Source organism: Corvus cornix, chromosome 3 (genome assembly GCF_000738735.6).
Source record: "Corvus cornix cornix isolate S_Up_H32 chromosome 3, ASM73873v5, whole genome shotgun sequence".
Taxonomy (NCBI): Eukaryota; Metazoa; Chordata; class Aves; order Passeriformes; family Corvidae; genus Corvus; species Corvus cornix.
The window spans coordinates 86,944,230-87,016,318 of record NC_047056.1 but is presented as its reverse complement, the minus strand read 5'-3'; positions in this window follow the sequence as shown (position 1 = coordinate 87,016,318).

Genomic DNA, 72,089 nt, shown 5'->3' with positions numbered 1-72,089 from the left:
CTTATTCTCTGTGAAGGAAGGAGAACAAAAGAATACAGCTACTGGGCAGTGTCCTCAGATGACACAAGAGTGCTCTGGACTTAAGTAATTTCTTGTGACTAAGTCATCCTTCTGCTAAAGTGTGCTTTGCTGCATATTCCTTGAGAAGGTCACCTTTAGGACTTAGATGTCTAGAAAAGGACACCACTTAATTCGTATTTCCTAACTCCTAAACATGTCCATTAATTCTTTTATAACAGAAGATCTTTACAACCTCCTGATTGCATCCTTCAACTCAAAAAAAAAAGCAATAAAAAAGGTAGCAGCTCCTTCTTCTCAGGAGGGCTTGTCCTAGCCTATATGTACTAGGATAGTGCTAAGAACAGCTGCCAAGCTGCACCTTTCCGAGAAGCTAGGTTTCCCTGCTATTTAACTCTTAGCCTTTCTTTAGTTCTAGTCAAGGTCTAACAAAAACACATGCAGAACATTCAGACCAGATGTTCTGGGTCTGTACCTATTCCATAAGAGGGGCTGCAGACAGGGCTCTGGCAAAGAGATAGCCACCTATTTAGGGTGGCTCAGAACTGCTGAGGAAGAATGATTGTCACTGCAGCACAGTTGCTTTCTTCTGACCATGTCAAATTTAGGCAATAACTTTTCAAGAAAGTGTCTTCCTCTTAGTTCCCTGAGTCATGCAAAGTTCATGGAATTGCATTGCCTACGCATACAGTGCATTAATAGTAGTGGAACCATGGTCAACAAGCAGCATATGTGGCAGAAGCTCACTCTATTCTACAATAAGCCCATTTTATCTTTTACAGAACTGTAGAAAGAATTAGAGAGAGCAAACTAGACATATGGGATTTGGGCTGGAGAGATTTTTTTATTATTATTATTTTACTATTTGATATAATGTCCAAAGATATTTTAGACATTTAGTTCAGATCAAAGTAGGCATGAAATCCTGTGGATGAAGATTGACTGAGGCAATGCAGAGAATAATCAGGAACAACATTTCAAGATGAAATGAAGTGTCATATACTGCCCCAGGGGTCAGAATCATCTCTTGTCCTATTAGACATCTTCATTAACAACCTGAAAGTAAGGGTAAAGAGCATATTAATGAAACTTGCAGTTGAAAGTGCAGTGAGCATTCGTGAGAAAGAATACAAATGCAGCTAGAAAGTACAGAAGTATTTGAAGAAAAAAAACTTGAAAAACAGTTTAATTAGAAAAAAAACTAAAATAAGTATTATGTAGGAAGATAACACATGGATGATAATGTTAAAACAGCAATAATTGAAAACAAATAGTCAGTATGATTAAAAATGGTCAGAACATTTCCAATGAGGTTTTTTTTTAGATCTGTCAAATTATTTATGCTATGAATATCCATGGAAAAAGTGCTTTTCTACATCTCATTGCGTACTAAATCATTCAGAATTACTAAAATACCTTATTTTGAACTTCAACATGCATAAAAAAATATAATCTTTTGGTGTAAAAATGTTAGTTAATTATAGGTGACTTGTCATTTAGAAAGATAAAATTGCAACATTTGGAAAATGTCAAAATGAAATATTTTAACTGACTTTAATATAGAGGATTACTGGTTCATAATTTTTTTTTTTAACTACTTCTTAAAAAAAACAGAACATTTAATTTTTGAAAAATTTCTGGCAGTATTGACATTTCTCTTCCAGCTCTAAATGTGATATTTCAGGGGAAAAAATAATTCAAGGTCAATGGAGGTTTTTGTATCATATGCCAAAACATTAAGTAATCAATCATGAAAGTATTAGTCACTGTTTATCAGGTCTGTTAAGACTGTGTCTGGAATGCTTTATATGTTTCTCAATATCTTGGTACCTGATTGGGAAGGGAAAAGGAACAAGCTGAATGGAGATCAGAGAAGAGCAACTAACATGATTAGATTGCTTGAGAAATTAATTTAAGAAGAAAGGTCACAAACACCTAAATATTCACTACTTGACTAACAACATGTAAAGCTATGCAGCACGTTAAAAAAATGATAAATAGAAACACTTATTTATACAATGCTTATTCAACCTATGGCAACCTATATTGCAAGGAGATGTAACTGATGATAGATGCCTGAAAGAGAAAAAGAAAAAAGACTAGAAAAAACTCTAATCTTTCTTGAACAATATTTATGCCAATAGCCACAGAAGGCATATTAAAAGTAAAATATAAGAAAAACTACAGAACTTATTTACATCTTCTCAAAAAAAAAAAAAATTCTGTAGATGGAAAAACACCACTTTTTTTGTAGTTTATCTCATAAAGTCTCACTCCAAAGAATAAAATTTCTCTATCTTGTCCTGGCTAAAGGCAGGAAAAATGTATTGGACTAGATGAGTCCTAGACAGAAAGTGTCTCTTTTTCTTGTACAACCAAAGAGGAGCGACACTATGATAGAGTATTAATAGACACTGTAATGAATGTAGTGATTGGGGAAGATGTTTTCTGTAAATGCCTAACAGAAGAATACAAGCTGAATGTCAGTCAACAGGAATCCCTTAGGCTCAGTCTTAAAAGGTCTTAATGAGATATAAATGGTGTACCAGTGTGGAGGGGTGCAAGAGTCTTAACTTCTATTTACTTCATCACTTTCTTTCAGTTATACAGAACCATTTTATTCCTCATAACATTAACAACCAGAAGGCTTCTTTTGAAGGTAAGTCTAAAATCCTGATCAGTCCCTTCCTCAAAACACAGCTACCTTTCAGTGATGAAAGGTACTACTTCTACTACTACTTACTACTTCTTCATGGCTACACTGACCTAGAACAAACCTGGTGAACTGGGAAACTTCTCTTACTGTTTCTTATTTACCTACTAGTTATTGACAACTAAGTATGTTTGTTTCTTTGTGGGTTTTTTGGGTTATGTTATTTGGTTTTGGTTTTGGCGTTTCTGTGTGTTTGGTTGGGTTTGGGTTTTTTTGGTTTTGTTTTTTTTTCTTGCCCCCTCCCTTCCCCCCAGTCACCATCTTGGACTTTGAAAAGTTCGGTTCCATCCAAGTCCATTCTGTTATTTCAGTTCATTTTAAGATTTCTCTTCTTGCTCCCAGGAAATGAAATTGTTCCTCCATGTGTAGTTGCACTGATTCTTAAACACTTAGAAAACAGTCCAAAAGAAAGAAATGTTAGACATAAAATGCCAAAATTAAGTTTATGTTTACAGTTGGTTATGGGTTTTTTCCCCAGAAAACTGTTCTTTTCTTTAACTTCCTGCTTCTCATACTTCTGTCTGGTATTATCTAAACAGAAGTATTTCCAGAGATACAGTGTACTATATATTCAGTGTGAAATGAATTCCAAGTTTGAGATATGCACCCTGCACAGATGCTTTTCATTTGCAAAATTAATTGGTCACATTGGAAACATACTGGATTCAGGCTAAGAGGCATTGGTGGGACTTTGGCCTGAAGGAACTGGAAAATATCAGATATATTTATCGATGCTTGAATGTTAGTAAATACAAACACAAGGACTGTGTTTAGAATTGTTGGTTCACAAATGTTAAACAATTGTTTACATTTTCCTCCTACTATACATGGAGTATATGTAACACATATGGAGAAAGGAACCCACTTTAATAAATAGTTCCAGTGAAAAGGGATTGAAGAGAAAATCTGTTTAGTAATGTAAGGGGCTGCTTGGAAGATAAGCTAATATATATGCCTTCTTGAAAACAATTATAAAGGAATATTTGCTGTCTTTAAGCTATTATTGGCTTAGATTTCTGGTGCTGTAGAGTACTTCACCTACTTGATTAGCTGACTGGTAATATTCATCTTAGTGCAATATAATTATTTCTTCTCTCTTTCCACCTACAGATTACTCTATTCACAATTTCAAATTCCTTTTTTAACTGACTGTCCTGGTTTCAGCTTGGTTAGAGTTAGTTGTCTTCTTAGTAGCTGGTACAGTGCTGTGTGTTGGATTTAATATGGGGACAATGTTAATAAAACCCTGATGTTTTAATCCTAAACCAAGGACTTTCTAGTGTCTCATGCTCTGCCAGTGAGCAGGTGCACAAGTAGTTGGGAGGAAGCACAGCTAGAACAGTTGACCCAAAGTGTCCCAAGCAATATTCCACATCACAGAACATCATGGTCAGTGCATAAACTGGACAGAGTTAGATGGAAGGAGGTAATCGTTATTTGGGCATGAGCTGTGCATCAGTATTTGGATGGTGAGCAGTTGTATAGTGCATCATTTGCAGTACATTCATTTTATATTGCTAGATCTTGAGACTGCAAGAAGTTAATGACTGCCTCTAATGTGATAGGGGTACACGGAAGATATTTTTGGTTTGAAGCCCAAAATTTTGCTGTAAGTCTCTCCATCTCTTGAAAATACTATTTTAGTTAATTCCCTCAGTCTCTCTTCGTCTCTTGCAAAGCCTATTTCAATTAATTATTTCAGCTTTCCTTTTTCTCTCAGATTTTATTTATTATGTCATTATGCTCTTAGACTGATGCATTACATCATGTAATACAAAATAAGTATAATTGAGTTACCTTAGGGATAGTAGTAGCAATGCCATAGTTGAAGTTGAATTGGCTGTTATACTATAAATATTTGAAGCGTGATTAATATCTTGGCAATTTCTAGTCTCATTTGGAAAAAAGTTGAAATGCAAGCTGAAAATACATCTGTAAATCTACATAAAGGGAAAATACTCTGAATTTATCACCTTTTCTAAAACCTATCTAGGGAAGAATTTTCCTCTCAGTGCAGACAGAGAAATTCCTAACCAAGTTCTTGTTCATCTTTTTTATTTCCTGAATTCTTTGAAGCTTTGGAATGCTCACTTTTTCTTGGGTTATGTCTTAGGACAGATAAGATCTCATGATCATGATGTTCTATAACAAGAGATGGAATTTTTTAATGAAACCTTAAACAGTTTACCTCTGTAAAAAAGGGAAAAATAAGATTTGCTTCACTGTACACAAGGCAATAGACTTGTGTAAAATGCCTTAAAAACTAGAGTATTTACAAACTACCCTTTAGGATGTTAAGAAAATGCTAAATTCTCACAAATAAATCTGCCTCTCTATTGTATGTAAAAGGAGCTTAAAACAACAAAGTTCCAAATCTCTAAAAGACGGTAGATAAATCCAGACCACAATGCCACATAAATATCAGAGAGACTAAACACCTCAAAAGAAATATGGGCCAAAGAAAACTTGAGTGAGACCAACAGCTAATCTCACTTGAGCCCAGAAAGACTTTGAATTACTGTGGTGAACTTTTCTTCCATTTCCTCCTCCCTTCTTATTCCTCCTTTTAAACATTATGTAGATTAATTTAGAGAGGGAAACAGTATAACTACAGCTTAAAATATGACACATAGTATTTTCTTAAGGTGGGATATTAACATTGCCTCCTGTCTAATCTTAGCATGAAGGAGCTTGCTTTCACTGCTGTAATAAAAGGGCTAAAACCCTCACAGGAGTTTTGACAAGGACAGAGCTTTGGAGTAATAGATGAAAAAGCATTAGGGTTTTCTTTGTGCTTTCTATATTGACAGTTATTCATTATTATTTTATTCATAAAGTTTCATATTTTCTTTATCTAATAGCACCTAAAACTGGGGTTTATAAAAATATGTTTGCACAAGCATAGCAGTACAGATCATAATGATAGGAGCTAGCACTGAGTGGTGCATGGAAGTTTCTCAAAATATAACAGTTTTATTAGAATGCAAAACAGAAACCTGAACAAAGTAAAAATCAGACTTGCTGCACCAAATTGATTAAACACAAGGTTTAAAAAATAAAGATTTCCAACTTTCAGTCTCTCCTTTCATCTTGCTGACAGATTTGGCGACTTTCAGGACTTCAGACATTCTTACTGTGAGCATAACAGCTTCCTTGTCTATAGGAGTAGTTGCTGATCCTTTTTAAGATTAGATTTGGCTCTGCTCTCTGCATCAATCTCTGCTTTCCTCAACACATTCAGCATATGTCATTTTGTGCCCTCTTGGCTCTTGTAAACTTGCCTAACCAATGATCCTGGAGATTCTCCCTGTTGTGCATGTATCCATTAATTCAAAGTAGAATTTTTCCCTTTCCTGTTCATCCTACCTGCCAAAGCATGCAGCAGCCTTGACAATGAAATCACTTTCCCTCTCTGCTTCCCATCTTGTCCTATCCAATATGTAGCCTATGTACAATGAAATATTAACAGAAACTTTCAACAAGTAGGTAATTTGTGAAAAATATGGAATTTGTCTTGAATACCACGTACTCCACAACTGGTCACTCAGCACATAGAAATAAAGGAGGAGTTTTGTATATATAAGGTTTTTTTTTAAGTGTGTGAGCATAAGTAATCTAATAAGACCACCTGACAGAAAAATAAGTGAAGTTGTATTTTTCCTGGTTTTTTGTTTTCATTTGAAAACGATATAAACTAAAATTTATACTAAAAATACTTCCTTCAATTCCTATTAACAGTGTATACACTCCTCAACCAGGTGCTAGTCCATAACTCACAAGAAATTAACTTCATGCAAAAAGTCAACACAAATTCTAGCTATCAATTAAACATTACATCAAGGGCTTAGGGAGGATTCAAGCAATGGATAGGCTTTCTGTTTGAAGCAGATAACTTAATTCTAGATGAAAAAAATAAACAAATGTCAATTATGACAACAATTTCTGTGTCTTTTGAGATGTATAAATCAGACAAGAACATTTACTAAGTAACAGCCTTTAAAGCTTGAATGAAAAATAGGGTTGCTTCTGAAGGGCCAGAAAACAGCAATTTATTAAGGCATTGAAAGTTTTACTGAAAAAAAATTAACAAAATTCTTGTCCATCACTGTATTTCATTCTGTCTGAACAGTTTTGTCTTTCTCTTGCAAATAAATACACAGTCCTTGTTTGGTGAAAAGAAAAGTGAATAGAAATATGATTTCCTAATTCGAAATGTCTTCAACCTGATTTATATGAAATTACTTCATAATTAAATTATTCATTAAAAATATAATCTAGATTTAATATCATTTTAAAGTCAGGTAAAATAGGTAATATACAAAAACCAAAAGAAGTTGGAAGTTGCTTAAAATGGTTAAAAGAAAAAACAAGATTAAATTTTTATTGTAGGCTAAAAATTCTGAAGGGCTTGAATTATCTTTTTAAAAAGTAATCTAGAAAATAACCACTTTTAAAAGGTTTAAAAGGTTTTAATTTTATAAAAAATTCTGCCCTTTTTAAGGATAAAAATTAAATTTCCTCTTTCACAAATCTTAAATTTTTTGTTTTTATCTACAAATTATATTCTGTAGTCTCTAATCCTCAATTGCATGAGGAAGATGTAAACACTTCCTGATAAAATAATTATAATTACTAGCAAATATTATTTTGAGAGAAGAAAACTCAGATGAAGTGGGATATATGAGATTTTGTGTGATAGCTTGAAGGCCTGTTTAAGGTGGCTATTCAGAGCAAAAACATTAAACAAAAGATATCTGAGAAAAATGTATTGAAATATATGTTACTGGGTAATGACTTGTGTGTCATCAAGAGCAGATGCCTGATCTAGTGACAATGACATGCAGAATTTTGATAAAGTTTAGTGAAAAACAGACTTAACCTATCCGCTGACACTAAAATAATAATACCAAGGATGTTTTCCAGAAAGTTTCCATAAAATTTCATGAGATGAAGAATTAAATTTTTTAAATGCTGATAGAGCATCTTTGCAAATAAAGTTTATCTATCTGTAAGTAGAATAAAATAAGCATTCATAAGTTACTACAGATTACAGGATTTTGCTTTTTTTAAAAAATAAAACTCAGTATTACTTGGAGGTCATAATAACACTGTTGGGACCTTAGCAGTAACATTCTAGAAATTTTATGTGTTCTTTTGGGAAAAAAGTATTATTTCTAAACTCATGGTAGATGGGAAAAAAACAATGAAATAATTCTTATGCAGTGACAAGTAAATGATTTATAGGGAAATCGTCTGAAAGTTCTCTATTTTCTTCTTCTTCTACAAGCACCAAATCAGGAAGACAGAAAAGAGGATCTATATTACTTTTCTTCAGTCTCTCCCTGCATGAAAAGGAAAGGCTGCAGTTAATGCACCATATTAACTGTGATTTTTTTTCTCCCTTTAAAAATTCTAAAATTTTAAATAAGCTTTAAAAATCAATAGTTTTCTCTTCTTAATTATTTAAATGTTCAGAGAGGAATCCAAGGAAATTATTTCTCTGAAATGTTCCCTCTAAGTATAAATATCCCATAACTTTGCCATGTGGCTAGTAAGTGTGTATTTACCAAAATAAAAAAATTGGTTCCTATTGCTAAAGTAATCAAGCCTAGTGTAGAATATTTAATCTAATAGAAGGATTAGTTATGTACCTGGAATTCATGAAACATTTTTTTATAACAGAAAATAGAAATAAAATTTTAAAGAAAGTAAATCTTGAAAAGCATTTGGGTTGTGTCTCTGGTGCTCATGTAAAAGACAGCCCTTAGGCTGAAAGTGTTTATATGAAAATACAGTGTTTGGAATTTTTTTAAACAGATTTTTGTGTTTTATCCATAAAAGCAATGCATCAAAATAATGTCTTTAAAAAAGAGAGATAATTGAACACAACTTTTTGAAGATGTTGTTAGACTAGCTCTCTACAAGGACAAAGTTACCACTCTGCTGCATTGTTGAGAGATTAAATATTTATGAGTTTAAAATGCAACTGAAACTATCAAATTTATGTTCAGCCAATAAAGGAATGACAGCATTAAAATTTTAGTCCAGATCAAGTTTCAGAGAGGAATGTCTTCTTCTTTCAGTGAAAATATGAAAGGCAAGCAAACAAATCTCTCTGAACAAAGTAAGCAACTTTGCCAGTACTCTGTTCCTGTCTTTGAAGCAAAATCCCAAAAGTCTCCTCTCAGGGGTCTGAGGCTTGAGGAAGGAAGATGGTTTTGTGTGGTCCTGTGCATAATGCTTATTGCACAGATTTTGACCTCATCAATGACTAAATTGCTACCAGGTTTTTCCAGTGTCCCAACTATTAATTCAAACAATTTGTTTGGTCCCAGAAAGGACCTGAGAATGATTCACCACTTTGATCAAGTATGGTTCATTCTGTAGTGAAGCAAGAAGAAGTCCAAAATAGCAGGATATACACAAGTAGTGTGATCTGAATATTCTTGCTTTATTATGTGCCTATGGTTTTAAGATAACTAGATAATGGATTAAATACACCAAAAGACATAGCAATACTCTGATGTCCTATGTTAAACACTTCAAAAATTATAACAATTATTTGTGAAGAATTGTATTGGGTCTATGGATTACTGGCTGAGAATTTTGTTCATTGTTTGAATTATAAGCAAAATATAAGCAAAGTATTTCTAAGACTATATTAGAGATAAATCAAGCAATATTGTTTAAAAAAATTATCTATCATTAAAAGTATTGTGATCAGTTTTCTTCACACTTTGCCAAAACATTTCTTTTTCATCTCAATATTTCATTCTGATTCCAGGGAAAAAGAATTACTAAGCCACGCATGCAAAAAGGTAGGTCTATAATGATATCTACTTGCTCCATGACTGAGCTATGGAATTGGATAAAGATTTAAGTAAATAATTATTATCATAGTTTCTGACACATGAAATTCCTCTCTAAGAAAAGAATCCATTTTTCTGTAAGATAATCATTGCACATAGGTTTCTGAAAAAGAGGAGTACTTACAAGTGAAGAAGGCTTTGTGGAATATAATATCTTTGTCTACCTGTGCACATTATATCATCCCTCAAAGTATATATAAATATGAAATTAGAGCCTAGGACAACCCAGATATGGCAGAAAAATTTTAGCATCAGTGAGCCAGACTTCTCTTTCAGATGAACAGAGGAATTTGGGATGTTGCTGCTCTGTCTCTGAGTCAGATTTGCCTTCTAGTTGCAAAAAGAACAACTATTTGATCACCCAGGGAGTGTGAATACTTGTTTCCTGACTTTATTGGTATGGAAATACTTCTCAGTACCTCTCTCCTCAAGTTTCTTTTATTCTTTATGTAAAGAGAAATTGTCAAACCTGATTTCTTAAAACTGGTCCTATTTTCACTGGATATGGAAACTGAGCTTGAAAATGGTTCTTTTTATCCTTCTTTCTATTTTAAAAAACGTAATTTTGTGCCTATCTCATCTTTCTCCCCTTCACTTTTTTACTGACAGATGAAAGGTGATTGGAAATAGCCAGCATAAATTCATTGAGATAAATCATGCTTGACTCTGTCTGGAATGCTATGTCCAGTTTTGCAACCCAAATAAAAGAAAAATATTCATGAACTGGAATTCAGCTACCTGGGGTGGTCAGGACCTAATTGCAACCGTCCCATACCTACAGAGAGATCGTCAAGATGTTAGAGCCAGGCCATTTACCCACATACATGATAAGTGGGTCAGTGTCCAAAACCCTAACAGGGTGACAGGGATAGTTCAGACTAAACACAGGGGCAAAAATTTGCTATGAAAATCAGCAAGTGTTGGAACAAGTTATCAAGGCATTTGTGTAAACTGTCATTAGAGGCTTCTGAGAGCTGGGTGGACAAAGCATGAGTAACCTGGTCTAAAGTCAGTGCTGATGAGGCACAGGAATAGGAAGAAATTGTCCCTTTCTCAGGATGTGAAAGGTCACATCCATGTGTTTTGTGACAGTAGATGGTATTATCTATGGAATACAGTACAAACCTCTTCAAAGCCCTGATCAGAGATGGTGGAAAGGCAGGCAAGAGGACAGGGTTGGGGTAATGACAACAGGGGGAATGTAATGATGGAGGGGGCAGCATCGGGGGGTACAGGACAAGACACTACATGCACACAAAGACCCAACTATATTTTGCTACAATCACAGCAAACCAATAAACAATAAAAATAAGAAGATCCACTAATAAAATTACTCATAATAAAATTAGAACTCTCAGGTTTTTATCAAGTCTTTCTTTATGCTTGGAAAGAATGTGCAAATAGAACAGATTTTTGGAGATGAAAGAGACTACTTTGCAGTGATCTCTTCTGAATGTAAGAGGAGCCTGAATTCCATAACTTAAAATTATATTCCATCACCACAGGTACATACATAGGTATAGGCAGAAAGCAGTCATAATATTCAAGCACAGCAAGGTTCGAAGCCTACAGTTTTATAAAACAAAGATTTTTTTTTTCTTGTTACTAGCACACCCATTTTCTAAACTGCAAAGACCTCACCTTGTACATATAAATAAGAATTCAGAGGACTGCCTAGAAAATTATGGCTGAAGGAAACTCTTCTATTGCAAGTACTGCTTTCAAACCGTTTTCAGTGACAAATACAACCTTGAATATGTACTAAAGCTAAACAATAAAAACCAAACAAATCGTGATCCTTACAGCTATACACACAGTAGCTCATGGCCATTTTCTCATCTTCCTTTAACATTTTCTTCATCCTGGCAATGTAACAAATGATAGCAGTAGGTGCCGTCTCTCCTGATAAAGTTTCTGTAATCTTTGCTGTTAGCAAGGGCTGCAAAATACAGTTTGAATTGTCTATCATTTCTAAGTGCAGCAAGACTGATTCCAGTGCTGCCATTCTACCCACTCAATCACTGCCTAGCTCTCTTGTACTTTTTCTTTTCTAGTTTTTGGGGTACAGGACAGCTTTTTTTTTTTTTGTCCTGACAGCAAGCATGGCTGTCCAGGTAGTGTAACCAGGGTTGAGGTTCATTTGACACTGGTCTGGGTAACTGTACTGACTTTATGCAGTCTTGTTACACTGCTAGGATGGTGTTCTCCACTCAGTGCTTTTGATTCTGTTGAATGTGGTGAAGTACAAGCTTGTTACAGTAGTAGCTACAGTTGCTTGTTCATGCTGCTGGAACCAACATGATATCTCCACACTGATGACCTGCAGTCAGAAGCATTGGCCTTCTAAGATACTGGCAGATTCAGAAATTTTGACAGATTTTACCAGTAGGACTTGAATAGCTGCTTACCTGGGGATATGCGTGCTAAGTTCATTTACTCATCCTCACTATCATAAGGAAACTTGTCCAAGAGTATCCTAGTTTGCATCCACATGGAGGTCCCAAGTCTACAGCTTTGAAGGCACAGGTTTTTCTTCAGTTATTAGGGTATTTGATTTCTTGTTTCTTGGATGAAGAGAAGTTATCTCAGGATGGTCATCCTGACACCATGTAAAGCTTTAAAAAGATTCCTAAAAAATGTAGGAAATATCACTAACAGATTATACCAGAAAAGGATATAGTTACATGGAACGTAATCTGGATTCATCATAAATAAGAGAGATGTATCCCAAACATAACAACATAAATAAAGGCAAAGGTTTACAAAGCATATTCAGCAGAGGGCCAGGATATTTCATTATTTTTTATCTAACTGGGAAAGAGCTAAACAGTTCCAAGATTCTCATTCTGACTTCAAGATTCACATGTAGTCTACAATGTGTGGTCTATGATTCCCACACCCTGTTTTATTTATCCACCCAAATGGATGTTTTTTTCTCCATCCAAATAACTATTAAAAATACTTTTTTAATGAAAAACAAAACAAAAAAATCCCAATTTGATAATACCTTTTACCTTAATTTTTTAAAAACAATGTATTATTTATTTTTATTCTATTTTATCAAACTTCAGAACTTTCTAAACTATTCTGGAAGTGTTTGATCGTTTAACCTTAAGATAAGGTCTGTCTAACTTTGAGCTTGTATTTCCTACATGCTTTTATAAATTTTTTCCTTTCTAAATAATATTCTGTCTCTAATTGGGTCTGTGAGCAACACCCCTCATTAATTGTTCTTAACAGTCATTATATTTTAAGTAAACTCTCCTTGCTTCTATTCATTGCTATATTTTCTGCCTACCATCTGTGTTTTACTGAGATGTATAAACTATAATTAGCAGAAAAAAATCTCATCCTAAGAGTGGCTTCAGCATTCAAAGGTCAGCTTTAAATTCACTACCCATGCATGTTTTTCTCAGATAGCTAAGCACTCTGAGGTCAGAAGACAATATTGAGGGGGGTTTTTTGTGTGTATGTATTTCTTGCACAGTAAATAATTCTCCAGGAAGAATTTCAAGGAAAATGGAGATAAACCTTGATGTTTTACTAAAGTATTGGAAAGAGCACAGAAGAAAAACCAAAAAGGCCTCAACTCTGCTTAAGACCAGAACTTCTTCAAAAGCTGTTCACGATTTTTGAGTTGGATAGATAATTATGCACATAATGAAGTGGCTAAAAAAAGTAATGCAAATTACAAATCAAAGGCCAGAAATAAATAGCCATTTATAAAGCCATAACTTTGAAAAGTTTGATTAAATGTACTTTTCAAGTGGCAAAATTGAATGAATACAGGTACCACAGGGTACAAATTGACCTTTATTTCTCTTACAACTGTCAGAAATACTGAATGGATTTGTATGCCACAAATTAGAAGAACTGCTTTAATTTTGCCCATAGGAAGATAATGCTAGTTTAATGTGTTCATAGTACATGCAATACTGTATTCAGAGCTTTAGGGAAAATTATATGACAGAACTGGACTATGATTTATGATAAGTTAAACACCTTCATACTTCATCAGAATTTTCATAGCATTGTGAAATATTTTGTAGACTTCACTTGGAAATTTTGCAGTGAAGGATTCAACCTGTGGGAAAGACTTCTTTGTAAGCGTATATATTAAGTGTGTGACTCTTTTAGTACCAGTACATGATTCTTGAAGGATCAGTGGCTGTATTGGTTTTGCTCGGCCCGGTTTTTGGTAGCAGGGAGGCCATAGAGGTGGGTCCTGTGAAAACCTTCTGGAAGTTTCCATCATGTTCAGCAGAGCCAATCTCTGATGGCTCTGAAAGATGGACATGCTGCTGGCCAAAACTGGGCCAGTGAGAGAGGTTGGTAATGTCTCTGTGATAACATACTTAAGAAGAAAATCAAAGTCACAGGGGTTTTTTTGCTTCTCGTCAGAGAAGAGGAGGAGGTGAGAACATGTGAGGGAAACAACATGGCAACACCAAGGTCAGTGAAGAAGGAGTGAGAGGAGTGTTTCAGGCACTGGAGCCGAGATGCCTCTGCAGGACGTGGTGCAGACCATGATGAGGCAGCTGTGCCCCTGCAGCCGATGGGTCCATGGGGGATGCAGAGATCCACCCACAGCCCATGGTGGAGGTGTCCGTGCCAAAGCGGGTGGATGCCTGGAGGGGGCTGTGATCCAGTGGGAGACCCGGTGGAGAGAGAGTGCCCTTGCTTCCAGGCTGGAGCAGCCTGTCCTTGGAGGGCTGCACCCCGTGGGAAGAGAGAGCCCCGGCGCAGTAGTTTTGGGAGGGCTGTGGGCCCATGGGAGGGGCTCATGTTGCAGCAGGTGTAGTGTGGCTGCTGCTCGTGAGGGTGGGCTCACGCCGGGGAAGTTCAGGGAGAACTGTCTCCCGTGGGAGGGACCCACGGCCTCACAGGGGAAGACTCCTCTCCTGGAGCACCGGAAGGAAATCTCAGTGCTGAACTGACCAAAACCCCCATCCCTGTCTCCCTGCGCTGGTGGTGGGGAGGAAGGGGCTGGGGGAAAAGGTGTTTTCAAGGGCTGATTTTATTTTTCATTATCCTCATTTGTTTCTGTTAGCAATAAATTCACTTTGTAACTTTAAGTTAAGCCTGTTTTGCCCTTTAGGTGTTTTTCTCCCAGTCCTTGCCTCAACTCATGAAGCCATCATCAATTTTTTTTCCTTCTCTTCCCAGCTATGGCAGGGGAGGGTGAGCTACTCTTGTGGGTGTCTGGCATTGGGCCAGTGTCAAACCACAGCAGTGGCTAAATGGGAGCTTTCCCTGGAGGGACCTAGCTACACTGAAGTGCAAATTTACACATATATAAGAAAACCAAATATATTTATTATGTTATATCAAGGATTAGGAATGTTTGAAGTTACATGTATTTTGTACAGTGTAACCCAATTTTTTTTTCTCATCTCAGTATTTATTTTGATAACATGTGTGCACTTAACTTGTAGAAAAACCTATATTCAAAAAAAAAAAAAAAATTAAATTGTCCCTATAGGGCTTCTGAAGCATTCCTGCGCAATTTGAGGGTAATTATTTTTTGCAGTAATACTATTTCTTTAAACATTCTGCTAAATCTAATAGGTGTAACTGAATGACATATGAATGGAAAGAGGGGATCATAAAGTGTGCACTAAACTAATTGTTACATCTCACTCAGAGTTTCAGTGGAATGAGAAGTTTAAAGTACAAAATATTAGTCCAGTGAAATACCTGAGTAGGATGGGCTTAGTATTGAGGGTGTGGATGGAGAGGGAGAGAGAAACAGATGGGCAGACAAATGGATATGTTGGATTGAAATGTCCATGTACATTAATATACAGCTGTCATACAAAATAGACTGGTCAATATTTAAAAATCAGCATTGAATAATAAATAAATTTCACCAAATGTAATTTTTGTTTCAAAATCTGAATTAAAGTTCAGCAGATCCTGAAACTCTTGTTTTCCTCAAAATTTGGTTTGCTGTTCAAAAGTAGAACACAATGGAAACTTAATGTCAAAGAATTTCTAACATTTTGTCTCGGTATACCTGAAAAGATATTTTAGCAAATTTCTTTTGATGCCTATATGATGTTCTAAAATATGTGCCAACTAGTTTTAACTTTGGAGTTATTAATGGAATTTTTAAAACTGTTGCTCCATTTAAACATGAGAATATTTCTTGTATGAATTTGTGTTCACTTGTGTTCCCATGATACTTCAATTTCCTCCTGATCTTCTTTTTATTGGATCCTATACTTTTCCACCGCAGCATTATTCTTTCAACCTAAATCTCAGAATAGACTCTCTTGAATCTTAAAAGAGAATAACACAAAAGCATTCTTTTCTTTTCCATGTTACAAGTAAATGAGTATGCATTTTCTCTTCTTTTTTTTTTTCTTTTCTTTCCATAAAGCTTTTAAACTCAACATCAGGAACAAACTGATTTTTTAAAATGCAACAGGATTGCAAAAAATAGGTGCACAGTGAACTCATCTTCATTCTGTTATAGAGGTACTTGAGGGATCAGGTTTTTATTGGTTGCAATTACTCACAAGATGCATCCTTCAGTAACAATTTTTCTTCTTTCAGCGTTGTTCCTTATCAGAAAGGAGGCATGTCTATCTGAACTGAAATCCTGTATTTCCATTTACACAGGCTAGATAACCATCTTGCAGTAACAGTTTCCTTACAGCCCTCAAACGCAGCAATTCAATCTCAGAGGGTCTTCCTCAGTTCACAAATCAACCAGAAGCTATTGTTAGTTCTTTTCATAGGGTCTCACACTGTCAAAGTCTGGTTCTTATACAGAACTCAGCTGTTCTCTTATTAATAATAATTCTGGATAATACCCAGCTCACATTCAAAATTTGTTTCGCTAAGAAGTTATTTATGAGCAGGAAATGCTACCTACATTCAAAATATGAAACACGTAGAACCTACACAATATAGGATTATTGCCTTTAAATTCTCTGAATATTTGCAATGCATTTATATTTGAAATGCCTTTATGCATTGATGTAGGAGAGAAATGTTTTTTCATTATATTATTATCATAATGATTTAATATCCTTTACCTATATGTATTTGAATCTCCTACTTTTCTGTTTGGTAGACAAACATCTGTATTGCACTTCTCTAAATCAAAGTCTCAGACAAAAATAAAGTCTGAAAAATTGAATAAAAATAAGGCCTTGATAATGTCTTTAACTTACAAGCAAATGTAATTTATCGTTTACGTGAATGGGTTAGTAAACATCTAAAAACAATAGGGTAATCATATTGCTATGAAAACTTGATAGACTTTTGAGCATAAAAACCCTGCTGCTGACCACAAGCCCAGAAGGAAGCAAAATAATCATTTACTTAATTACCACGTGGTAGACAAAAAAGCTGCATTGTCAGAACATTTCAGTCAAAGATGTCTGATACCAAGATGTCCAAATGTCAATTCAAAAAGTTACTGAGATTTTTATCTAGGTCCAACCAACCAACCTTACTGTTGATGTGTTAAACTAAACTTGAGCCCTTCTTTTTACTGATTCCTATGCTTTATAAATTTTCATATCAAAGGGGAAATAATACGTAGGAGGGATGAAGAGTGCTAATTTCCATCAGAAAAGAAACGCTCTATTATTTATAATACATTTAAAAACAGCCCCCAACACTCAAAAGTAATCATAGGCATTGTCTCCAACTTGAAATAGATTTGCTTAGAAAAAATTTTTAATAATGTGTACTGTTCCTAGAGCAATTTGAAATACAGATGATTAGCTTGTTTCCCAGATGAGCACTCTATACAATTACTCTGAGAGACAGATTCTTCCTATTCTTTTTCTGTCCATCACAATTTTTTTCCTACAGAAAATGCTATCACTTTGTCTATCTGGGGAAATGTAGTATACTCTTCACCACTTTCCAATTCAGACAGTCTCTTGTCTGCTAGTCTGTTTGAAACTCCTAAGGCATAGGAAGGCACTGTATTTTCATTTCCCGTATGTGAAAGCATTGCGTGGTTATGACATAATCTCTTTAGTCATCTGTGTTTTAAAATAAATGAAACTTTTTATAACATGTTGTGAAACTATTAATCCTGGGGTTTTTTTCTTTTTTTTTCCCTGCTACTTATATTCTAAGAAATCCTGTTTATAGAATTTAGGAAGAAAAATGTACAGATACTAAGAAAACATCTAGAAAGAGTTGCATCTAGAGATCTCCCTGCCCATGGCAGGAGGGTTGGACCTAGGTGAACTTTAGGGTTCCATCCAACCCAAACCATTCTGTGATTCTATGTTTCCGTGATTCTATGATTCTATGATTTTGTGCATCCAGTCTGCATGGTTGTCCCAGATGAGGGGCATGATACAAGCCTTACCCAAAGATTCAGGTGTCTATCACTCCAGAAGATTTCTCATTTACAGGGTGCACATATAACCACAGTGAATTTAATCTAATAGTTTTCTGAAGAGGCTGTCAACATATACTGGCCTTAATTGATAATGAAAGATTTTCTCCCATTTACAGCAAACTTCAATAGAATCAGAACATAAAAGAGGACTATTTCCCATCAGTTTCATTCTGATATCTTATTTTTTATGACAGGTAAATGGAAATCATCAATCCCTAATGCAATGCTTTATTACCATGATACCATTTAACCTAAGAGATTTAAGCTCTATGTAAATATTGCACATGTAGGATTAATTTGTGGCTGTTGCTTTAACACAGTCACTAGAAGTAAAGCCTCTAGCCAAAGAAGTTCCCTCATTTAATGTGATAAAAAAGACCTTGACATAGGGTCATGAAATTAGTTTTGTGGACCAGTCAGTGTTAGGTTAATGGCTGGTCTCAATCTCACAGGTTTTTTTCAACCTTAATGATTCTATGATTAAAAAAATAAATAAATGTGAACACAAAGTTTAAATTTTACAAACTGATCTTTGTGTAAAATCATGCATAAGAGCTTAATTTTCCAAAGACATGAGTGATGCTCTGCTTTTCCAGATGCTGTAATAAAGGTTATTTGTATTGTGTTTCACCTGTGAAAAAATCCAAGCTGTTAGGTTTTGCCCTGTGAATGCCTAAAAAATAAATAAATAATATATCATTGTATTTCAGTAAATTATTAAAATGAATCAACATTATATTTAAATATGATACTGTAAAATGTAAAGATTCTTTTCCCAAGAAATAGCTATCAGAAACTTGCAGGCAACACAGCATTATGCTTATAAAATGTTCCTTCTCTTTTGAGATTTATTTATATTGAGACATAAACAAATTTTAAAAGCTTTTACTATACTTTTTAATAGATTTTGACATCTATATTGTTTTAACCAGAGGTTAAATATCTTCAGAACTGGACTCTGTAGTGCATGAAGACAGATTCAATATTAGTGTGGAAATATGATTCTTGATAAACTGATAGAGGTGTAATATAATAACACCATGTTTTTAACCTCTGCTTCCATTAAGCAGTCATATATTTTAATGAAAATGCAAGCTAATGGAACTTTCTAATACAAGAAAACAAAAAACATTTGACAGAACTTCCTCTTTTCAGAGTCCATTTCAGTGATTTTGGCTAGTATACATTCTGAGCAAGTTTAAAAACCTTTAATATTTCATAACATGGAAATTAGATTTGTTATATATGAAAAAATAAATATTTTGAGAAAAAATTTATTTTATTTTTGCATTCTCTGAATTGTCTTTGACCATCGAGTAGTTGAGTTGAGCTAAAACACAACACAAACAAAAAATGATAAAAGAACTAGTTGTTTTGCTCTATATTTAAAAACTGGAATAACATTAGTCAGTGATAGCTTTTTAGTGCTCTAAACAGCTTACAGCTTAAAGATTTGACCACAGCTGTAAATGGGATCTTGTAAATGCCAATCGGGAGCAGCAGGAAAATCAGACACTGCGGTAAGTTTGGAATTGAAGATTTGCTTCTGTGCTTCTATCAATAGACCCTTATGCATACCTCAAACATGTTGCTTCTTCTAATAATCACAATGTCAGTAAAAATTATGACATAGTTTGAGCTCCTAAGTTATGTACTGTAAGGTAAAACATGCAAAGGAAATATAATGATGTTTGCATTTTTTTAAGCTGTAGTGCCAAAAGTGAACCTGTATTCAAGCTAACTGTGAATTTTATGTAAAAAATTACTGTTATTTATTAAGCCTGCCATTCAATGCTATCTCATCAAGTAATGCAGAGATATCAGCATTATCTCCTCTGACCATTCTTTCTGCCAACATTCTTTTTAAAGATAACAAGAACCTCTGTTTGGCCTTCATGTTCATTTTTCAGCAAAACACATTCAGATCCAGATATGCTATTCTGTTAAATGTCATTCTTTAATTATCAGACTCAATGCCTAGCATTTCACTGACAGCATCAGCCATCATAGTGTAATTTACTGCATCCAGAATTGCACAGTGAATTTGTATTCATTAGTAGAGGGAAAAAAAAGACATACTGAACTAGCCAAATCAAATACAGATGGCTGGCCAACCATACAATTAAAAGCGATAAGCATGGCAGACTTTTGTGTTTACCCTTCACTTCCGTCTACTCTTTGAATTGAAGAGTGGATATTAGCTAAGTAGTTGATAAATGGTGTCTGATCTGAAAACCATTATACTACCACATCAATATATTCCTTTCAGACTAATTCAGTACACAGTGTTACAATAATGTAATGTCAGGCATTAGGTGTGTTGCAACAAAGTTCATTTTGGGTACATTCTGTGACTGTACATAGGCAACATATGATCCAAATACTTGGCAGGTGGAAGTGAATCTTGTGAATTACTCATGAACGGTTTAAATCCTTGAACTATTTATTATCTGCTTAGTACAACTCTATTTAAGCAGCAAATGTAATTTTCTTTTTGGGGAAGGCATCAAGGGAAGTTTTGTGACTGTAAGTAGGGGCTTGGTTGCCTGGCTTCTGTTGTTGTATAAACTTTGTATCTATAGGAAGAAATACTCAATCACAATCTAATTTTTAAAGGAAATGTCTTTTATTTTTACTTTCATGGCCTATGAGATTTTTTAACCCTAAAATTACCACATTCAGCATCACGGATTTTTGTTCCTAATTTCTGTGAAATTTTACACTGAAGTAGCAGTGATGAAGAAAAAGAAAAAAAAGTAGATGTAGTTTCATATGTGCTTTTTATTTAGTTTACACTGGTCATTGGACTAGTGTGAGACAACCAGTGACACATGCAACATAAAGATATTGAAGAGGTGTATTAAGTTATGTCCTAGTTCCAATATTTCTTGTATAAACATGCCATACACGTTAGACTTACGAATTTCAGTTTAGAATTTAGGGGCTTTCTTATTGAAAATCCAACATGTATGTATGATCCCTCTGTGAAAATGTATCTGCTTTATCGACAATAAGTCAATGTTGACATTAACGCTATCCCCAGTGATGCAAAATTAATAAAAATGTCAGTAAAGTCCTCGCTCTCTGTTATACTATAATCAATGGCCTAAATCTAGCAAGCCTCTTATCTGTGTATACATTTTTAGTTATATACATTGTAGTCATACCTTTGTTAAAGTCAATGGCAGGTCTGTTAATGAGTTCAAGTGGTGTCTGAGAGACCTCATTTGCATTTCAAGAAAATTAAAACTATTACTTAAATGATTTAAAGTAGAACAAAGTTTCTGTGTTAATCCAGAAGCATTTTTAAGAGAGCAAAATATTATGGTAGTATTGTGGAAAACATAGCTTAACTGTCTGCAGAAGGCTGAAGCTTCAGAAGACAAAGTGGATTTAGGAGTTTCCCAAAAGAAACAAAGTCCTCAAAGCTATCAGATATCAAAAAACAGGAACAAAAATTATCTCAGTGACCTTACATTAAGGGCTTTTTTAATCTTATTTTTTATCACACTCTCTTTCTTTAAAGGCTTTATTTCTAGGAACCATTTTAAAGCATCACGTAAATGAAGTGAAATAAAAATGTTAGCTTCAATTAAGGTGAAGTTTCCGAATGTCATGGAAAAATCTAGTTCAGTCTTCCATTTGCTTTTTGGTTAACTTCTAATTTGTGAATACTGAAACAATTCAGCAGCGTGATAAAAAACATATTCTTATCTCTACATTTAATTATGAAGAGCTGTAAACTGATAAATGTAGTCTACAATTAATAAAAAGATGAATTAACATTCAACTAAGAAGCTACCAACTTTTCAGTCTGATGATAGAAGTACTTTCTGCCATAAGAAATTATTCTTTTGAGTGAAAAAAGAGAATAATACAGTTTCTGCTTTCAAAAACATCCTAAAACATTTTTAAAAACATATTTTAAGGTGTTATATTTTCATTTAGATTTATTTGTAAAGTTCCTAAAAAAATAAGAACAACAGTTCAATCAAGTACTTAAATAGTGAAATAGTGACAATCTTTATGGTTTTATATTCATTTCAACAATCAAAAAACAAATTGTCTGAGAGCCTAAACTTATGAATATTAGCACTCATGGTCTAATTGTTAACTGTTTTGCAATTCTATGGGAGAATGTTAAATTCCACAGAAGAATAGTAAACCTTTGCTAGATATGTTTAAAACTGCCCAAAGAGTGTCTGGACAACTGAAATTCGAAACTGGAATCATAAAACCTCCTTCTCAGACACCCTTCCCAAGCAAAATTACGTCCATATTTTCTCTTTATTCTAAAGAAGGCACTTTTCTGCTAATATTTGTGAATTCACCAATATGCAATATCTCTCATGGATGCAATCAGTGAGACTGACCTTAAAGGAAAGTTCTTCTCTCTCCATGTTTCAATTCATAAGCATTTTTCAGCTATATAAAAACAGATTTTCAGTGAGACAAAATAAGTAATATATACAGATTTTATCTACCCAAGTATTTTATCCAGAATTGTGTGGTTTGTTAGTGAATCCTCCAATAGTTCTTACTTAGAGTACTTTGCTCAGTCTGTAGTTTTGTGCAGGCAAACTTGGTACCTTTAGGATACTGTATCAGATGTAAGAAAAATGTTCAAGGGCCATATTAAATCTAGTTTAACCAACATCTGTTTCAATGCACTCCTGTTGTGCCAAATGCTTATACCACAGTAATAAGATTCTTTCACTCACAGAAACATGCAGATATGGGTAGCATACGGTAGATATGTAGATAAGCAGTCTTTGACTACTAGTTTGAAAAGCCTTTTAGTGCAACTGAACTCTAGTACTACAGAGTTTAGAGCAGGAGAGTGAACTAAGATAGAAAAAAGAGCCAGAAGGAAACCGGAAACCAGTTAGTGGTATATTAGCATTTGTGTTTTTACAAATTGGCAAGAAATGTATACAGGAGTAGCCACAATTAAGTTGTTCTTGTCCAAAGAAAAATAAAAGTGTGAGTCTATGAGCTGTTTAGTAATGATAAGAAGGCATTGAATCTGTGAGGAACTCATTTTCAACAACTTTGTCCAAGAGCACTGACAGCCTTCTTCACAATAATTTTATTTCCTTTTTTTCTGCTATGATTTTGGAAGCAACACTCAGAAAGTAGTCAGTAAACCGAAACATCTGTCTGCAGTTACAGAGTGCTTGCTTCACAGCTTGAAGTTTAGGCTTGAAACATCTCTTCAGTTATGTGTCAACAGCACTGGAAGAATTATACCTGCCAATTTACATCTCTTTAACAAATAGACACACTCCTGTTGTCTTCAGGAATACTCTTAGAACTATTTTAGTATTCTTGTCAAGGAAATGGATCTTCTTGTAGTTTTTTTTAGTGTGGAGAAAATTTTCTATAACTTGAAAGATTGCCATTTGTTCATAATTTTCTGTGCTTGCTATCCTTGAGCAAACCAGTAGTTTTGTAAGCCAGCACAGATGTGTTGCCTCTTTTGTCAGAAATTTAGACATCAAGAACAGTACAAATGGCCTTCAGGACTGGTATAGGTTGTCATAACTCAGCTAAAACACTGCACAGTTTTTAGTATTTCACCAGTTAGGAAAGGTCTCTGGCATGTATCACAGATACCTTCATTTTCAGGAAACCAAGTTTATGAGGAAAACTGTGATTCTAACACTTCTAAAAGAAAATATCAGATAATACAGATAAAGATCACAAATAATATTTTGTGGTGATGCGATGTTCTTACTGTGTTTTTATATGTTCTTTGTGTATTCTTTGTACCCCAATGGTTTATCCCTACCTTCCCTACTTCTATTCCTAGTTGGTTTGTCCCAGATCCAAGCTGCTCCCGTGGTGATCCCAATATGGTTATCCCCTCCCCTTGTTCTGGCTCTTTCCCTATCAATCACCCAAACCCCTCCTGTTGTTCCCAAAGGTTCGGTGTCCATCACCTGAGCCCTCCCTAATTACCCTTATATGGTCCCCATCAATCCCCCGAGACCCTGCCCCCTCGGATACCTCTCCTCTTGGAAATCCCCTAAACCTGGATGCCCCATTGGGGCATGTGATCCCTTTCCCTCCACCCTTCGAGGCTATTGGCCTATGTGAATGTCTATCCCTGTCCGTATCCCTCCCCTAAAGATACTTTTGGTCCCGTTAAGCCATCCCCATGGTAATGCTTCCCCTTATAAGGTGTTGCCCAGAGCTGCTCGGTGCTTGTCCTCTGTGGATCCCTCCAATAAAGTTGGGGTACCTCCTGTGGCAGGCCTCCTCGCTACTTTTTATCTCTCCCTTCGTCGGGGGCTGCTGAGTGCTGCAGTGTCTGGAGCCGGCGCTCCGCAGGGTAGAGCTGAGGCTTCCGAGGAGCAGCTTTAAAGCTCCGTGCCTGCGGCTGCTCCCCACTCCTGTCACACACCGCTGGAGCCAGCCCGGGCAGTAGACAGCAGCGGTCAGTGTGACAATAGTTGATCTGTTCATTCTTGTTAACATGCTTCCCAGGCTAGTGTGTGTAGTTTTCAGAATTTCGGTGAGCATTTTTTGCTTCAAGTTGAGGCGTTTGGTCAGAAATGAAATCTCAAAATATATACTGAAATTTTGTATAAACTCTACTGAAATTTACAGCAAATGGATACCTAAAAACACTGAGGAATTTATCCTACATTTATTGGATAACTTTTTTACTTTTCTGGAATACCCAAGGCCACAGGATAACTGTCTGTAGCACTTGAGTGTGAATAAGGCTAATGGAATAATTCCAAATGCCTAATCGGGTCATCTAAAAACCAGATATTTAATTCTAAGCCATTCAGCACAGGTTTTCTCAGTAGCAGTCAAGAGAAATATCTGCTTCTAGGACTACTTTATAGGAATATATAGGAGTATGATAGATCAGGTGAATTGTCCTTTAAAAGTATCATTCTCCCCTCGTTGATTTTTCAAACAACTAGATAACTTGCAAGCATTTGAAAAGGGGTATATCCATACAGTTCAAAAAAGCTGTTGCTTTTTCAAAAGCTAGGTATCATTAATACAAGCCACTCTCAATTTTAAGTTCAGTGGTAAAACATGCTTGAGACAAAGCCAAAGTATTTTGTTTAACAAATGTATCCTTAAGAAACTCTTAGAAACATGTCACCATCCACGAGGAGGCTGGTGAACATCAACAAGGAGTCTCTGTATATCACCAATGAATTTGAGTGTATGGGCTTTCTTGTGTTTAGTATGTTACTTCAGGCATGACCAGTGTAAAACTTACATTCTGCCTTCTTGATCCACCTTTGTAATTAATTTTAAAGCAATGAATATAACTGGATTTTACTGTTGCATTTTTTTTTTTTTACATTAAAAGCATAAGCTTCTTGTCTTTTCATAAACAAAGTAATTCTTTAAAGGACTTTTCATCATGAGACACTGTTCTCTGTTTCTGATGAGCACATTCCACACTCTGGTTGTCCATTTGAATATTGAATAGCAATAGAAGTTTTTACAGTTGAAACATTTTCATTTCAAGAAATGGGTTTTTTCAGCACTTACAAATGTTAACTGTATTCTCTGCTGAATTACTCTTCACAAAGGTCTTTTCTAGGTAATATGACATCATGATTATTCAAGCCAAGATCTAAAACATATTCTTTGTGACTTAACAGAAAACACTATTTGGTTTTCAGGTTGGTTTAGACAAGACCTATTTATGCACCCTTTGTATTAAATTACTTCAAAGAATAGCAATTATTCACATCAGGAAGAAGGAGACTGGAAACACTTAAAAATATTTATTCATGCTAAGTTTCTGAGGCATCCAAGTTAGAAGCTGTAGTGTATTGACCCTGGCTGCATGCCAGGCAGCCACTAAAGCCTATCACTCCCCTTTGCAGCTGGACAGGGGAGAGAATATCTAACAATGGGTTCATGAGTTAAGAATTGAGAGATCATTCACCAAATACTGTCATGGGCAAAACAGACTTAAATTAGAGATATTAATTGAATTTATTTCTAACAAAATCAGAGTAGGATAATGAGAGGTAAAATAAAACGTTCAGAACAGCTTCTCCCCCACCCCTCCCTCTTTCCCAGCTCTACCTCCTCCCCCAGTAGCCCAATGAGACAGGGAATGGGGGTTATGGTCAGTTCATCACCCCTTGTTTGTCCCACTGCTCAAGAAGAGGAGCTTGCCCCACTCCACAGTGGGGTGCTTCCCACAAGAGATAGTTCTCCACGAACTGCTGCGATGTGAGTCTATCCCACGGGCAGCAGGTGTGGGGTATGCCCAGCCACTGCCCTGGAGGGATGTCTGCTGAGATAAGGAGATTGAGCAATCTCCCAGCAGGGCTCCCTGGAAAGGCAACCACTTCTTGGGTCATGGCGAGGAAAGGTAGACCCACAATCCTTTGGGAGACACTATGCAGATCATTCTGTAACCCATTGGTCTGTCCCAGACCCTCTGTAATCCCTTGGTCCCCTTGCTGATCCTCTGTATCCCTATAAAAGCAAGATCCATGGGCCCCTGTGGCTCAGAGAGAGCTCGTCCCTGGCTCTCCCCTTCGCCAGAGGGGACCCACAATAAAGCTACCTTCGTGCGGAACCAGCCATACGGGTCTTCTCGTCTCTCTCTCTGGTCTGGTTTGGCCTAGAGGCTGCCCTGCAGAGCTGAGCTGGAATCACGAGCTGATATCACTAAAGAGCTGACAGCCTCTGCAAGGGCCCCTCTGCCAGCAGCTGAGAGGAAGACACCGGACCTCAGGAAGGCGATTCCTTTCGGGACCATCTCCCCGGACCGGTCACAGCCTCCGACCCCATCACCAGCTGTAATAAGCAGGCCTTCCCAAACTGTTAGAAAGTGGGTCACTTCCACAGGGTGCAGTACTTCAAGAGCAGGTTGCTCCAGCATGGGCTCCTCTCTCCACAGGGCTCCCACAGGGTCGCAACCTCTTCTCAGACATCTACCTGCTCTGGCATGGGTCTCCTCCCTGGGCTGCAGATGCATCTCTGCATCCCTGTGGATCTCCATGGGCTGTAGGGGCACAACTGCCTCACCATAGTTTGCAGGAGAATCTCAGTTCTGGTGCCTGGAGCACCTCCTACCCTTCCTTTTCCACTGATCTTGGTTTCTTCAGAGCTGTTCCTCTCACATGTTCTCACCCTTCTTTTTTCTGGCTGCAATTACAACTGCGCAAGAACTATTCTTTTTCTTCTTCTTAAGTATCACACAGTTACTGCAGAGGTGTTACCATCATTTCTAATTGGCCTAGCTTTGATCAGCAGCACATTCATCTTTGGTGCTACCAGAGATTGGCTCCGCTGGTCAAGGAGGAAGCTTCTAGGAGCTTGTCACAGAAACCATCCCTGTAGCTGCCCCGCTACAAAAGCTTGGCCATGCAAACCTAATACAGAAGCACAGATTGCCTGATTCCATGCATAAAAATTAAAAAAGATAGATCACTCTACAAAATTTCAAGTTAGATCACGACAGCTATATCTACAACATACAGTTTCTATACCGCCAGTTCAAATGCTTTAATGAGATGTTAAATATGGTGCATTTAATAAAGATATTAAATTAATCGAAGCCTAAGTACAGAAGGAGTCCAAAATTTATATCTTTGAAAACTATTGTTCTATTTTTTAAAAAGGCAAGAATTCTTAAACTACATGTCTCTACACTGAGGTATACCTTTCTAAAGGCCATGTAAACCATATGTATAACATCTTTAGACAAAAAGTTTCTATTACCTAATAATGCTCCTTTTCTACATACAATCCTTTCCCTATTGTTTTAGATTTGAGAACATTTTAGAATATAGACAGCATTGGAAGAACAATAAATAAATACAAACTGTGCCTAAGGCTTAGTTTCCTGAATATTACAGCCAATTCTGATTCAATGAAAGGATTTCTATTTATACCAGAAACAGCTGAATTAGGCCATAATATGAAAAAAACTGCTAAATGGTATCACTTTCTTTATACAAGACTGTAATTTTTGTCAACATTTTCAAATTCTTTGACTAAAGCAAATGAATTCACCTGAATAAAAGGCACTGGGTTTTGATCCTTTATGAACACATTTATGTGGAATATCCCTAATAGCAAATAAATGAGATTAAATATAGTTACATGTGCTTATGAATGGATTTGCATAAAAATGTAAATCTACAAGCACAGAAAATTTTCCACTTTATTAAAGATATTAGATTAATTGCTATATCCTTTATAGAAGCATTTTTGATTTTTGTTACTTTGATGTGGCAAAACCCTCAAGACAACGTTTTACTTTATGGAACTTGTACTATTTAAAATTATTTTCTTGAATCATAGCCTAGTTTGAATTCACAATAACTAAAGGTCATTAAAACCTTTCTGCTTTCCTATTCATTTTTAATTGGAAAATTATTTAGTTGGTTTTTTTGTTAAAGTGCAAATGAATAGAGGGTTACTTCCATATCAATTTCAATATTAATGAAAGAGCACAAATTAATCATACTCCTTGTATGAAAATTAAAATTTAAAAAAAAATCTAAGATATAAACTATAACTTTAGTAGCTATACCAGGCTTGAGATAAACAAATCTTCACAAACCTAATTATGTACAAAAAAACATATCCACAAGTTAAAAACAAATCAAAAGAAAACAAATAAAGAAAACAACAAGAACAAGAAAAGGGAGAATTCCCAATGTGATTCCGTTACACAGAGAAACCATCATTCTGGTGTCACAGGATGAGAATTGTAGAGGAAGATAAGACTTGTTTATTATATATATGATGATTGACAGCAGAACCATTTATTTTCTGTAGCCTGGGAAATTAAAAACTTACCTGCAATTGACTCAGTAAATTGTTGTTGTTATTAAATTATTTTTCCTAAATATAACATAATTAATATTGGCATCAGCAGTTTATGTTTGCCACTGTTACCTAATCACCATGGGATGTATAGTTCCCCAACCTCCCACACAAATTTGTACATGTGAAAACTCAAGCGTAATGTTAAATGAGCTGAAGTAAAAGGCCTTATCTCTAACCTACATAAACACATACGTATCGTAGATGTAAGTTTATTTGCCACAGCATGCCTGCATGAGGACTCACATGCATACCCTTTGTATGAGTTTTCCTTTGCATGAATAGCTGGAAACCCATTTTAAATGCAACTGTGCAGACAAATGTGTAATCTAAACATATTCCTTTTCCTATTGTTTCTAGTATTTTTGATATTATACTGTGTCAAAAAAAAATTCTGTTTCTGATGCATAATTGTTTCAAGCAGATGAAACCTGATGACATATCAGAGGATGGCATCTGAGGATTATTCTGTACATATTCAACACATTTCTTCCCTCTTAGCTCCGATATACATACATATGTATTTTTTTATAATATATTTCATCTTCTTCCCTTGTGAAGAGGTTTTCTTTTCAATCCCAGGACAAAACCAGGATATCTTAGACCTTCAGCTCACCTTGTCAACTACAGGAATGAATGAAGATTTTGCTACAGATCCCAGGGTTCTGATGAAGAGGATTTCTTAGTAATGACTGTGGTTTTCCTCTTTTGGTACCCTGCTCCTGGAAGCTTTTACTTGGTAAATCCCCAGAACTGGGAGAGTGGGGGAAATATATTAAGGGAACATACTATTATTTTCAAACTATAATCTTTACTCTTAGCACAAATATTTTTTCTGTAACTTTTTATTACCACTGATATCCTCTGGTGTTTCCTTTGCATCACTGTATTGTTCTGTCAACCGCTCAATAAGTGTACTAACAAAACTCACATCTGCAGCAGCTTTATTAATCTTGCTGGCTTTCTGCAAGAGAAATGCTACTACCAATTTCAAGCTTCCAAAATCAGCTGAAAGAAAGAAATCAGACTTCTTTACTGCAATATCAAACTCTGAGCCCAGCTCCTCATTTTAATTACCAAATACTGACCAAGAGAAACTACAGACCTCAACAGAAGGAGCTTCCTCTGGAAAATGAGTAGTAGCTTTCCTGCTGAGGAACAGAGCAGAGCCCATGTGGATGCAACAGAATATTTCCCTGTATGTTGTCAGATATAACAAATTCTGAGTTCTTCCTAGAACTCAGAATGTGATAGAAAACTTTCATGAATCCTTAATCTATGGCAAAATGGAGGTTACAGAGAGTGTAAAATTGCATATTAGAAACTGAAAAATCAGCAGAAGAGTAATTTGTAAACTGAGTTTCAGAGTCATGGTAGGAAGGAATTAATCAGTGGTGACAGACACTCAAATCTCAAAACTATTCCAAAAGGCAGAAGTTACTTGACAGAATAAGTTACAGAAGCACCTCAGTGATTCCCTGTGTCCATGTAATATGGAGTAACTAAATTCTAAATAGATTGAAATAGCTTAAGTCCCAAAAGTAGCAGTGGTTTATGTCAGTATGTGATGACCATTTGATGAAGAATGTTACAAATGGGTCTTTCTAAACAGGAATTTAATTTTTTTTTTCTTATATGGGTGTTCCTCTGTAGATATAACACCCTTTTGAGTTATAGGCTACAAACTAGAGGGCTTTCTTAACACAATCAAAGCCTTTTACAGGACAACTCCACCTCCAGGTTAGGGCACATAATATGGTGTCTCTGAAAATGTGTATCAACTTGTAAATGAATATGTCTAGTCAATACAGTCCTCATATTCCACTAATCAGCCACCAGATCAGGATTGGTTGCTCAAACATAGTGACCAAGTGCCAGCTGAGACATGGCATAGGTAATAGGTCTTCATGAATGGCAGCTGATGGACAGTTAGGACACCCTAGCATGTTTCAAGTAACTTCAAATGCCAAAGTCTCATGGAGTAATTCAGGCATTCGAGGAGTATTTTTGAATGAACTAAATTACTTCCCAAGTTACATGGACTGTACTGAGATGTGCGAAGATTGTAATGAGGTTTAGACCATATGTGACCATAGAAGTTTCAGACAGCTGGAAATAAAAATAAGGATAATTAACTCTTGAACTGAATCCAAACTGAATGTGATTCACCTGCCTAAAAACAAACTTGCAGTGCCATTTCAGTATCCTGTCTAGCTTTATGTTGCCACTTCAGAGAGAAATTTATCTGAATAGGATCTGTGTCACTTCTCTCATTGTCTCACGGCACTTAGACACCTTTCAGTGTTTTGAAGGATACTAGATATTAAGGAAACAGATGCCAGCATATCTCTGTATCTTTAACCTCGTATGTGAAGAAAAAAGAAAAAGAAAGTACAAGGAAAGTAGTTATAGATTACTCCAGAGCAACCACTGGTAACAAACATATAAATAGGAAATATAAAATGGTATCAAATGATAATGGTTTGAGTACTGTGCGGGTTCTCAGCCCCCATCTGTCCTCCCTGGATGGGGGAGAAAGTCCTTGCCAGGAGTAAGAGACAAACAGGACTTTTGGATCTTCTCAGTCTTCAGATTGTTTATTATATCTTACCAGTAATTTACATGCCGCCGACATAGCATGAAGCTGAGCAAGTGCCAAAAGACAAAATGCAGGAAACTCAAGGCCCTTTTAAAGATAAATCACCCAATTGTCACCTAGAACGTACATTATTTTGACTTTTCTACCAATGCCTAATGAACTGTCTATTCACGTTGCCCTGTACTGTGGCATTTCCTAACCAATCATTCTGTGCTACCAACACTGCAGAAAATGGAGTAGGTGAAGAAGAAGGAAGAGACCTGAAAAACAACAGGAGTCCTCCATCTTGTCTTCACCTACTTACCACACTAACAAACCTAAAATTCTAAATTTTTCACCCTGTAACAAACTATGTATTATACTACCACCTAACTCACACCCTTGTAGATTCTAATTCATCCCAAAGCCTTAGCAGCTCTCTCCATGGACGAAGGTTAAAAACAGTGTTTCCTGGGGGGATGGGCCCCTCAGGACAGGCAGAGAAACATTCCCTTCACTTTGGGTTCCAACAGAGTACCACTATGTTAGGCATCCTAGTACTTCCAGGAGGTGTTCTAGGATTTGCAAAGTTCCTCATGTGTTTCTTGCTCTCAGATAAAAGATGTTTAGCTGCAATCGTAATATTTAAATAGTTTATGTAATTTTTAAACATTACAGAATAAACAAATCTGATATTAACAACACAGATGCTTTGAAGCTTCTTAAGTGCAACTAGTAATAATGAAAGACATTATATGGTTAGTATAGATCTAGACACATTATTTTATTTAGAATTTCACTCTTTGAGAGTTTTGTGTTTAAAGTTCTTGCAAACTGTGTTAGGATTACAATCCTAACACAGCTTTAATACAGTGGTGTATTAAAGCACAAATAGAAGGCAGTGTTGCGACCTCCTAAAAAGTACAGACACTACTGTTAGTAGATAAATTATGCATGCTAATTGATACTCTGCATCTGTTGATTTGCCAAAAGCTAATTAAAATGCTTTAAAGCCATTATGCTGTTTTAGGCATATTTTGTGATTTCATAAAATGTCATTTATGTTGTGAGAACCATGTTTCTTTGAAAATTCATTTCAAAAAGCAACAAGGACACAGCTTCTGCATGCAAATGAATCTCTTAGGAAAGGTGTCTCAAACTAGTTTGACTTATAGTGAACAAGAGACAACATTTTACTTCTACCTACAATAAAAGTTATTGTAATAAGGCAAATTCCAATGATGAATTCAATATGGCTTAAGGTAAAAAAAAAAAGAAAGCAAACGAAAAAGGACATTTATTTATCGTTAGCAAGAAGCCTGTATGTGCCAGATGATGGGAAATTCAATTATGCTGTGAAACACTTTCTACTCTCACCAAAAAAAAAAAAAAAAGCATAAAAAACCCACAAAGAACAAAACCAAAGTGGGGAAGAAAAAAAAAAAAAAGAAGAAAGCATCCACATTCATCCAACAAATTGTAGCTTATGCTTTCAGGAAGAACATTTATATGATAATAGTTTCCTTCATGTAGGATTTTAATCTTAAAAGGATTGCAACAACAATAACTAATTAATCTTCTAAGCAATCTTAGGGATTAGAAATTGATTTCTCCATTGCACTTGTACAGAAAGAAGACTTGGAGTCAAGTAGCTTAATTTGCTGAAACTGCAGCAATCTACACAAGGATGAATTTGGCCGGAAAGGATGAAGAGCCAGACTGTCAAATGGTTGTAGGAACTATGACATACAAGACTACAGTATGTAAGAAATAAGTATGTAGTTCTGAAAGGGCATTTCAAAATACAAAAATACAGAATTAGAAACCTGTAGAGAAAAGCTGGGATGAGATTCACAAAACTCAGAATGAAAAGTGAGAACATGCAAATTGCAAATAGGAACCAAGTAGACAGGAAAAAAGGAACGTCTAACATTGACTGCCTGAATTCTATTCCTGCAGGGAGCAGCTGCCCCATTTTTCAAAACAGCCTCTGGATTACATAATGTATCTGGGAAATGGAAATCTAAGTAAATCTTAGTCTGAAGAGATTTGGACTGATGGCCAGCACTTTGCTCTAATGCAGGCCTAAACAAGACTAAAATTTAGTTCCTTCATCTTAGTTGATATTCAATGTTCTGCAAGCAGAAATGCCAAATTCATAGAAGTTGAAATTGAATAATGATAGGCATGATAATACAGTCCTCCAAGTAGGATAATTTTTTGTTTGGATGTCAGGTTATCTTAGATAGCTCCTACAAATTTGAAATTGTGGGACTTGAAGTGTTCTACCTAAAGATCTCTGATTACAAAGTTTATGTTTACAAGTAGACTGAAGAAAAGAATTTCACTTATGTGTCTAATTTTCATCTTACAAAAGTGCCTTTGGCTAAGATAGCTGTTCAGTACCTGACACACAGGGTGAGATTTAGTTACAAATAAAAATAACTTATTTTAGAAGTCTACATATAAATACCTATACCTGTGCTAAATATCCAGGTCTAAGGAATAATGGATGCTTAATTAACAAACCCGCCCCCCCCCCCAAAATTACCTCACTCTAAAATCAACCTCTGTAGCTTCACTTAGCTCCTGAAAGACATCTATTCCCAAACAGAGCTCAGTAGGACAATTAAGGCATTAATACAGTTCTAGTAGAAGTGACACAGAGCCTATGTGAGAATATAGAAGAGCAAGTAGGCATGTGTGAGACAGTTGGGAGACCAAAAGTAATTTCAAACATTATTAATATGCCCACATAGTCAAGTATCTGGTGGTTAGTTAGATTAATTTTATTATTTTTTAGAAATTTTGTCACTATTGACTATGTTGATTAGGTTTTACTGTCTGTAACAGAAGCTTAGCCACCTAGAATGACATCAAAATCTGTAGGCAAATATTTATTTTTAGGTAATAAAAATCCACCCTAATAGAGACATTCACTAAAAAATTGTAAGCGTTGAAAGAAATTTTGGGGAAAAAGTACTTAACAACAAAGAGTAATTTCTGTGAATAGTGTGGCACCTATAATACCGTACAGATATGAACATTACCAAAAGACCAGTAGTTAGTTGTTGCTGGGAAAAACTGCTGAACAGTTCAATTTAAACTCACTTTATGGAGTTTAAATCCAATCAGGATTGATTCATCCATTTATTAATGGCATTTAATTAACTGGCAGTCAATGAACTATATATTAAGAATCCCTATCAGTAATACAGCAGATAATCAGCAATTCACTCAGCTACAAAATGCTAATAAAGACCTATTTCTTTGCTAAACACCTTTATATAACTAATCCCAGAAGATGACAGTGAGACACACGCACACTTACATGCAGTCCCTACCAGTGTGGCTTACACATGCCCCCATCCCAGAGTGTGGGTGCAGGTTTCCCATCTCCTGTGGAGATGTGGGTGCTCCAGCTGAGCATGTATGCTTGCCACTGCGCATGCCGAGCTAAAGGAAAAGCCATGGGCAGGAGCAACGTGCAGTCATGCACCCACATGTATCCTGGGAAGTTGTGCACTCGTGCTGCTCCTGCACGCTGGTCACTGGCTGGGTGAAGGGTGTTCCTGAGTCCAACCAGGAGCTGCTGGGCCTGGCCCAGGCAGTAATTCAAGTGCCACAGGGTGACACCTGGCAGTGTGCAATCAGGGTCATTGCTCCTAACCCCACTTCAAGGGATCCTACTTCTTTCCCACCTTTTAAAAAATTTCAGGTTTGCTTTAAGGTTCACTCATTTTTAGTGTCTTCCTGTAATTTCCTGGTTTGACCTTGACTGTCTGCCAAGTTCCCTGCCAGCCTTTCTCTCTCTTCTTTATCAGCAGAATGAGGGGATAAAATAAGGTGGAAGAGCTCCCAGTCTGAGATAAAACAGGGAGATGATTTAGCAAATTACAGTCATGGGCACAACAGACTCAGTTTGGGAGAAAATTAAAATAGAGTTGGATGTTGAGAAGCAAAGACAAAATTAAAATAATACCATCTTCTATTCCCCCTTTCTTGAGGCTACTCCTCCATTCCTGACTCCTCATTCTTCCCCACTCCCCAAGCAGTGCAGGGGGATGGGGGAATGAGGGAGTCATATTAACCCACAAATTTGTCTCTTCCTCCTCTCTTTTTCTTCCTGTTTAATCATGGGCTGTTCATGGGCTTCAGTTTCCTTCTCAGGTATCAGGTCCTCAATGTGCTATGTTGTAGATACCTGCTCAGGTACCTGGAGCACCTTCTCCCCTTCTTCTTTCTCTTGGTCTTCACAGCTGTGTTCTGTAATTTTTTTTTGTTTGTTTGCTTGTTTTTGTTTTGTTTTGTTGTTTTTTTGTTTAGGTTTTTTGTTTTGGTTTGGTTTGGTTTTTGTTTTTTCTCATCCCTTTTTCCTCCCTGGTATTTCCTGTGCTTTCACTGTAAGTGCTTGGACCCAGAAGACACAGACAGCAGACACAAAAGCTGGTGGCCAATTCCATGTTAAACATGATCATTTGAGGTGATCAGAATGCTTTTTTCACTCTGAGACAACAGGTTTTGGGCAAACACCCTCCAGATGTGTATATTGGATGTGCACACATTATTTACACCCCCAGCATAACAGGTGGTGTCACCCATGACATTTTTCAAGGGTGGACCATGCAGGCACTCTCACATTAAGTCAGAGACAAAAATCATGACAGAACGCATGAAGGTTCAGTCTTTGCACTTGATATCACTAAACCTGTATAATTTAATTTGTTTGTGTTGCTGAGATAGTATATTCAGCTATATGCTACTATTGCACTGCAAGGAAGGACTGCAAGTTAAGAACAGGTTTTAAAATTTCCCCAGCATCTGAGAGTTAATACAATGGAAACTGCAACTCAAGTCATTTCAGTTAGAAATGGCAATGAATGCATAGCAGACAAAAGATGAAAAAAACTTAATGTACTGTGATTTAAAAATATATTCCAACATCTAGAATTAGAACAAGAAAAATAAAAGGTACAGAAATTCACACTTACAAACTCAGTGAATCACAGAAAAAGTTTATCCCTCAAATTAAATCTATAAAACAAGGAATTCTAATTCCATCTCTAGGCAAAATCATATTTCCCATCTGTTTCTTACTTATTTTCCCTAATTTTGCAAATTCTCCTCTTGAGAACAATCAGGTAATTTTAACCAAGTATTCATTCTGATTTCTTAAAAAAATTGATCTGGAAAGGACCTTGAGAAGGCTTATGTTTCATTCCTCTAACCCAAGGAGATACAATTCCTGACTTATACTTGTTTAATATGTTTTTAAAAACCCATCCACTGAGGGATGCCACAATCTCTCTTCAAGCAGTCGATGCCAGCACATCCTTATCCGTACTGTTACAATTTTTTTTTCTAACTGGAAACTTTCTTGCTGAACTTTATTTTCAGCACTTCTCAATAGAGTCATAGAATGGTTTGGATTGCAAGGGTCCGTAAAGATCACCTAGTTCTAACCCCGTCACCATGGGCAGGGATCCCACCCACTACTTTGGTTGCTCAAGGTCACATCCAACCTAGCCTTGAACACTTCCTGGGATGGGGCATCCACAGCTTCTCTAGCCAACCTACTCCAGTGCCTTGCCTCCCTCACAGTAACCAATTTCTGCCTAATAGCTCATCTAAACATACCCCTTTCAGTCTGAATCCATTCCCCCTTGTCCTGTCACTACATATTCTTGTAAAAAGTCCCTCTCCTTTTTGTATGCTCCCTTCAGGTACTGAAAGGCTGCAATTACGTCACTCTGGAGCCTTCTCTCCTCCAGGCTGAACGATCCCAACTGTCAGCCTTTCCTCATAGGACAGGTTTTCCATTCCTCTAATATTTTCTTTATCCCTCCTCTGCACTTGCTCCAAGAGGTTCATGTCCTTGCTGTGTTGAAGTCTGCAGAGCTGAACACAGTACTCTACTGTACAAATGGTAAACAGGTTGTCCTCCTCTTTGCACCAGTCATCTTAAGAAGACTACCACATGCACTGTGAAGGTCTTTTAGTCTAAATCCTACAGTTATTTCAGTCATGGACCTGTATGCTGACCATTTCAATGTTTTACAATAGGATCACTTTAGTAATGCAAGATCACAGATGCTCAGGATAACTTCCAATCATTTTATAGAGAAATTTTCCCTGTCCTTGTCTTTATGGAAGCAAGTATTCCAAGCTATGGTACACTATTTAAATTCAACCTATCTTTGCAAACATGCCTTCAGCTTTTAAAGCTGTGTTGAATTCCAGTAGTGTACTTCTATATAGTGTCAGTCCACCCCAATAATGATAGGTCAGAGACTGATTCTACATTCTAAGGCTACATGTATGATGTTTTTGTCTTTCAAGCAAGGAAGGAAAAAAAATTCTTTTAGAATTCCATTTCAGAATGTGTCAGAAGTATTAATTTGCTAAAATCATATACTTACTGTCATATAAGACAAAGATTTTAGTGATACTACTCTATTAATTCCAAATCACATGAGTTAAGGAGCTGAGAAATTAGTTACAGTATTTAACACGAATAGAAAGTCCATGAAAAATATATAAATGTAATACTAAAGTGAAAACCACTGACTATGCATTTCTTTTTACCAATAACATTATTTAGTTTACTTAGAAAAAGAACCTAAAGAAGATTTTCCCCAGAAATAAAAAAACCCAAACCCTATCAATGATGCCAGAAAAGCTTCAGCTGCAGTTTCTCTCTAACTATGCAATTTTAGTTGATATAATACAGTCTTAAGTCTTCTGTATGCAGTAGAACTTGTGTTAGTTGTGAAAGCAGTTACTTGTAATGCTGGAACATCTCATTAAACCTCTTTTTTTGTCCTTTTTTCTTTTTTTTTTAACCATAGAATTGAGTGCTGTACCACTGGAACAATTAAGCCATTGGTGAATTGTATGCATTTATCTGAAAACTCCTTGTACAGACAGATATAGCAGGTCATTCTCTAATTTTTCTTCTCTGTCCATGCTAATACCTCTTACATCTTGTCAAGCAATGACTTGATTAACTTCATTAACTGAAACATTTTTAAGGCCTCAATACTTTCTGTATAACAGATATGACACAATATATTTGGTCTGTTATTACATTAATTCTAATTAAAATGTACTTATTCCTTTCCTATCTTTGCAAAACTCCTACCAGTACTATATCCACATGCCACACAGACACAGGTTTTATGACTTCCAACTTAAAAAAGTGGTTGAAGTGTGTTTTCATTGTATCAGATAGGTCATGAGTTTCATTTGCACACTGCAAAAGAAAAGAAAACATGTAAAAAATGGCATTAAAAAAGATGGGCTTATAATACTTATAGTTGCACTTAAAATATAATTTGGTATAAAGAGATGATAACATTTTCATGTTGATTTCTCCTGTCTGCATATGGCTTCCAGGAATGGAAGACAGTTACATTAGAATGCTAATGGTATTCTTTAAATGGAGGAGAACTTTGAATTAGAGTACCTACATTTTAATAGTAGAGATCAGTCAGTTCTTCCCATATTGTTGTCAATAATGGAGGGGATTCATTATGTCCTATAGTCTCACCCCACAATTCTTGCCTAGGACGAACAAATATATGTAAAATTTTTCAGAGACACCTACAGTAGCTGGAGAATCAGTCTCACCTCCAGCTTAGACATCACCTGTCTGTGTAGACATGTACAACATGTACACACATGACAATAATATTTTACTTTATCCTGTATAACTACAAACCTTGGTCATGTAAATTTGGTGGTGCTTTTAATCTGTAAAAATCAATCCAGTAATGGGCAGAACTCCAAACCCTAAATTAGAATCACAGTGGTTGGAGTATTGTTTCTGCTACTCCAGAAAGGAAAGGTTTCTTTTAGGTCCTACATTATGTTAACGTTTTCATCAATGACATAGGGGAATTGAGTGGACTGTCAGCTTTGCAGAAGACATCAAGGTGAACGACATATTGGAGGGAAGGGACATCATCCAAAGGAACCTTGAGAGGCTTGCGAGGAGAGTCTGTTCAAACATCATGAAGTTCAACAAGGCAAGGTCCTGGATGCGAGTCTGTGTAATCCCAATCACAAATACAGGATGGGCAGAGAATGGATTGAGAGTAGCCCTGAGAAGAAGGACTTGAGATGTCGGTTGACAAGAAGCAAAACATGACTTGGCAATGTCAGTGGGCAACCCAGAAAGCTATTCACAACCTGGGCTTTGTCAAAAGGAGTATGGCTAGCAGGTTGGCAGAGTGGTTCTACCACTCCACTCTGCTCTGGTGAGACCCCACTTGGAGTACTGTGTCCAGCTCTGGAGTCCTCAGTTCAAGAAGGACAAGGACCAATTGGAGTGGGTCTAGAGAAGAGCCACAAAAGTGATCAGAGGGCTGGAACACCTCTCCTGTGAGTAAAGTCTGACAGAGTTGGAGTTGTTCAGACTGGAGAAGAGCAGGCTCTGGAGATCTCATTGCAGTGTTTCTTTGCTTCAAGGGGGCACATAATAAAGATGGGGTTGAACTATTTAGTAAGACCTGTTGCAATATGAGATATAACCATTTGCTCTGGTGTAGGGTCCCCCAGAAGCTACACTGTGTACATCTGCTCTGCCATCATCCTCCACAAGCTGCAGAGGTCTGGGACTACTGATAGAGCTTATACAGTTACTAGATTAATTATTTTGTATTAGTCGAGTAATGCTGCACAATCCAACACACTGATTTTGGTCTTAGGTTAGTATCTCTCATGGCAGTCTGGACAAAACTAACTTGGCTTAATGCAAGACTTCTAACATGTCCGTGAATTAAAATGTGCAGCTAATATAAGTTTATTCTCTTCCTATTTAACCTTTTCTGATTATGAATTCTCTTTCTTTAGGAAATCTATTTCATGCATAATTTCTTTGATTCAAACTCCCAACTTTTTGTGTCTTTGCAGGGTTTATACACAGATATGGAGTGAGCAGAAGAGTTGTCTAAGGCCTATTAATAGGGCAAATAGGTCACACTCCCCAAGTTTCACATAGTACAGCTTTTACCACTGTGCATATTGGACTGTATCTGTGTTTCTAGTTAGAGGTTTTCCAGCGGTTTCCTGCTCAGTTCAATGAGCTGGCACCAGAAGCAGGAGCAGACTCCTATGGGCTGTCCGTTCAAGTGCTGCAGAAGGAAAAAGAAAACTGATTTCTCTGTCCACTACTTCTTTCTCTTTTTATAAGTATTTAATTAGTGTTTGGTACCACAGAGATTCACTCAGTATGAGGAAGGTATCTCCAAAGAATATTAAAGCTCTGAGTTAGTGCTTTTCAAGGCAGATGTCCCATAAAAATTCTTATATAGACAGCTTTGCATGTGGTTGGATTGAAATAATTATCTTAGGTTGTAACTAAATTACCAGATGATCAACACTGTACTCATAACCATAAAGTATTTTATTCAATATTTATTATCCTACTAGTTTAGTTTTAAAATCAAATATTTTCTACCACCACTTATAATTTTTATTACAATTACATTTAACTGTACTAAACGAGAGCTCTGTAGAGTACATCTGCTTCTAAAAACGTTTCATTTTTTGTTTAGGTAATTGATGTTTTCTCCACTTAACAATTGTATTTTGAAATTTACCCTGTGTGTTCAGAGAGGCATAACTATGCTTTTACATCTATACACTCAAAAAAATATTATCACTAGGTCAGATGTAAAGTAGTAATGGTTTTAAGTGAGGTTACAGGACATCTACAGGGTATGAAATAGAATATCACAATAAAATATGATATTTTCAGCAGCTACTGAAAAGTTTGCAGTTATCGCAGAATCACAGGATAAACTAGGTTGGAAAATACCTTTGAGATCATTGAGTCCATTATGAAGGCCCTTACTAAAAGCCATGTCTGTGTAGGCAACGTAGCCACATCTTTAGAGTGTCTTAATATAAAAAAAAATCCACTCAGGTTCACAGAAGATAAATAAAAAATGCAACACTCTGAGAGTTTGTACAAAAAGAGCAGGATTTCATTTTCAACAGACACAGTTCCAGTCAGATTTCTACCAGAAAACTTGAGAACCTAGACCAAGAACAAAAGGGGTGGAATGCCCTGGGTTCTTTCAGTGCCTGTGCATGTTGTCCACATTACTAAAAAAACCCCAGCTAATGTTTTTTTAAATTGGTGACTCAGAAAAGCTGTTCAAAAATCTTCTTATGATTAGGCAAATCCTTTGAGATTTATTTTTTCCCAAATATATGCGAATTTCTGCCATGTTTACATATAAAGTGAGTTCATAAAGTGGACTTCCTACAGGCAAATATATCCTTCTCTAAACAGCACTGTTTTGCTGCTGTTGTGTCCTCAGACAAGTTCTTTTAAAGTTCAGACATTTAGGAAAGAGTCAGATGACTGCTCAGAATTCCATGGAGGAGAATAGTGACGAGTTTCATCATAAATATTACATCACTGGCAATAGCCCAGGATAAAGGTGTGAGATATTAATATGTATCACTGCCAAGAAAAGCACTTGTAAAGCACAATGGGACAGGAACATTTCACAGTTTTTGGTTTGTTTTGACTATGTATTTGGGAAATGAAAATGAGAAACCTAAGAAAAAAAAAGGAGAAGAGAAACAGAATAGTGAGCTAATCAAGTACAGATTTGACACTGAGTAAGATTGAGGTGTGTAGACCTAAGAAACAGATTTCAGTTGTCCAGATTCCAGCCAGGACAGGGTTAATTTTTGCAGTAGCAGTGAGGGGACATGGCTAGGATGCAGAGGTTATTTTGCACCACCTCACGCCTTTGCCAGTGATAAGAGAAAGGGACTCTCTTCCCGGGAGAAGGGGTTCATTCCGGTTGAGCAAATGTGATGGAGGGAGCCTTCTGGGATTGTGTGTTGTTTGGGGGTGGGGGCAGGGCAGGGGATGCACATGAATTGGTTCTGACTTACACCCTCTGTCATTGGTATTGTTGCTGTTACTGTTCATTTTATCTCATTGTGGTAAATTGTTCTTAACTCAATTTGTGATCTTTGCCTTTTGCCTTCAGTTGGAGGGGGGGGAGTAGTGCATGGTTAAGTGGCAGCACTAAATTGGAAAATACCATTTCTAAACCATGACAGGGGTTTATGGTACTGTCTCTCTTAATGAATTGAAACATGAACCATTGTTTTTTTTCTTAAGAACAATTCGGAATATTGCAGATTTAACTAGGTGCATTCATACCTTAAAAGCATGGACCAGAACATGGTGAAGTTGTCTTGTGGAAGAATTCTTTCGGCTAATCACAAAATATGACTTGGTAAACTTAATCAGAAACCAGTGGGTTTAAATTCATGACCAAAAACATGCACAAGTCTTCCTCTTACTATCTCTCTTTAACAAACACAGTGTCAAGTGCAAATTGGTACTGACAATATCAGCAACAGATACCTGTTGACTAAGAAGATTGGCTAAGAAGAATTTACTGGAGCAAAACTGAGGTACTTGTGTCTAGGTATTTAAACTCTGGTAGAATGATCCCCACCCAAAAATAAAGACAGTGAACTGTAGTAAGATTATTTTAAATAATGCAAATAAATCCTCACAGAAATTATTAGTATAATTTATCAATACTTACCTATCCACAAAAAATATACTTCAGCTTATCTGTTGAGATACAATGTTATTGTTTACTGTGCATTGTAACCAAATTAAATGCAGTAGTGTTCTGTCCATGTCCCCAAATAAAATGTAATGAAAGCAAGTTCAAAATATGCTTTTTAGACACAGTGATTTATGTCATGTTCATTGATTTCAACTTATCCATAAGTAAAAACTACCAAGAGTAAATCCTCAGCTTGTTACTGGAGAGTCACCTTATTAAATTCACATGATGTCAGCTAAAAATAGTCATTCTTGTTATATGCTTATTTTCTAACTGCATCAGTCTTGCACAAAGTTTTAAAATGGAATGAAATCTGGTATTTATAGATAGTCTGTTAAACTCCAGAATTTAGTGTGCAATGCAAACTCCTGCAATTTAAAAACAAAGTTTATTTTTCTGAGAGGCTGGAAGTCTAAGATTATTTTTAGATTTGCAGCTTCAGATGCTGAAGCCTGAAGTTTTATGTAGCTTTACAGTTTGTAACCCAATGTCCTTATTTGCACATTGGTCACATATATCAAGTACTTTGAGTGAAACAAAGTATCTAACACAACAACAGCTCTCTGAATATGAAATAACCACACAGTAGCACCCAAAGGCAAATCAGTACCAGAGATAATGTATAAAAAAAAATCAGCAACAAAAATCAACTCAGTGCATCACAGAACTTACAATTTTTTCCATTCAATAGGAACCGGCTCCTTTGTCAACAAACTAGATAATATTATTGTATGGCAACACAAAATTTTGTAAGGTATGATTCTACTTATTTCCACTTTGAATGGCATTCTTGCATATACAAACAACAAATATTAAGTAGAAATAAGAGGTTATTACTAACTGTCTGTATGACATAGTGAGTCTATTGCTAGAGTATTAGGCTTTGCTCTAGTGTCCTTATCTTGTAAGGGAAGTTAGAAAATTGGAAAGAGATCTCTGAGCAATAAAAATAAAAATTTAAGATTTTTACTGTTAGTTTTGCCAAGAGATGGAGGCAATTGCAATCTTCTAAGATCATCTTTTGCTGCTGAACAGTTTTTTCTTGGCATAAAAGGCCATATTATAGCCAAATAGCTGTATGTTCTGGTTTAAAAAGTAATTCTGAACTGGAAATTTGCAAATTTTAAACAGCTGTTTAAAATTACTCAGGAGGTCATGCAAGATTATCATAACAGCTTTCTCTGACAGTAAAACTTGCCACCCAGTGTATGAATTAGCAGAGGACACATGCAGAAAAATTAAACTGAAGTTCAGTTTTCATCTGCTTTCACAGGCTTCAGAAAGATAAATTACTCCATATACTCAGGGCTAAGCTTATATAACTAACTTGTCCTCACTGATAAGAATGGTATATTCTCACAGTCTGGTAAATTAACCTGCTTTGCATCAATGTAAGAATAGAGGAGTTTAATTTTGTCTTGGTAATTTAAAAGCATGATTAGTTAGACTAACAGCTAAAACTCCCAAACAGGCTTTCCTTGTTAGCCAAAGGCAGGAATAGTTATTCAGTAAAACTGTTTATCAGCTATATTACCTATAACTGAAAAATGGCACTCATTCCATGCTACTTTGGGTGAATTTTTAGAAGACTGTGAACGTAAAGTTGGTATTAAATGACTGCTAGATGTTGATGAATTATGCCTATGATCACAGTAAGGAACCTGATTTATTTGGAGAATCTGAATTAAATTTTGAACATTACATTTGATACCTGCTCAATATTTTATATTATCATTTGTAGATTATTGCTAAACTTCAGTCATCCTTATCTTGTATGACTGTAAACAGCTCATTCAGATTTTCATTGCACCAGATCACTGCAGAAACTTATTTATATGTTTGTGAGCATACATAAACTCAATTTTCTTGTGCTTTCACTGGAAGGGTGTTACTAACACATTTTACCAAGATGCAACCCTATTTACCATCTTTCCAATTTTTGAATGGGGACACAAATTTTAAGTTCTCAGTCAAAATTTAAAACAAATGTGTAAAAGAGCTACAACATATCTGCTATAAGTAACAGCAATTTTCCTTCACACTAGGTTCCTTCTTAGGTGAGAACATGGGTCCTCTAGACCATTTCAGTAGACTGGGGAAAGATTGGCCCTTTGGAAGTCAAAATTAGTGTTCTGCTGCGTAAACTTGGGTATGTACATGAATATGTCTTGACAAAAAAGGCTATTTAAAGAATATAAGAAAAATTCCTTTTATATCTTTCCTTCCACCATTTTGGAGGATATTATATTGAAGAGCAGACACACAGCTTTGTTGTACAGATTAGCCACACCATCTGCTTATATTTAACAGAAGATCACATTTTTATTTTTATAATTCATATTTTTCTGATGCTATAAGCATTTTTTTTTTAAATTAATCATCTGTATTACTCAAAGACAAAGGGTGGCAGACATCTTATAGGTCAGACAAATTTCAGACTCTCTTTACGGTATATCGTTTTTAAAAATCCCATATTAATTTACAAATGGATATAGACTCAGTTTCCTAGACAATTTTCTTCTGTCATATGATATGCCTCAAAACACAACGTTAAGTTCCTTAAACATTTATCCGTAAGTAGCAAGGCAACTACCATCACATTGTCTAACTCAAAGGATACAACAAGGGACTTACCTGGTATAGCAAATATTTGAAAATACTAAATGGAGAAATAATAACGAGAGAACCCTATTCCTGCATTATTTAGAGAATTAACTTAGGTTTCACTAAATACCTTAGGAAAGACAGACTTACATACATATAAGAAACACTTTAAGGATATATTTAACCTAGTTGATGATACTGAAAGCTGACTTTAAAAGAAACCTATTATAATTTAAAGACATTTTAACATATACTAAAATAGGCAGAGAGCACAAATACTGCCCTGGCTTAGAAGACATGTGGACTCACTGTATTGACTGGAGTCCTCTATGACATATACTACAATATTGTCCAGAATTATGAGTTTTAGTAAATTTATGCCTGAAGTTACTGGCCTTGAACTAAGTGTATCAGTCACAGTAAGTAATGTGCATGCTAAATTTGAGATGGAGTTAGAGCTTTGAGCCAGGCCCCACTGAGGGACTGCTATAGTTTCACAGACTTTTGCTTAGCTCTTTTTATCTTCCTCTGAGCTTACAAAATGTATAGAACTTAGGTGCAAAATGTAGAGCTAATGACAACTTGTGACAACAATTTTCAAAATGGAAGGTGGCGGCATCTGAGGATTTGATTCGAATCCACCTCTGTTAAAACACTGTGTTTTGGAATCATAGAATCATTTAGGTTGGAGAAGACCTCAAAGATCATTGAATCCAACCTTTGATCATCACTTTGATAAAAAGACCATAGCACTAAGTGCCACATTCAGTTGTTTCTTGAACACCTCAGTAATGGTGACTCCACCACCTCCCTGTTCCAATTCCTAGCAATCCTTTCCATGAAGAAATTGTTCCTGATGTCCAACTTGAACCTCTCCTGGTGCATCCTGAGGTCATATCCTCTTGTCCTGCCACTGACTGCCTGGGAGAAAAGGCCAAACCTCATCTTTCTACACTCTCAGGGAATTATAGACAAAGTCCCCCCCTGAGCCCTTTTTTCCCCAGGCTAAACAACTCCAGCCACTTCTCATAGGACTTACTCTCCAGACTCTTCACAAGCTCCACTGCCCTTCCATGGACATGCTCCAGCCCCTCAATGTCCTTCTTGTATTGAGAAGTCCAGACCTGGACACAGGACTCAAGGTGCAGCCCCACCAGTGCCCTGGTCCTGCTGGTCACACTGTTGCTGATACAGGCCAGGATTCCCTTGGGGCTCTTGGCCACCTGGGCACACTGGCTCATGTTCACAGCTGCTGTTGACCAACATCCCCATACCCTTTTCTGCTGAGCAGCTTCCCATCCACTTTTCCCTCAGCCTGTAGCACTGCACGGGGTTTTTGGGACCCAAGTGGACAAAGTATCACTCTAACAGGAATAAAAATACTAGCAACTTTTACCTTAAGAATAAGAACTACTGGATACTACTGAATATATTGGTAATTTCTGTTTCAATAGTAGTTTATCTCACATGATGAACTAGTTTAAAGTTTTAATCAATAGCTGACAAATTTTAGTTTGCTTCCTCTTGGCAAAAAGCTACTAATACAAAAACAACAGGATTCTTCAAGAAAGGATTTTATAAAGGATTCTTCAAGAAAGGATTTTATAAAATATAACCTGACAGCACTCTAGATACTGTTTTGGTTTATCTTGATCAAAATAATGAAATACTTAAGCATTCAAGTTAATGAAAACCAGATTAGGTTGAGTATAGAAGCAGTGACTTTAAGATTAAGTTTATATAAATTCAGGTATTGCTGTCTCTGTTAAATCTGACAAACATGTGCATACAAGTTTGTTATTCAGTTTTTAATCTCTGACATTTACTTTTACAAGATATTTGGAAATAATTTACGGAACAGCTTTAGGCCCAGTAGTATCATAGATATGCACAATAAATGAGTCATTCTGGCTTAATTTCAACTATTTTCTAGGTTGAGACTTTTTAATTAAACAATTCTAGTAGCTACAAAAAACCAGTAAATTACCACTGGATCATATTTAATCCACAATAATAAACTATATATATTTCCAGCAAGGAACATCCAGAGATGTAAATTTAAAATCTTTTCCTCAAATAACATTTAAAAATCCCTTAGCTCAACAGTATAAAGGAGTAAGATCTTACTTCCTGTTAATGTAGGAACAGAGTCCAATATTTCAGAACTGTTCAGATACTGATTCCAAGATAAATTTGTTATCCTAAATATGAAAGATTGATATATTTTAATAAATACAAGAAATCTCTTTCGCTAAACAAATACAAAAATCTGAGAAATCTGGTTATTTTATTACCAAGTTTATTTGGATGGACTTTCACCTTAAAAATTAGAAAGCTCTTGTTCTCCATTATTTTAAGTGACTGTGCTATCTATTTGGCTAAATATTACTGTATTTTTTTATTTGATATCTTTTCCCTTTCTTTCCCTTATGTCATCATCTTCTTCTCCTTCTCCTTCTCCTTCTTCTTCTTCTCCTGATCACCCTTTCTGCATTTCCTTCTATGCTTAAAAGAATTTTTGTTAAAAATGATAAACGTTGCAAAATAATTCTAATTTAATAAAAGTAATATTTTCTTTAACATCCTAATCCTCAAAGTGTTCTTAAAATAAGAACTCCCTTTATTGAAATGCCTATGCAGAATATTGGTTTTATAAATTTCCATTAGCACTAAGTACCCCTTCCACTTGAAGAAATCTTTGTTCAGATGAAATTCTGGAATTCTAAGAGTTAATTTGAAATTTTCAGTCTGGAAACCCTGTAGAATATATGCAGAACTTTGGAAGTAGGTCAAATATCATATAAATCTTTTACATCATTCTCCATCCAATTATATTATTTAAGATTAGCTGTCAGGACTCTAGAGCTTCAGATAATTATTGATTTGTCAGATTATGCTAATATGGTCAGTATTATGGCAGATAAATATTTGTACAGCCAAATAATACTTGACAGCAAATGTGTACATATTATTTAAGATATAAATGTCAATGAATTGTTCTGGTGATTGACAGGAAAGTGCACAGATCATTAAGATCCACCTTTCCCTAATGGTCACAGGACCATAAAATACAAAATATGATCAAATTTTCTTTTTCTTATCCAGGCTGATTTGAAGCAAAAAATATCAACCATAGCTCAAAGATGTGGAAGCACGATATTTAAGAGGCAGAGTGAGTGAGTTTTATGTTTACATAAATATGCTTACATAGATATGTTTACATTGTAACATGGTTAACCATGTTTACTAGATAGTAGCTTTTCAAAAAATAAAATAAATCCTCTAAAATTAGTAGTCTGTGTTTATTTTTCATGGTTCTTTTATTTTTGTTTGGTAGACCTTCATGAGAATTGAATTAAGAATTCTATATGTAAAAATATTAAAGTAATACTTCCTTCTTTTTTTTCCCATAGGTTCCAGATTATAGGCTAGTATTTTGAAAAGATTTCTTTAGGGACACTGTACAAAGCTTCTCTTTTACACCTTACAGTAGACAAATCTTTCTAGGAGATTTCAACATTTTTTGCTTTCCCCTTCATGCAAAAAGTACACTAATCATGTGGTATCTCCTCTGCATCTTTGTTTTTTCCTGTGTAAGTATTTTGTACAGTACAAAGTATGAACCAGGGCCATTAAGTACACAGTGATTAGCATGCAAGTATTCATTTGTTAGAAGTTAGTGTAATAAAGCATTATGTAGACTGAATGAGATATGATTGATAACACTGGTAGACTGTATCTATTTTTGCTAGATATTTGAATAGGAAATGTACCTTTTTAAATAAGAAGATATAAAACCAGGAAAATGCATAAGAATGGAATAAAACCCTTCTGAAATCCTAGAACTCAGTGATCTCACCACCAAGAGACTGCAAACAAAAATATTAATAGTGGAAATATTACATGTGTGTTCTTGGAGTTTTGACCCTGGGCTCTGAAATAATTCTACTAATGACCTAAAATACAAGACAAAGAGTTAATTAACAAGGGAGAGTAATATAGAACAAAAGTAGAAAATGGAGAACTGTGACCTTGGTTTGGATAAAAACCATCACTTTTATTGAATAATGAGATGAATGTGAATGAACTCCTATGATAAAATTTGACCCAAAAGAAATAAAGTGATCCTTGGATATACAAACTGTATATGTACAAAGTATTATCAAGACTGGCCATGCTGCATTAATTTAGGTTTTGTCAGTAGAATAAACACTCTTGAGATGCTGTCTTCTGTTCTGGTGTTTATAGTTCAAGAAGGTGGTAATAAACAGGAAAAAATTCAGAGAAGAATGCAAGAATATTTGATGGCTGAAAAGAATATTTAATGCTGAAAGGCAATGAGCCAAATTATTTAACTCATGAAGAGTAATTTGTTTAGATCAATATTCTTGAAATTTTTAAAATATGCCTGGTCATTTGCAGAAGAGAGAGATGAGAATAAGGAAAATGGATCTTTAGTCCTCTCAAAGTATAAGAAATTTTGAGAAATATACAGGATCACCAATTTTTTGCTCAAGCATTTATTAAAGTACCACCATCTTTCCATTTCCTTTTCCTCATTTCTTTTTAGATCTAGATACAGACTATTAGATCTACCGTGTCTAGATCTATAACAGTATTTTAACATTCAGCTTCATCTTCCTCTTTGTTGTTCTAAGTACTTGGGTTCTATTCTCAATAAGATGAGAAAAAGACAATGCCAGAGAATGAGATCTTCTAAAACTAGGACTCTCACCATCTTAGTCTGCTAGAAGTAACCAGAAGTCTTAAATACTTTGTTTCTGGCAGAGAAAGTTACTACACTATGCATCAAATCCAGGTGAGTTCTTTCTCACAAATAATTAAGGAGCTAATAGCTATCCTGCCAAGGTAATTGAAATTAAGAGCACTTCCCTTGAGCTATGTAAGTTTAAGGTGCTGTGTTTTCTTTAGGAAAAACACAGTTTAACACAACAATCCATTTTATAAGATTACATTCCTTATAGTGCAGAGGAGTTTAACAGACAGAAAAATTGACCTTCTAATTTGCTTGACCTGGCCTTCATGCACAGAAATGAACATGCACTTTAGATTCCCAGCTAGTACAGCCAGTTTCTCCTTGACTTGACCTGAATGGCTTCAGTGTTGAAAGTCTAGGATTCCCAGAACGAAGCCAAAAACATGAACTATAATCAAACCCTTTTATTAATGAGCTATGCATTAATATAATTCAGCTCTAGTTTTGTCAGAAAAAAAAAAGGTATTAAATATTTACCATACTAATCAAATAGGTTTCATCTGCTAACAGGGAAGGAAAATAAAGTGGCAGTATTTGAAAAGAAAATACCAAAGCATACCCATCAGAACTTGCTCACATACTCATTACAGTTTCTGTAAGACAGTACAAAGCTAAAAATGAAAAAATACGAATGAAGATGCTGTTCACTGATATTCTTTTAATTAAAAAAAAAAAGTTAAAAGGGAATTTAATGAATACAATGGTAAAAAGATCACAAAATTATGCCTCATGTTGTACACCACTGAAAAATAAATGCAGATAAGCTATTCAGCAATCAGCCCTAGTTGGTGATCCAGTCCTTGTTTTATGGTGTATGTGTACTCTGTTTATTAATTAGAGCTATTGAGCACACTGTAACTCTCTTGGAGAACCACATCATGATTTTCCTAACCCATGGAATATAATCAGCAGATTGCTTGTAAATAGAAACACTGATAAAGCATAGCGTATAGGAAATCATCTCTGGAGTTTTGACCCACTGTTTCTCACAAGATAAAAACATTATAACTTGCTTCTTCCTCTTCAGTGTTCAGCCTCTTCAGTAGAATGAATTTATAAATGGCATTTATACATAGTTCAGGTATGTTACCTTCTGCACAAAGAAAGGAGTGAATATTGTTACATAGTTATGATGTGGTCAGGCCATAAGACTTAGCAAAAGAGGAGCCCAACTAATGGATAAGGAAGATTGCAAACACAGAAGTAAATGAAAGCAGGTGTTTTCATGAAGAGTCTACCTCAAACCTTGAATGCAACTCATACCAATAGTGTAGGCCAGTGGGAACAAAATTGGTGTTAATCTGAGTGGGTAAATGTGTACATATAATGGAATTTATAATTAATACATAGAAGGTAATTTTAAATATGTAATGCAATTTAACTTACTATATATTAAACTTTATTAGGCAGTAAGCTGATAGCTATAGTAGTTTTGGACTAGAACTAAAATATTCATAGATGGGCATGTAACTACTTCAGTGTGAGATGAAGCTTTGAAGCGATTTTCAATTAAAATGTTAGTGAAACTGAGACTATAATATGTCTGTATTATAGTCTATGTAATATGTCTATATTATAGTCTATCTACTATATGCCTCTGGAATAGCTAAATATTATATATTAATGGACTCCTGAACAAGATCACCATCCAATGACATCAACATCAAAATTATTAAAAAGAAAAAAGATAAAACCTTCATTACAAAGTAAAAGCAATAGATATATATAAAAAGTTTATTTGCTTTACTTCAATATGCTCTTCAACTTTCTTCCCAATAATATTTCTTAAAAAATTGAGACAAGTACAGGAATATATATATCTCAAATTGATAATTATAATTCAGGTGACTATTATACTGAATAGCTACATATAAATAAATATCAGGGCAGATAAGCAGCATTATATTGTTTTCCAGCAATTTCTACCCAGCAGGAATTGTATAATTTGACTTTATTTACTTACTTATTTAAAAAACTAGCATTACAAACCCAGATTACTTCAAAGGAAAAGAAAATCACAAATACGAAAATAATAACAGCTCATTATGGAAATTTGTCTATATTGATCTAAAACCTTCAGGCTATTACAAAGGACATTGCAACCTTATGCAAATTTAACAGTTCTTCTAATTACATTGTGATTGATATGTAGCCTCAGTAGAATATGCTTTTGGGTTTTTTTAACTTTGAGATTAAAATTACTTGTACATTATGGTCATTGAATTAACTAATGATGCTGTATTTAGTGAGCTCCCCCAACCAGGTGTATATTCATTTTAAAACAAACTTACTAGGCTAGCTGTTATGCACATGAAACTGTTTTCCCACAGATTTCCCTACCACACCCAACACTACCTTTTTTATCTTGTGCAGAGATGTCCTGTGAAAAGAATCCTAACAACAGATAACGTGACCAATAGCACAAACAACAAGATGTATAGTCTCTTCTCTATTGATTTTACTGTCCTTAAATAATCAATATGAATATATTTAATTGCTGAAGTTATAAAGTGATTAAAATTTGTTGCTCTGTGTGAGTGGGATTGTTTAGGAGTCAAGCTCTTGGCTCTTTTAAGCCGTCTTCACTGAAAACTGAAATTGACAAAAATTTGTTCTTAAAATAATTTTTTTACAAGAGTTTCCTGTTTCTCTTCTCATTACTAGGCAAGAGGAAAAAAAAACCAATCTGGCAAAATTGAGCATAAACTTGCATGAAAAAGATATTAAAAGTGATGCCTCTTCCATTTTGTGAAGAGTATGAGTCTCAGTCATACTTATAGAGATGTATATAATTTCCACAAAACCTACAAGGGTATATTACTCCCTTGAAATAAGCAAAAATTTCTCTTGTGCTAAAATTTTCAGCTGAAGACCTCAAAACAGATTATGAACAGAAATTTATTCAGTTTCTGCTTTTGACATTCTGACAGACAGTGTCTGCTGCAAGAACATAAAGCAGAGGAAAATGCTTCTCTTTGTGCATGCAGTGGGCTAAGCTTAAGCAATCTGTGTTAGCAGTGTCACTTGGATAAAACAGGTATCTGGGTACTTCAAGGAAGATATTTAGAGCTGACTTTAAGTTTCAAAATACTATAATACTGTGAAATACTAGGATACACAAAGACTTAAATGGTCGTCCTCAAAGAACATTACAGTTCTGCATTTGATGAGGAAAAGATTCAGAAGATCAGATTCAGCAAATTTTTTTAGGTTTTGTCATACTGAGAACAGAAGGGCTTAGACCCCTTTGGACAGACCAAAACCCACATCTAAAATAAATTATCTAGTCTATATAATTTTTAAGCTTTTCTCTTTGAAAGACATATAGATCAAATTTATAGTTCTGAGATCTAAGGGTGGTTTCTCCATGGCTGAGATGCACAGATTACGAAATTGTGTGCACCTTCTTGGAGCATTATACATTGAATATTCATAAAGAGAAAACTTCAGACTGTAGGAGGTGCCACACTGACTGCTCTCAAGTATCACATTCTCCAATTAAAAATAAAAGCTAGTACTGCTACATCTAAAAGTTATCCAAAGAATAACTTCCCTACATATTTTAGTTTCTGTGACCCATTTTATGGGAAGACAATGACACCATATGAAGTAGATCTTTAGTATTTCTGTCATGCTGATTACTGTAATTGGAGAAATATAGCTCAGCCTTCCCCGAGGAAGAAGAAAGCACAGCCTTAATGAGTTTCCCTAATACTGCAACTTGCTTAAATAAAATAAGAATACAATTAAGCTTACTCAAATGTAAGACTAAATCAGAATGCCATTAACTATTGTTCAGTGCACTGAAGTGTGAAATATATGCTTTTATGTTGCTGCAAAAAAACATGCACTTTTAACTTTGAAGGCATTGGATGAAGTAATACAACACAGAAAAGAAAAGATAAATAATAGATAAAAATAGCTACAGTCTGAGACTTACATGCATAATATAATACATGAATGCACATGAACAAGTGAAAAAACCCAATAACTTTGCAATGCCAAGGGAAAAAATAGGACAGGAATCCTAACCAAATTATTGAGTCAGTTAAGCTTCTGATAGTCTCTGAAAATTTTACTGTAGACCCCTTCACACAGAATGATACACAATTGAGTAGAGACAATCCAATCCTGCCATCCTATTCTTATATTGATCATCATGTACTCAGATTGTTTAGAGTGCTTTAGCACCTGTGGTCAATATAAGGGTCACATTCTCAGAACTAAATGGCGCTGTGGTCATGGGTTTGCTATGAACAAAAGGGGACAAACCACATACATAGACCAAAGAGTTTATTATTAGCTCAATTAATGTTTAAACATAACAGCCCAAAATGTTAGTTCAGTTACACTAATAGTCACTAACAATCCAAATTAACTCAGAGAAATTGAGTTAACTCAGTAATATAGCTAACAGGTTGTACTGCGGGAAAGGCAAAAAACAAACCAAACCACTTGTCCTGGTGCTGTGCTCTCCCTTCCCTGCCCCTGGCACCTTAACATTGTCAATCTAGAAGGAGGGAGAATGAGGGCAGGCTGCAATGAACTGTCAGCACCCTGATGGCTTTGATGGGAAGAGGAGGATATGTCTGCTAGGGTTTTCCTCCTACTCTTTGCCAGGAGAAGTATGGGGATGATAGTTTCTTCCAGTTCAAGTTTGCAGTATGTTTGAGTTTGGGTTTATATGTTTCACTGTCACAGCTCACTTGCTTCCCCCACATAGACAGACACAGCCTGGCAGTGGCCCCCAGAGCCACCCTCCCCACTCTGCCCCAAGGGTTTGTTAGACAGTGACAGACAGGGGGTGTCTGACCTCAGCAGGGACACCCCCAGAGCAGGGGAAGTAGCAGCCACTGGAACCAGCACAGGAATTAAACAAGCAGCACGCAGTCCAGATCATGACAAGGTGGAGCCCTTCTATTGTCAGGTCAGGGCACAGCTGGGGACCTTATGCAAGCAGTGGCAAAAATCTTATTTTCTAGGCTACAGTGGCACAGACTACATTCAGCTTATTGGCACAGCTCAAGTGTGCCAATGGTTCACTATTTACCTTTGCCTTAATTTCTCAGCCTAATTTATCTATCTATAAAAAGAGTTGTCCGCCTCCATCTTGCCACCTTAATGAAAATTGGCACAGAAACAACACCAAGAAGTCTGAGCTGGAGGACAAGCTTGATTCTTAAGCTTCCATGATATTATAGACACACTTTTAGAAACCCATCATCCAAAGAACACAAGAAAACATGAGATAGTGGCTAAAGAAATAATGGTGATGCACCTGTGAAGATATCTGATGTGCGTAACCTGAAATTGTATACATTTTTCATGTCATCAAGTCATGATTGATTACAGCAATAATAATTACAAATACAGGCTATGAAAAATCAGAAAAGTTTTAACACTGGTGTTATGAAGCTTTTTGGTTGAATTTTAAAAGGGCCTATCAATTAAAGATGAAGAGTCATGAAGTCCTGACTGAAAGAACTTCAAAGAAGCTTTGCACTAGAGGACATCTAGTTTTCATTTCATTTCTCAAACAAGAGTAGGAAGCCATTGTGTGGTGTTTAACATCTTTTTTCTTTTTCTTTTTTCTTATCTGACTGATCAGACCCATAAGGTTCTAAAATTTTTTACTTTACTGCTATAATCAAAGATGAAAGAGTTGATTCTATAGATTGAAGGAATATAAACTACAAATAAGTAGAGACTCTAAATCAGTGATGTGATTGGTGTGTAAGCGATATATTTAAGGTTTTTGGATGGAGCCTGATTAGTAAATAGGGGGTTCTGCTGTGAAGCTGTCTTAAAGGGGGAAAGGGATCTTTACACAGGAGTTAGCAGGGAGCTTTAAACCAGATTTGAATGAGGAAGGGGGTAAACCCAGGCTTGCTATGGATAAACACTGAGTACATCAGTGTTTGAGATCCTTCAGTCTGCTATTTCAGTGTAAGTAGGGGATGTAGATCCGTGCAGCGGTAAATATCCAAGGTTTACTAGTGTGATACAAAGCCACAAAACACTTAAGAATGGTCACATAGGAATTAGGGCTAGTACCCCCAGAAAGGTGGTGGATTCAGTAGCCCAACTGAAGTGCATCTACACCAATACACACAACATGAGCTACAAACAGGAGCTGGAATCCATTGAGCAGCAGGAAAACCATGAAAAAATTGCCATCATGGAAACATGGTGGGATGACTCTAAAAACTGAAGTGTTACAACAGATGGCTATAAACCCTTCACGTGGGATAGTCAAGGAAGGAGAGATGGTAGGGTATTCCTATATGTTAGGAAATGTTTTGATTGCCTGGAATTTAATGATGGTGATGTCAGGGTTAAGTGCTTATAGTTAAGAATCAGGGCAGGGGCAAAGGCCAACACGGCAGATATGGTGGGATTTCTTTTTCTGGGATTTTACCCTTGACAAAAATTAATTACATAAAAGTGTCCTATTTTTCTCTTTGTCCTAGCTCTGTTGATGTTATTGATGCACACAAATGCTGTAGGACTGAGGCAACTTTTGTCTTTCATCTTCTAGTGTTTCAGTCTGAGACCCATTCTTAGTGTCTGAAACTGCTTTGCAGTTACCTATGTCTGGCTATGACACCTGCCAGAACAACCTTCACTAAGTCCATGAACAGATAATCCTGAACTTAAGTGGAAGTTTCACTGCTGCAAGAGAAATGAGGGCTGGATTCTGTACCTGGGATGGGGCAGCCCTGGATGAATGTACAGACTGGGGAATGAGCTGCTGGAAAGCAGGGCCACAGAAAGGGACCTGGGGGTCCTGGTGGACAAAAAGTTGAATATGAGTCAGCAGTGACCTGGAAGCCAGGAGGGCCAACCCTGTCCTGGTGTGCATCAGGCACAGTATCACTAGCCAGGCAATGGAGGGAATTGTCCCTCTCTGCTCTGCACTGGGGTGGCCTCACCTCGAGCGCTGGGGGCAGTTTTGGGTACTGCAGTATAAGAAAGACATTAAAGTATTCAAGAGCATCCAAAGGAGGGTAGCAAAGATGGTGCAGGGCCTTGAGGGGAAGCCGTGTGAGGAGCAGCTGAGGGCACTTGGTCTGTTCAGCCTGGAGGAGAGGAGACTGAGGGGAGACCTCATTGCAGTTACACCTTCCTTGTGAGAAGAAGCGGAGGAGTAGGCACTGATTTCTTCTTTGTGGTGACCAGTGACAGGACCCGAGGAAATGGCCTGAAGCTGTGTCAGGGGAGGTTTAGGCTGGATTTCAGAAAAAGGTTTTTCATCCAGAGGGTGGTTGGGCACTGGAACAGGCTCCCCACAAGAGTGGCCACAGCGCCAGCCTGACAGAGTTCAAGAAGCATTTGGACAATACTCTTGGGCATATGGCGGGATTCTTGGGGATGGTGCTGTCAAAGGCTTGGAGTTGGATTTCGATGATCTTTGAGGGTTTCTTCCAACTCAGTTTGTTCTGTGATTCTGTGAACAAAAGAGAATCTCAAAAATTTGAGTCTCCATTGTTGGATTTGTTGCAAGTTATTGTGTAACTTTGGTGAGACACACTATGTGTTTGACTTTTTTTTTTATGTCGACTTAGTTCTCTTCTCTGCTTTCCAAAATGGAGCAATATAGGACAGTTCACTCTGATGGCTACTTGTCATAAATGGATGTGCAGAATTATGCTCTTTGTAACAATAACATTAATATCTCAACTAGCACAAGACTGTATGTACACTAAAATGTACAAAGCAGTAAATAATATAAAACCATTTTTCACCTTAATTACTTCTTCATTAGAAATAAAAAGGTTTATAACTTTTAAAAGCCTTCTAAAATGTTTTTCATGTTTGATCTTTAGTCAAAGACACAAAATATTAGTAAGACCCCAAGACAAAAGAAGTATCAGAAATAAGCTGAGAGACTAAAGAAATTAGAAAAAAGGATTTGTCTAAAAATACTCTTAGACTGAAAAAATAGAAATAAAGACACTTGGCAAGAATGAAAATATCTCTTTGCAAAAGAAATTATAACATTGTAATTTTTTGTTATTTATTCTCCCAAAAAAAAAAGATAAAATAATTGGGTTTTCTATCTAATGGGAGTGGATAATTATGAAGATAAGCCAGGTAGTAATGATAGTATGCCTCTCAGCTGTCTAAAGATATCCCAAAAACTTTGCATGAGATTTTAGTAAGGAGAACTGCATAGCAAAGACAAGTGGGATATTGAGTTCATAAACAAAAGAAGAAAGAAAATTATCAGATGTGTAATGAGAATAGAATTTAAGCTTTTTAACAAATATTTTTCAGTTGAGGAGCCTGAAAATGTCAATCCTGCAGTGTTGCAAGAATTTGAACACACACAGTCACCGTTATAGCAAGCAATGATCTTTAATGTGTCTGCTGAACCAGCGCTAGTGCTGTGTGATTTTAGAATAGCAAATATGCCACTTACATTTAAGAAACATCAGACAACTCAGTTTGCTCTTGGTAGTAAAATAGACCAAATGTGGCTTGCAGTCCATTCTTTGAAACAAAACTATGTATTTTCCATTTGTGTATGGCAAGAATGTGGAGTACACTCTTTAAGATGGAAATGTAAGTGCAAGAGCAGGTGTGTAAATCAAACATGCAAAACTGAGACGAGGTTTTAAATATTAACCAGGGAATTACAAAGAGGTACAAAAGATTCAACATGAAAGAAATATAAAAGAAACAAAGAAATTTATAAAAGGTGGGGGTAGAGGCCTTGGAGCAGGATGAGGAGCAGTGATCCTGGCTGGGTACTACAAAGAATCACCTGTGGCATCCCCAGCCCAACCTTGACCAGACTCAGCACTTCCTTTGGGACACAGAAACAGCTTACAACTTGCCTACACCACAGTAACAGTGTGCAACCACCTCTATTTTAAATGTGTGTGGGTCTACATGGGGGTCCTGCCCAAGATGGTAGCTTAGTGGGGTGCCAGCAGTGGCAGGGGTACCTGCTCAGCTAGTGCACTCACATCTTCATAGATGTGATGTGCATGTGGTTGACCCTCACCTACACACTAGGTGGGTTACATTTCAGCCAGTGTGTGATTGTTGTTTTCAGGGATGAGTTATAGAGGAGTTGTTATAAAACTGTAGGTTTTTGACAACATTTTACGTGTCAAGTATTGTGGTTTACCTTTTGTTCTGCTTTTATTGGTGGACAGTTAATATATTGAAAAATTGCTTCTGTACTGATTAGATTAAACTATGTGAGCTGAGTTTTCCCATTAGACCAGCAAATTATTGAAAAAAAAAAATCTAGAATCATAGGATATCCTGAGCTGGAAGGAACCCACAAGGATCACTGACGTCAGGCTCCTGTCCCTGCACAGGACAGACCCAAGAATCACACTATGTGTCTGAGAGAATTGTTCAAATGCCTCATGAACTTGTGTCAGTCTTGGTGCTGTGAACACTTCCCTGGGAGCTTGTCCCAGTGCCCAACCACCCTCCGGGTGAAGAAAGACTTTTCTGACATCTAATCTAAACCTCTTCTGACCTGACACAGTATCAGGCCATTCCCTGAATTCCAGTCCTGTCACTGGTCACCACAGAGAAGAGATCAGTGCCTGGCCATCCTCTTCCCCTCGTGAGGAAACTGTATACTGTGGTAAGGTCTCCCTTCAGTCTCCTCTTCCGCAGGTTGAACAAGCCAAGTGACATCAGATGCTCTTAGTATGACTTCCAAATATTGCATATGTTGTTTGCCTTTCCTTCTCCACTTTCCAATTTTCCCTATTTTCTGTTTTTCAGGCAGAAAAGAAATTATGAAGGCCAAGTAGTGTCAATCCTGAAAGGGACTGAGATGTAGGCATGACAATATCTAGGAGAGATTGAAGGAGATCACTGAGAACTGCAGACATATTCAGTCTAATAAGTCAAAGTTCTTTGGAGCTTGACCACTCACCTGAGTTGTATGCCCCTGCTTTAGAAAAGGTTTGAGCAAAAGGCTGGAGACATAAATGAAAAATGGCATAAAGATTAGTGAATGTGGATCACACCTGACCAATTTCATTCATCTTTGAAGGGCACTACTAATCTATTAAATAAAAGAAGACAGCAGATCTAAGCAGTCTGGATTTCAAATATATACTTGCAAAGGTGCCAAATAGGAAAAGGTGAGTGAAGGTGGAAGAAGGGACTGAAAGAGAAACTGAGTATAGGAAGAGAATTAACTGAACAGTACTCATGGATATATCATAATGAAAGAGGGCTACTAAAATGAACACCAAATGAAGCTATTAACAGTTGAAACATTCTTATGCACAAAAGAAAAAGAGGAGTATAACATATATGTGAAGCTGAGAATTCATTTTTAGTCTTCTTAAAAGTTTTACCAGTATAGACAATATGCAGTAAACATTATTAGTCCAGTTACAACAATGCTAACACACACTTTCCAAATTATCTAATCAATACAATATAGATCTTACCAGTAATAATAAAGGTAGAAGTTGCTATGTATGACAAACCTGCCATTATCTATCCCTTTCCCCAGGTAGGGTGCTCATCATTCTAATATTCCTCTGTATTCTAAGAAGGATGGTTTTAGCTGGTATAGGAGGCATGCAGCACATTTTCAGCATTGTGAGGTCTCTGCAGGGAGGCCTATGATAGTCATGGTGGAGAGGTTTCCTCCTGCCTGAATGTAAGTTTTCTTGGTTTAGTTTTCTTAGGTTTTTTAATCATAGATCACTTTCCTCTCCCACTGCAGCCTGGCAGTGTCCCCCAGCCCCATGGACACAGAGGCATATAGTTTGGCAGAAAATGATTGGGGGGTTGGGGAGGAGTGTGTGTCCCCAGCGAGGCCACTCTAGAGCAGAAGCAGGAGAGCCAGCAGTCACTGCCCATGGCATAGGGGTTAAACCAGTGGCACCCAGCTCAGGCTATGAATAGGCTAAAATCTGGCACTGACAGGTCAAGGTCATGATTTTTTAATCAGTAATTGCAAAATTGTATGTCCTAGATATGGAACCCCTCAAGAAATGTCTATGGAGTGATGCAATATGGCTTTCTCTTTAATTTTCCTGGCACAAAAGTTATGTATGTGTTGATAAATTTTTCTGATAGGTTACATTGGGAAGAAGATTTTTTTTTTAGTTGAGAAATATAGCAATGGAAATGGAATAAACATTGGAGACTAAAATATCTTTCATTTAGGAACTAATGAGAAGAAATTCTTCAGGAAGTTGTGGTCTCATTAGCTGAAAACCGCTGAGAAACAGAAAAGTTTGCATATATTAATCATTAAAAGTCTACAGAATGCCAGTGTGACATAATAAAGGGGGAAAAATAATCCTATAATTTTTCAGACTAGGTTTTACTTACTGAATAAAGGAATTATTAATTTCATTGTATAGTAAGGATCTTTTCTGTAATACTATACACATTTTTTTGCCCATCGAATAGCTCGTGAAGATGCCTGCAGATTGGAAGAGGGGCAAAAATATCTCCCAGCTGCAGTGATCAAGAAATGAGCCTGAGATGCTGCCTTTGTAAAGTTCCTGGGCAACTGTCTTTGAATATAAATGAGAAGATACTGAGTACCCAGGTGTGCAGGGAGGTGGGTGTTGCAAAGTTCCCTAAAAGGCAGCAGCCTCTTTCATCTGCAGGCAGATGGGCTAACTCCAGGGGAGAAGCACTCAATGACAAACACTAGACTTAGGGCCTCTCACCACCCACCTGAAAGCAGCAACCACTACTGCTTACTTCCAGTGAACACCTGTGAGAACACGCTTCATTTTCTCTAGTCTGTGTGCAATTAAAGGCCACCTGTTTGCATGCAGGAGCTGTTTGCAGCTGTTTCCCACAGCTGAGACCACTTCTTATTACCTTTTGGGGATAGATGATGTTGAAGTCAGCCATCAGCATCAAATTCCACCTGACAATAGCAAAGCTGATTATACTAGTGGTCATCAGTCTCAACCTGAAATAGAAGAGTAATAGAATCTTCTAAATTAAGATGCCATGAGAATGTTCCTCTTATCTTCTATACCTGGTATGGAGCAATGAATCACAGAATGGTTTGAATTGGAAGGGACCTTAAAGATATAGTTATATATAGTTATAAAGATCTAGTTCCAGACCCCTACACATTACACTTCACCAAGCTGCTCCAAGCTGCATTCCACATGAATACTTACAGGAATGAGGTATCCACGATTTCTATGGGCAACCTGTTCCTGTATGTCAACTCTCATAACAAAGAATTTCTTCCTAATAGCTAATCTAAACATACCCTCTTTCAGTTTGAAGCCATTCCTCCTTGTCCAAGCACTACAGCCCCCTGTAAAAGTCCCTCTTCAGCTTTCTTGTAGGCCCCTTTTAGATTCTGAAAGGCTGCTCTTCCTGGACCCTTCTCTTCTCCATGCTCAACAACTCCAGCTGTCTCCACCTGTCTTCAAAGGAGAGGTGCTCCAGTTCTCAGATAATTTTTGTGGCTCTCCTCTGACTTGCTGCAATAGGTCAACATCCTTCTTATGCTGGGGCCCAAGAACTGGATGCAGTGCTCCAGCTGGAATCTCACAAGAATGGAGGGGGAGAATCACCTCCCTCAACTTCTTGGCCCCACTTCTTTTGACACAGTCCAGGATGTGTTTGGCTTTCTGGGCTGCAAATGCACATCACCTGGTCACATTGTGCTTCTCAGCAACCAACCCCTGCAAGTCCTTCACCTCAGGGTTGCTCTCAGTTCTTTGCACAGCCTGTACTTGTGCTTGGGATTGCTCCAACCCGTGTGCAGGACCTTGCACGTGGCCATGTTGAACTTAAAGGTGTTCATACAGGTCCACTGCTCGAGCCTGTGTTATTAACTCTGGATGGTATTCCCTTCCTTCAGATTGTCGACTGCACTGCACTTGGTGTCATCAAACATGCTGAGGGTGCACTCAAGCTCACTGCTCATGCCATGACAAAGATGTTAAACAGCCCCAGTCCCAATACCAAGCCTGAACAGGACTGCTTTTACGTTGAGACTTTTTGACAGTGAATGACATGGTATTGGGATAATTAACAGCTGCCTAAACAGATGGTTACAGAACAAAAGTTCTTTAAACAGTCCTCAATCATAGCTTTTTTAATTATTCATCATTCTGGCTATGGTGTTTATCAACATGATCCCCCGCTTGGCACAGAGGAGGCTACAACACAGCATTGTATAATCAGCACCTCAGGCCTCTAAGGATTAGTGTAGATAAAGGTAAGTTCTTGGGTTCAAGCCTCAGTCAAATATACATTCTAGGAACATTTTTTATTGAAAAGAAGAAAAAAGGGTGAGGTTAGTATTTGCAAAGGTACAGGGACACCAAGGAGATAATTCTTGCTGGCAAATAAACAAGTAGCTGTAAATTTACCAAGAAGAAACATGGGAAAGTAAACAGAGGCTCCTAATCACCAGCAAGTGAGATCTGAAGAGGTGGCAGGAATAAAACCAGCTTACTTAAAATTATGTTTATAGACCAGAAAATTGACTATGACAGGAGAAATCTGGTTTTACTATTTTAAGAAATTCTTTCAAGTTATATGTCCAATATTCATGGGATTTTTAGGTATGATCTTTACAGTGCCAAAAGCTACAGTATGTCTTTTTATTTCTATATGAGATCTAATTTCTGTATTGCAGCAATACTCAATCACCTGCTTGGGGATAGGCAGTTTAGGCCCTGCCAGCAAGCCTTTAACCATGTAGGTAATTTTAAGTTTTATATGCATCAACATCTATGGGTCAGACAACACCTGAGTGGGAGGTTTAGCACCTGCAGGGGAAATCTTCTTGAAATGGTAAGGAAAGATTTGGTTGATAAGGTCCTTCTGTGGCGTTAATACAAAATCTTTTTGCAATTCTCTCTGAGTTACGAGAGTGGGAAAAAAATTCAATTCCTGCTGCAAAAGTGATCCAAGGGCCGTCATGCTTCTGAGAACAAAGCTAGAGTAAAACCACCCTCAGTTCAAAAACTTGACATGGGCAAAATCCTAGCTGATAATTTTTTGAGCGGATTAGGGAGGATTAAAGAAGAGAGAGCAGTAGAATAAAAATAAGAAGATAAGAAATTTTTCTCCAGTCACTTCTGAGCATAGTAAATTGGTACCTCTAAGATTTTCACAATGCCAAATGAAACAGTTTCCTTTTTGACACTTCACAATCCAAATACCCAGACTGACCAGCACTTGTAAGCTATTCTTAGACGGTAGTCAGGGCTCAAAAGAAGGAATAGCAAGTAAGCCAAATACTGAGATTTAAAGATTTTTAAATTACTCTAGTCCATTTATTTTGGTATCGTGGTTTACATATTTTCTTGTGTTTTTTCTGTGTGTAATTTAACTAACAGAATGTTAACATGGTGCTGATGCAATATGACTTTCTACTGGATGTAGACAGTTTTTTATCCTTTTAAAATTCTTTATTGCAGTCATTAGGAAATGTTGTCCTTGCATTCATCATAACTTGAAAACTGATGGAAAATTCAGCTCATGGTCTTACTGATATTCTTGATTTTTCTTTCTCTATGTATAGACATATACATGTGTCAAGCTACTCAGTATCTTTGAATCATTTTTCTCACTATTTGTGTGTGAGTTGTGTGTGTAGCATATCAAATGAAACATATCTCTCCCACAAAAACATACTGACAGACTAGGTATTTTTCCTACCCTTTTTTTTTTATCCAACTATTTCTTTTCATTCTACAACTGGGTATTGATTCCTTGCTCTAAAACTGGTGGGGACCTAAGCTCTGCATTAAAAGAAAAAAAAAAATAATGCATTGTGGAAGGATGTGTAAGGACAGCAGATAACATACATAAAGTTTAAGATTGGTTAGAAGATCTACGAGAACATAAAATATTTATTTATACTTGTTTGTGGCTATGCCTATTGCTAGTTAGTGCAAATTTTCTCTATTCAGTTACCTAAGAAAAGGTTTTGTCTTTCTAATCAGCTGACAGTATTTATTCAGAAATAAAAGGAAATTTTCACTCTTTTTTGCAAAAGGGATAGATAGCTCATGTGAGGAATATTAAATGAGAATGCTGTGCAATTGATTCTTTTTCTATACAGGTTGCAAACTCTGTAGGGAAAGCCCAAATCCTGCTCTGCTAACTCTGTCTTCAGAGTAACCCCTGGCAGAGAAGCCATAATAAGAAAACGTGGAGCTGGAGAAAAAACACAGCTTCCCGTAATTTATTGAGCAACAAAATAATGAGAGTCCCTTGATAGCTAGGACTACATTCAGAAATTACTCTTTCAGGCAAAGTAAACAGACATTTTTGCCTAAATACTTATTTAAAACTATATGAATGAACAATGCACTGGATGGAGTCTTAGTGCTCCTAGCAGTTCTATAAGGAGTCTGCAAACTTACGTCACAAGCTGATTCCTTATATACTCTTGCAACAGCATCAGTTCTGTAAGTGATAACATAGGATGCCTCAGTCTGGCATTGGTCCATCCTCATCACCACACCTGCTGCCCAAACATGGCTACAAGACAATGCTGTGATGATTTCTTATCACCAAGGTAAACATCACTCCCTTACAGGTAATTGTGTTGCCTATGGCTTTTCCTCTTCCAGCCAGATGTTTCCTTGGCCATAAGCTACCCATGCTAGGCAGTTATGATTTTAATTTCCCCTTTAGTAGCTGAGGGTACTTCCCCCTCAGCTGCTTCTATTCTCAAAATAAGGATGACTTTAAATCCAGCATTGTGTCTGATACTAGCCATAACTGGTAATCAGTAGGGACTGGAGACAGGTGGACTGGATGAAGCTCATTTTGTGTCATGAAGAACATAATACTAATTGTGCAAATTGGGGCTTTAAATGTGTCAGAGCAGCTCCCTTGATATGATGTGTTGAAAATCAGTCCTTGACAACAGCCAGGAGCAGAACCCTAGGCAAAGATTATAGTAGGAAGGCAAATGGTGATATTTCCGTAAGTAACTCTGTTATTAAAACCTCAGTTAGATCCTTCCTACTACATGTAGGCACCTCAGAGGTGCCTTAATGAAGGGTGTCCAATATAATTATTTTTTCTGCTTCCATTAGAAAAGACATTGAAATAACTCAACGTTATCTTGCAGTACTCTGTCTTTAAACCTGATGCAATCCTATCAAGTGCAGCAAAGAGCATTTGTGAGCCTTTCCTATGAAAAAAAAAAGAAACAAAAAACATCTATAATCCAATACTAAAACAAACATGAAATACACTATGGGAAGTCAGAAAGGCAAAGTCCAAAAACCTGAAGAAATGCAATGAAGTATTAGGCCCAGTATTTTGTTCATAAGTAAAAGAATTATTAGGATTTAAATGACATTCCCAAATGTGTTTTTGTATTATATGCACATTTATATTGTGCCCACTTTGCAGTGGTGTCATTATGCTAGAGGGAAAAGGCACAGATTTTAAATAGTAAAATAGGCTTTTTTTTTTTTTTTTTTGATGCTTGGTTGAGTACTTATACTTTGCTAAAATTCACCCAGTGGGAGAATGCATACACCTTAATCTTCATCACAATAAACTGTGTTTTAGACAGGGCTGAATTACAGTTGATCTGTCTAACAATCCATCCATCCAAGTTTGTATCCTAAGTTCCTCATTAAAGTACCTGAAAGCCATTTTTTTCCATACTTGCTTCAATGCAATAAAATCCATGCCATTTTGATTCATTTTGCTAGATGGTTGCGAATAAAGAACTTATTAGACACTCTTCTCATAAAACTGTTGAATACTGTTTATACTTAGGGAGGTGACAGATCTAATGTGTAAGTGTTTTCCATCATCCATCTACACAGGTTCACGTATTGGCCGTCTTCACCCACAGTATCTGAGTGCCTCCGTAATGTCTGAGCACTACTTACTGTATTAGGTTATTAATCCTAAGAGACTGTGGATTGGATTCCAACCTTTCTTCTTTCTTAGATGTTTTGTTTTTGCAGCTCTAACTGTTCTTAACTTACGCTTCACTGTAATAAGCTCCTAATATAGCATGGACACAAGTGAAAGCAGAAGCCACTCAGTATCATTTTGATTACACCCATGCCATATTACACTCTGATATTTTACTTACCTAGAAAAAGATTTTGAAATAAATGCTAAAAATGTTATTTTGCATAAATGGAGTCTGTGGAGACATATGTCCCAAAAAGACAGTAGATAATGAAATTTTTAGAAAATGCAGGAAGGAAAAAAAGCATTTTAAAATAAATTTTAATATTTAAATTATTAGTTTATTAATAAAATACATGGTTAGGACAGAATTATCCTTTTTTCAGAAGATGACAGCTATATTTATTAAAATATATATGACAGAAGTCATATGGTATTTCAGAAGTCTTTTCAGGTGTTACTTAGATATCTTTACTCTTTGTAACTAAATTTTGAAGGACTGAAATTAAAGGAAAATTACATGAAACATTTGACCTGCAGCACCCCACCTCATCCCTACCTTCCGGACTGTTTCATTGTATTAGCCTATTCAGATAGCAATATGAAGTAGTAAAACAGATTTCTGCCTTTAAATAAAGATATCTGTTGGGAGAAAAATGATACTTCAAACTATTGCTTTAGTGTGAGAGTGCTGCAAAGTGCTGCAGAGAACTGAGAGAAGAAACATGACAATGAGGAGCTAGTCATGCAGTTTTGCCACAGCATTTGTCAAGGGAAATGCAAAATAAATAAGCATATCCCTTCAACATCCATCAAATAATGAGACTGTCATATGAGTTCTGGGTCTCTGTTGAAGTATCTTGAGCAGAAGGTTTAAGTTACATTCACAAAAGGGAACACTTGCTGGTTTTTTTGGTTTTTTAATAGTATGCAGTTACTCAGGACCACATTAATCAGTTCAAACTCCTATTGGTATTTACTTGAGTAAATCATCGTCTTAGAAAACTACTTTCATGGGTAAACTTTGGATAGCATAAGAGCTTAATTATCAGACTCTTTATATTTTATTGCTATATTTGGCAATAGTTCCATAGAAACATGCTTGAACAGGGAGGTTGGATGAGATGACTCACTGTATTCTCTTCCAACCTTACCCAGTCACTGACTCTGTGATTTTGCTGACATTAATTTTAATAATCATTCCTCTAGAATGCCTTCTTGGTAATGTAGTTATGTAAAAGGCCTTTGATTTCATCAGTTTACTGATTTTTTCATTTATTTTCTGTGTTACTGGATTGCTCCAGTACTAATCTTCTTTCCTTCTCTCCCCGCACCTGCACCTCGCAACACAATAATGCAAGTGAGCTCTAAATAGAAAAACAACCCTTTTTCTTACAGACTTTGTACTTCCTTAGCATAACATCTAGTTGTAAAATTCAAGCAGGATTCACCAGTCAATCTTTCTTCCCATTTCACTTGCACTAACTGTGATTGACCCTCCAAATCAAAACAGACATCCCCCCACAGGAGTGATACATTAATTCATGCACAGCCTTTCTTCCCCTTGTTATTGGTTATGTGTCCCAAGAATAACTCCCAGATCCCAGCTATTCAAGCAGTTTTTCAGCTTTAAAAAACACTAGCTATTCTATTCCCACAATCCAAGATCTTTTTTCTCCGCTCATGTTCAGTCGCAGCTCACACTCCTGCCCCAGCAGTATGTCCACTGGCTTCCCCAGCACACTTCTCTGTCTCATCTTCAGGTGACTCCCTGAAGAATGAGTAGGATCAGCATCTTACTTTGGGACTGGTCCTCAGAAAAAGTGTGTACCTCAGTTGTGGGTCCACCACCCCATACAAGAGCCAATAGTTCAGTAGGCACTGCTTTGGTGAACCAATTGTTTTTTCCAATGTATGATACCAGTCCAATGCCTTGTTTATTTTCCTGTATCCTTCTCCAAAAAATCCCTGTCCTGTATATATAATGGGAAAAGCTGAGGAAGCTGAGTAGTAGAGGCTTGCCCACTGGTGGGACTAGCTTTTTGAATGAATAATTAAATAGGTTTATTGTATATATGAATAGATAGATCGATAGATAGATAGATATAGATAGAATATATGAATATAAATATTTATAAATGCATTATCAATAAACTTACTGAACAACCCTTGAAAATAATTTACTTTCAAAAGTCAGAGAATTTTGAGTATGACCAAATCTAAATTATGTACAAAGTATACAAATTTTACTTTGCATGTTTTTAAAACTATAAGCAATTTTGATCCCTTATTTTGATAATGGGAGCAATAACATGCAGTGGTGCATTCATTTAGAAAAAAAACAACACAACAAACCAGCACAATGTTTTCCAGTAAATATACCACTGTACATTACCTGAGAGAAAAAATATTGATTCTTTTAAATGTCTATCTGTTACACAGCTTTCTGCAGGATAAATTCTGTACTCACTTCACAGCAATACTGCCTGAGACTGATAATTCAGTCTCTGAAACATGATTCCTAAATACTACATTTGAAGAGAGAAGCTGATAAGCATGTCATGGTTTTCAAAAGCATGATAGTTGTAGCATCTGTTAGTTGTCCTGAGATTATTTTTGATCATTATGTGTGTACAAAAACTACTGTACTTTTGGAAGGCAGATAGAATGCTAGTAGTTTATGATGTCACCCAAAATAGAAAAGCACTTCATAGCTCTACAATCCCACACAAGTAAAGATCATTTTAAGCTTTCTACTGAAGATGCATTTTCCCAGGTGGTCAGTTGCACTTGTCATCTGTTATTTTGGAAAATGCACAGAATTTAATAGATGAGGTATATCAAACTAACTACATTAGGAACACACCAGCTGTCAATATGGCTTCAGCCCAACAGCATCTTTTGGGAAAAGCAAATTCCAAAATGAAGACAGTATACTATTAATCTGATAGAATGATTATAAGTTTTACCATCTGTTGCATATTTCACTATTGATTGTGATTTGTACCAATAGATATTTTTTAAAATCCACATTTTCTTTTTCATACAAGAAACAGCAAAGCAGAGTGACAACACATTGTCTCAAGTAAGGGTGTAGCAATGCTGGAGCTAAATCAGATAAATTTCACCCTAGTTTAACAAGGTAGATATCTAGGGCATTAATTACAGTAAATAGATTTAAAAATATCAGTGACAGAACAGAAAAACAAACCAGAATTATATATCTTTTCTTGAAAAACTTACTAATTTTGCTTTTCAAATTTATTCCATTGTGCAATCATATACTAGTTATGTTTAACATTTCAAAGCCCATCAGTTGAATGTGATTGGATTTTAATTACATTTAATCAAACATAAGCATAAAAGCTACAACAATTTCAAAATATTTCATGGTTAGATCTAAACTAGAGAGGAATTTCTTGCATGTAAAATTGAATGTCTAATTAATGTATTTAATGTGAAGGATCATGACAGTGTTTAAAGGTATATCAGAAAAGAAAGATAAAAAAATATTTAGTTATGTTTGAGCCTTGGGACTTGGTTTTGTGCTTTTTGGGGGTTTTTTTAAGGGTTTTTTTACTTATATTTTTTTACTGTATGTCATAGCCCTAGGGGAGGGGGTTTTTTTGTTTGTTTATTTGTTTTATTCTTTCTTCCTATATTTCTTTCAACATGATATCCATCTGCTTCCAAGTGAAAGGTGTGGTTCTAGTCCCAGCCACTATTCTTCAATTTTGGCTTGTTGCCTATTACATTAATAAGCTCTGTACAAGGCTATCACATTTATTTAGAAGTAAGATGAGACTCATGGTCAGACTAGGGGTTGATAACATTTGCAACACTGTAAGCGTAAGTTAAAGATTTTTGAAAGAAGTCCTACAAATATGGTATCATTTAAATTCTTTCATTCTTCTCACTTTAAACTAACATTTTGCTTGACCTGAAGATAAGCCATCATTCACGTCATCTTTGCGCAAAGTGACTGAACAGGACTCAAAGTAAAAAGAGAAATTGTAATTACAGGTACTTAGTATTATTGCCTAAGCCATACACCGATTTCAGTCAGCGTTTTGTTTTCTCAAAAGCTTTTTCTACTTTGTCTTCCTTGTATTGAAGAAACTATAATTTCTGCTTCTTCCCCTGCTATTCTTGTAACCTCAGTAAGTGATTAACAAAGGGAAAATAAAATTCTGCCTAATATGAGAGTGCATGCACTATAGGCAGGAAATTACTATAGTAATTTTCACTATAGGAAATGACAGTCCAATATTCAGAAGTCTCTGGGAAATCTGAGAAATAAAAATGAAGCCATTCACTCTTTCTCAACTCATCAGCCATACCAATGATTGATCAGGTCATTTGAAGCATTTGATAATATCTACATTAGTAGATGAAATTTTTTTGTGGGCCTCTTTGGTAGTTTTTTGTTTGTTTGTTTTGTGGTTTGTTTTGTCACTGTTTGGCAATCAGTCAGCACAGCAAGTGCTATCTTTTAGGACAACAGTTATCAATCTAATAACCAGTGCTTACCAAACTCAGAGCCAGATGAAAAATAGGCTTTCAATGTACTGGGGAAGAAACAATATCCTTTTCAAGACATATGATGAAAAGTGGATATACTGACACTAATAGCTTTTTGAGAATTTGCCGTGACAAGAACACTTTAGAAGTCAGTATCATGTCCATTAAAGCAGAGATAACTTGCCTAATTGGTCTTTAAGCTTCATATGAAATTCTACTAGAAATATAAAATTCTATGAGAAATACGTTGAGGAGCATATTTGTTCCTTTATAATTTCCTTCATGTTTAAAAAGAATAGGATTGACAGA